The sequence below is a fragment of the Rhipicephalus microplus genome, chromosome 8, assembly GCF_043290135.1.
Source record: "Rhipicephalus microplus isolate Deutch F79 chromosome 8, USDA_Rmic, whole genome shotgun sequence".
Classification (NCBI taxonomy): Eukaryota; Metazoa; Arthropoda; class Arachnida; order Ixodida; family Ixodidae; genus Rhipicephalus; species Rhipicephalus microplus.
In genome coordinates, this window is record NC_134707.1 from 106,406,141 (window position 1) to 106,478,229 (window position 72,089).

Sequence of the window (72,089 nt, forward strand, 5' to 3'; positions counted from 1 at the left end):
CCTTTTTTTCTCGTGTATGGCCGTGTACCAACTTTTCTTCTGGACACCACCTTTTTGTCGACATCTTCCGTTCCATCTTCATCTCTCCCGGAAGAGTTTGCCGCTCGCGTCACCCGCTGGTATGAAATCGCCCGCGCCAATACTGCTACCATTCAGGACAAGAGAAAAATTGACATTGATGCAAAGCGTTGAGTTGTTCTGTTTCGCGCGGGCGAGGAAGTCCTTTTGTGGACACCTGTTCGTGCACCTGAGCTCTGCGAAAAATTCCTTCACCGATATCTCGGTCCATACACCGTCCTGGAACGAACATCTGAAGTCAATTGTCGTGTTGTTCCTGTCAACGCGGCTCCTGATTGCCGTTGCCGCCACACCGAGATCACCCACGTCTCTCGACTAAAACGATATATTCGGCGTCTCAATCCTTTCTAACTTGCTGCCCTTTTTCGCGAAAGGGAGTAAAATAGAGACCACGTCCAGTACACAATAGAAATTTTTACACCCTGAAGGGTGTAAATGAGCTTGTCCCATAGACGACACCATAAGGGTGTTAATTCAGCACCTTCCAAAAAGGGTGCTTTTCCATGCACCCTTAGAATAGAGTGTACATGGAAAAAACTGTAGGGTGTTGCAAAAACACCCTTAAGAAAGGGTGCCTTCGATGTCCGTCACTTTTTAACACCCTTTCAGGAGGGTGCGAGAAGTGTGCACAAGAGTGTTGAGTGCCCATGGCAGGGGTGCCAGTATTCTTTTAGACTGAACTATTAGATATCAGCATGCAATGATTACACACTACTTGAAGAAAGTGGTCCTGATTATCAATGGTGCGCCACTTGTCGAGCTCCATTCCTTGCGTGTGGGCAAAAATATAAACACGTACAATCGTGTATGAACTTCTGCTGGATCTATATATACTTCACAGTATATGCATAATGCGCGTTACAGAAAACTAAGGCTCGCTGCCCTTGCATATTGCATTTATTTAATAGGCAAATAAAACTTAGAAACTTTTCTTCTGCCACACAACTTTTTCACCAGATGTGTAACATGTTAACGTATACGTACACTACACACGCAACACCTCAAATGTTTATTATATTTTTTCAGTTTCACATTATTGACAATTCTTTGAAACATACAATTACACTGGTTTCAGTTTAGTATACTGCTTCAAGTAAATAGAGACTACAAATGAAATACACGCTCATATATCCCTATAAATATTTTAAGTATCTACAATTCCAGTGGTTTCCAGTTTAATACTCCTTCATGTACACAATAGGTTAATAGGAATGAAATACAGGCACATATATACTTATAATTTTTCCAAATATATACAATCACCATGATTTCACTACATTCACCTTCAAGTACACAATCGTTCCCCAGAAGTGATGCACACAAAAATATATACGAATAGTGTTTTCAAATGTATACAATCACAGAGGTTTAAGCTTTGTATTCCTGGATGTATAACAATTGGTTATGAAAAATGATGTACATGCCAACATATATGGGTTTTCGCACATATAACTTTAACGAATACCTAAAAAACCAATACAATGATCAGAAACATAATAAGCTAAAAATGAACACAAAACTGAATCAGGGCACACAAAAACCAAAAGAGGTAATGCATAATTACGGCTAATGACACAGCTGGGTGAATTTATGCCAAATGTCCCAGCCATTTCGGCAACCATCTCAAATGTATTCAAAAAAATCGTGCTGCATTGAAAATAGTGAACTTCTGGAATATTTAGGCGAAGAAAAACATTTGGTTACGCGGCTGCGTTCCGAACTTCCTAGAATGCCGTCTAGGTATTGTATGTGAAAACGTTTATTTTAAAAGCACCGCTCCTTCTTTCTATACGAAACTCAGCCTACGCGTTACATAACAAGAGTTTAATTTGGGCGAGTTTGTTCATCGTGGTTGTGTGCTAGTCACAGCGCGACAACTTCAGGAAGAGACAAAAAGGACAGAAAAGAGCACCGACTGTCAACTGAATTTAATGAATGTGCTACGAGCGCCTTTATACGGAGTACCAGAACAGTGCTCATGCGCGACGACACGTGTGACCACTACAAAATAATCTTAACTGAGAAAAGAATACTCCCTTTCGGAAAGGATAAGTGAACGTGTAGTGATGCAGTGATCATTTGTTTACCTGATAAAAATACTTCTACAAACGTTAAATTGCCTTTAAGTAAACCTATTCTCGGGACGAACGGTGCAATATTGACTATACCTGTTGCCGTTTAGTACACACTCTTTTGAAAGCTTGCAAGGGGTGGAAAACAACACGTTAATATCATACCCGCTGGCTAATTTTTTAATTGTGAGACACGTGATGTGGTATAACATGCAAAGGTTTTGATCATTGTTTTTTTGTTGGTCCTGTCTTCTTTAACTTTACTTTCTGCAGGAGGGTTTCGCAAACGGGTGTGATGATTTTGTTTGGATTTCCAGCAGCTTTTAGTCTTTTATTCTGGTTTTTAAGCCTGACCTCACCTTTGTGCTAACATGACTTCTGAAGGGTGGCCTGAATACATGTGGTATCAATTCCTCTTTTTACTAATTTTGAATGCCCACTATCAAAAGGCAGAACATTCTTAGCACTCCTTGGCTGATAGCACCAGCCAATACCCCAACAGCATCATCACACTCGTTTGCGAAACCCTCCTGCAGAAAGTAAAGTTAAAGGAAACAGGACCAAAAGAAAAACAGAATGACCAATGACCTTTGCATGTTACACGGTACTACGTACATAAGGTGTCTCACAATTTTAGGAAAAGAGCCAGCAGATATGACATCATTGTTTTCCACCCCTTGCAAACTTGCAAAAGTGCATGTACTTACAGCAACAGGAATAGTCATCTTGCATCATTCGTCACTAGAATAGGTTTACTGAATGCCAATCTAATGTGTATGAGATACCGCTAACATATAGAAAAGTAAACATAGGACAAACTGGCCAATGCTTCAATGATCGAGCAAGACAGCATGCTTTAAATGTTAAGAAGGGCTATAGTAGTCTCATGGCCGGACACCATAAAGAATGTAAGTGCAGTCCTAGGTTTCATGAAACATGGTTTTTGAAAAAAAAAGCAAGCAGAAAAATTGAGAGATTTTAAAACTTATCAGGAAGGCCAAGGATCAATGCATCAGTACACCTTCAGTTATCTTTTCCGAAAAAGAGTATTCGTTTCTCGGTTACAATTATTTTGTCATGGTCACACATGTGATGTTGCAGATGAGCCCTGTTCTTGTGCTCAGTGTAAAAACGCTCGTAGCACCTTCAATAAAATTCAGTTGACAGCGCTCTTTCCTGTCCTTTTTGCGATAAGATTTTTATTTTAGAAAAAATTTCATTTCCTTACGATTTAGGTATAATGATCAGTTTTCATTGTATCACAAGATGGAACAAATTGCATCTGAATACGGACAAAAATCACAATTTTTTGAAATTCGTGATATTTTCTCGTATGTTTCAGCAGCTAGAGAGGTCTAAAGATATTTTTTCCTCAAAATATACTTTCTGTGGGGTAAGTATTCACTGCTCAGATATTCATACAAAGTGCAATACTGCAATAAAAAATGCTAACATAACACATTTGGGCTTTATTCTTGGAAGCAAATGTGGCTAAAAAAATTGCACTAATATTATTGAGCTTCAAATACCTTACAGAAGCACATTTACTTAACAGGTAGACCGAATTTGCTTTCGAAAAAATCGGTTGTTCTAAAACAAAATTTTCCACAAACAGCACACAGACGGCATTGTGCCTGGAAGTTATATGCCAGCCACATGAACAAAACTTTTTTTCTCGCTGAAATATTCTAGCAGTTCACTGTTTTCAACGCAGTAAGTCCGCACTTTTTTTTTTCAAATACATTCCAGATGGTCGCCAAAGTTGGGACGTTTGTCATGGAATGGTCCAGCTATATTTAAGCAATATAACTTACACAAATAACAATATTTCTTCATCTATTATGACCACACTAGAAAAAGTTCTTCAGGCATTATGACACTAAAATTTTCAGCTTCGTACTGCCTGAACAACTTCTTTGATAAACTGCAAACTCACGCCGAGAAAAAGCCGCTCTATCACGGTGGTTGTTAAAGGCCTTGCGGCCGTAGACAATGTTGAAAATAAAAAAAATCAACTCATTAGTGCTGTCAATCCTTCTTCGTCATTACTCACACGGAAGATTTTTCGGTCATCCACGTGGAGGTTCAGGAACTAGGCTTGCTCTAGGCTGGGGCCGGGGTGTACTACGCAGGACGTCAGCGGCACCCTCTCGTCCTGTAATAAGAGCAAATATGACTTCTCATAAAATGATGTCCGTGCTGTTCTGGCAGCACCATATATGAAGAATGTGTAGTGTGTATCCTTTGAAATGGCGTGTAATTGACATTACACTGAACTCGAAGCATACAACCCATACATATCAATAATTTCGTATGACAATGATAAGGTAGTTTTCCAGCATACAGCAAATTCCTGAATTGAGGTGGAGTGTAAGACTACAGCTCAAAAATGGCCCTTACGAAAGCCTGAACTCACCTAAGAATCAAATTCCTTATAGGGTAGTGAGCCAGTGTGAAAAACAGTTCTTAAAGTACAACGTTTAGAACATGTAGCATTAATCAAAACGCACAAGAAACTTACCTCTTCATGTACAAACAGTGAAGGCATCTCTGCTTTCTCTTTTACATGAGAACAAATGATCTTGGGTGTGGCACTAGCGAAGAGGTCTGCAAAAAAAGTAAAAGTTTTACTGACCTTAATCACGCCTCTAACAATTTGAGGAATTGTGACAATTCAGCAATCAGTGCAATTCTGACTGCCTCAATAAGGGCATCAAAAATGAACAATTTTCTCGTTCTTTCTACCCTCACAAGAACCTCCGTCCATGGCATCTAATCCAAATTTGACGCTGTGCTTCCTATTTGCCTGCTTTCTAGACGTAAGGCTGCGAACATGTATTTAGTGCCCCTAATCTAGCACAGAAATTCGTCATCTATAATTCAATCATCTTAATTCATTGTAATTTGATAAAAGATGTGATAGCTCGTCCAGTTTTTAAAGAGTTGCGGGCCTGCAGTAGGCACTGCCTAACACGTATGAAAGTATTGCTTTTTTTCAAAAATTCTTCAAAACTTGCTTTCAGAAAAAGCGTCTGGCATATTTCGACAACCAAGCCCATCCTCTGATGGCAATCAGGGGCACGCTATTAGCGATTATTGACCACGGGATTCACAAACGTAACCCGTGCCTAAATACTCAGTTAAACAAAATCAAGCAAGTAGGAGCGCTCGAACGACACCAACGCGCGCGGACGCCGTCTACATTGCAGCAGCCATGGCTTATGCTAGAGCTACCGCACATAGCTCCCACAGTCACGTATACTCTCTCGATTCTGCTATAACGCCGAACGTTATCGCAGATGAAAGCAAAGCACGAAAACAGCAAACAGAAACTAGAGAAAAAAACAACGCACGGCGATGGCCACAACAACGAGCCTTTGGAAGTCTACTAGATTTTACCCTGTTGCTGGTGACACGTGTCCTAAATATTTTAAAAACCGACGCGCACGTGCTGGAAGCATTGCGGCATATCAGCACCTCAAACTATACCGTATTTAAGCAAAAAAAAGCCATTTCGTACAGTGCGCCTCTGTACATAAATTTTTTTCGTTCTTTTTTTACGTTTACACCTACAGAAGCACGTTGCACATTTGAGTATTAATAGAAATGTTATTACGGTGTAGCTTAAAGCGCATCTTGAAACAATGTCAATCACTTTGAGCAGTGTAGAGACAATGTGCGATCAGCAACTAATCGCGCCCTTCTTAAGTGATCACATCACTCACTGTATGAGTGATGAAGGCACATCGCGCATAGCAGTGTGAACTCGTTAAGTCACACGTTTAATCGGTCATCTGCAACAGGCCCGCAAACGCATGCTGTTGTAAAGGGCTGGCAGCCTACTTCGGCAGAGCTGGTGCAGGCGCCCAGCTAGCGCTGTATGATTACAACCTACGAAAACAGTACACTCACCGTCAACAGGCCCACGTTGTCCGCGTCCACCGCTCCATGAATAATCCTTAATACGAGCGTCACTTCGAACACGGTGTCATGCGTGATCACCATTGAAGATGCGCCTGTTGGCTAGAACTCACACAGCGACCAAGACCCCTTACCAACGCAACGCATTTGAAAGACGGATGAGACAGAGAGAGCAACGTTGAGAGAGAGGAGGAGGAGGCACTGGCGGCGACGCCGCAGCTGTCGACGCAGGTGTTCGGTGACGCAACTATTCGCTTATGTACACCGCCGTTGGGGGGGAGGGGGCAACGCTGGCCCGGGTGAGCGGGGTGAGCGGGAAATCCCCCATGACAGCACCGAAAGGCAAACGCTATGTTGCATACGCCAGGCGGTGGTTCGACGCAGAAGGCAATCGAATTGCGCTTCAAGAATAACTCCTTCTAAATGGCAACTCTCCTTCCCCCCAGCCGCACAGCGGCGCAGGTTATTTACCAGGCTTGGGTTCTTTGAGTACTTTGACGGAATGCGACTGCAGTGGGCGAAAACATGTGAAGCAAAACTTGCGGAAACAAAATGCACCCTGGCATGGCCAGAAACAATAATTATTTTGTCCTCGATGGCATTAGCGGGAGAGCATCGCAACACCTTTTTTTAGAGGAATTTCTTTTCGCATTGTCCGTGTCTGGCGATTCCGCATATGATGCCGCAAACACTGAATGCGTAGTCGAACCTGGAACCAATTAATCTACAGTCGCGGATGTTTAGAAGGCTTGTCACGCACCACGAAACGTGCCGAGGTTGTTATAAGAAACTTTTTGCTGACCACATTATCAGCACATAATTCCATATGTTGCCCAATGAGCTAGCTAAGCACCTGTAGTAATGGCAGGGCACGTTCTTGTTAAACTTTGTTAATATAAACGATGGTTGTACATAAGTGCAGTGATAGGTTTCCGTGTGAATTGGTCATAACCCACGTTTTCGAGCGTAGAAGCACCTCAGCGGACCTAATCAGCTCCCACAGCAAGTTCGTAAGCAACGATGAGGTACGAGAATGTGCAGCTGTTTTCCATGTACTGAATAGTCCATGTACAGTGGGTTGACCACCGCCATTCCTTAAGCCACCTCCCATATACACTCCCAGTCTGAACAGGTGTGGGACCTTAAACACCAAGAAGCAGTGCCCCCCCCCCCCCCGCACACACACGAAATTCGAGGGCGCACGGGCTGATACACACACATACTTATTCACAGGCGCACACACATACACGTATACACACATACCGCCACACGCACACGCGACCGTAAACGCACGCATGCATGGGCGTACACATGTGCACAGGCACGCTTAACACAAGCACGGACTCGCACATACACGCGCACGCACACATGCACGGGTGTACACACAATCGCGCTTACACACGAACACATGCGCAGGCTCACGCACACACACCCATACTCGGTCGAACATTATGTTCCAGTATATAATTCATAGCAAACATGTAGCTTATAACCAACGCTAAGCAAAGCTTTCGTAACATGGATTGCAGTTAATTGCCATTATAGATGAAACGCGATTTGCTTCTGCTGGCATTCTGCTGTATTCGGAGAGCACCTTCACACATTCTAAGTCAATTAGGCCGTCATTTAAGGCAAGGTCCACATATTCGTGCAGTAGCTACGCTGCTCGGCCACCAATCCGAAGGTCGCGGGTTCGATGCCGGCCGTGGCAGTCGAATTAAGACGGAGGCGAAAAGGTAGAAGCCTGTGCACTGGCGATATCAGCGCTCATTAAGGAACACCAAATGGTCAAAATCTCTGGAGCTTTTCACTACGACGACCCTCATAATCATATCGAGGTTTTTGAGACGTAAAATCCCAATTATTATATTATGTGTTCTTCTTTTGCTACAAATTCCATTTGATGAATCGTCACCTACACCCTTCTCAGGCACAAAAGCACCCTTAGAGCCTATTTTAAGGTGCTATCGAGGCAAGCACCAAAACAAAGGAGTGCTTTTTTTTAATCGACCATTTATGGGTGATTAAAGGCGTTGCAAAGGGTGCTTTTTCGTAAAAGCACCCTTTTTACACTTCCTTGGGTGTAAATGCTTTTACTGTGTACGACAGTAACGAGGCCATATTTTCAATCTAGATGCAGGAGCCAAAGAGCCCAGCCCGCGTGACATAGGATAATGACCACTACAATGGTTTGGTCATACAGATGAAGTACATAGTCAGGGCTCACAATATCTTTTCCTTTGCAATTTCCTGCTTAACATTTCGGCAGGTCTCAAGTAAAGGTTTCTTAACCCCATAGACACCAGCGTCACAGCTCTCTCTAGTGTAAATATAGGCAACCCCATAACTTCAGCTGCACCGAAACGTCGACAAGCTGATCCATAGGCAGAGGCCGCGCGGATCTGCTCTACCATCAAGTTCCCCTGTAATGAATGAAAAGTACCTCTTTACAGAACTTTATGTCGACTCATGGCTGCTTCGCGTTATACTCAGGGTTTGCTGTACGCGGACTTGTGTGCAAATTTTTTTTCTTTTCTTCTTAAACTGCGTCGCGTGGAGTGATCTGTGTGCATCTTCTGCTACACCATCGCGTGTGACAAAGTGTGTTCGGCGTTCTTTTTCTCTTCTAGCGAAACGGCCATGAGCGCATCATGAGCATGGCATGTAGTCATGTTGTTACATGACACGCATGTCATGATTATCATGTTTGGATGTGTCATTTACCTATGTCACCCGTTCGCGTCACGCAATACTGAGTTTCATGCATGTAAAGTTAGCGGAACTGCCGCGAGCGCATCATTAGCATAACATGTAGTCATGTTTTTACAAGACACGCATCTCATGTTTATCATATTTGCACAGGTATCATACTTTCGTCCTCCATTGACGAGCCGTAATACTGAATTTGGTGTATGTGGCGCTAGCGAAACGGCCACAAATGCATCAAGCATTTGTCCCTATGTGTGCACCCACTATCTTGAGAACGTAAAAAAATGATTCCGCTTCACGAAAATGAGCAACTGTGATTGCAAGACACGTTTATTCAAATTATATTGAACGGTGATATTCATCATAATGGGGGTAACTCGTGTCGCTTCTAAAGATGCAACAAACAATTGATAAGCTGTCTCTTTTCTCGTTTGTAACGAATGCCCTACGTGTAGTTATATGCAGTGACGTAAGAGCTTGTGTTTTTTCTCTCAGGGGCAATTTCAGTACTATTCTTTTTTTACATATATAAGTGCAAAATGAGCATCGAAGTGGTGACAAGCATACGATATAAATGTTACTTCTCGTGGTGGCAGGTCAACCAACAGATCTTACAGTCCGCGACATTTTTCTCTGAAAATACTTGTGTGCGAACAGTGAAATACTTGTGAAGCACTGTGTGTCACACTGACTGACGCTTCTGCGTTGCCGTTTGTTGTGCAGGTGCCTGCAGTCACGACGCTGAGTTACGACTACCGTTACGCGGTTGCTTGCAACATCCTGTGGCTGCTGCAACATAACGATCTCTGTATACGCGTTTGTCTCGTGTACCGTATCTTGTCTGAAATGTACGAATCAAAAAAGTATATAGCGCAACAAGTTGGTATGGGTATGTATTCATGGGAGCAAGCAGTGCGAAAAAAAAGACAGACAAGATGAAGGAAAGATACGAACAACGGCTGACTTTTTACTAAGATTTTTTAATCTGAAGCGATACATACATACATACATACATACATACATACATACATACATACATACATACATACATACATACATACATACATACATACATACATACATACATACATACATACATACATACATACATACATACATACATACATACATACATCATCATCATCATCATCATCATCATCAGCCTGATACGTCCACTGCAGGACAAAGGCCTCTCCCATGTTCCGCCAGTTAACCCGGTCCTGTGCTTGCTGCTGCCAATTTATACCCGCAAACTTATTAATCTCGTCTGCCCACCTCACCTTCTGTCTCCCCCTAACCCGCTTCCCTTCTCTAGAAATCCAGTTAGTTACCCTTAATGACCAGCGGTTATCCTGTCTACGCGCTACATGCCCGGCCCATGTCCATTTCCTCTTCATTATTTCAACTATGATATCCTTAACCCCCGTTTCTCCCCTAATCCACTCTGCTCTCTTCTTGTCTCTTAAGGTTACACCTACTATTTTTCTTTCCATTGCTCGCTGCGTCGTCCTCAATTTAAGCTGAACCCTCTTTGTAAGTCTCCAGGTTTCTGCTCCGTAGCTAAGTACCGGCAAGATACAGCTGTTATATACCTTCCTCTTGAGGGATAGTGGCAATCTACCTGTCATAATTTGAGAGTGCTTGCCGAATGTACTCCACCCCATTCTTATTCTTCTAGTTACTTCAATCTCGTGGTTAAGCTCTGCGGTTATTACCTGCCCTAAGTAGACATAGTCTTTTACAACTTCAAGTGCACTATTACATATCTTGAAGCGCTGCTCCTTTCCGAGGTTGTTGTACATTACTTTCGTTTTCTGCAGATTAATTTTAAGACCCACCTTTCTGCTCTCCTTGTCTAACTCCGTAATCATGAGTTGCAATTCGTCCCCTGAGTTACTTAGCAATGCAATGTCATCGGTGAAGCACAGGTTACTAAGGTATTCTCGATTAACTCTTATCCCTAACTGTTCCCATTCTAGGCTTCTGAAAACCTCCTGTAAGCATGCGGTAAATAGCATTGAGGAGATTGTATTGGGGAGCCTTACACCCTTCTTGATTGGTATTCTGTTGCTTTCTTTATGAAGCACTATGGTAGCAGCTGATCCCCTTGTGATGACGTTTATTCGAGCCGAGAAGTCGCAGCGAGGTCGCAACGGAAAGTGGGCGTACGGCAAGTCTGGCAGAGGCGGCACAAACTCTCGCGCAAGCAGAGCACGGGCTTTTCGTTGTCTTCCGAAGGCGCATACGCGTTGGTGCGTATGCTCCACTACAATACCCCCGGGGTGAAGGGTAGCCATCCTGGCGACTCAGGGAGTAGGCACAATGAGGGGGTCGTAGTAGGGCTTGAGACGGTCGACGTGTACGGTCTCGCGTCCTCGACGGCACAAATCTGGTGATTGTGTTAACGGCTCTATGATGTAATTCACCGGGGAGGTCGCGTCAATGACACGGTACGGACCATGGTACCGGGCCAGAAGTTTAGAAGACAGGTCAGGAACGTGCGGGGGCACCCAAAGCCACACAAGGGAGCCAGCACGAAATGTAGGAGCTATGCGGTGAGCGTCGTCGTGTCGAGTCTTTTGTAGACCTTGAGCATCACTTGTCAGAGACCGAGCCAACTGACGGCAGTCTTCAGCGTATCTGGCGACTTCCGAAAGCGGGGAGCACTCAGATGCATCAGGGCGGTACGGTAGTATAGTGTCGAGTGGATGAGAAGGTTCGCGGCCGTACAATAGAAAGAACGGAGAAAAACCGGTAGTCGCTTGCGTCGCGGTGTTATAAGCGGAGCTAACAAAGGGCAATACAGCGTCCCAGTTAGTGTGGTCGGAGGAGGTGTACATCCTCAGCATGTCGCCAAGTGTGCGGTTGAACCGCTCAGTAAGACCATTTGTCTGTGGATGGTATGCCGTAGATTTCCGGTGGATAATGTTGCATTCAGCGAGGATAGCTTGGATGACCTCCGACAGGAACACTCGACTCCTATCACTTAGTAATTCCCGCGGAGCACCATGGCGTAGAATGAAGCTGCGGAGAATGAAGAGTGCAACTTCGTGGGCGGTCGCTGCCGGTAGAGCTGCAGTCTCAGCGTAGCGTATCAGATGATCGACTCCGACAATAATCTACCGGTTTCCAGAGCTACTATATGGGAGGGGGCCATAGAGGTCTATACCCACGCGGTCGAATGGGCGAGCCGGGCACGGGAGCGGCTGTAACATGCCAGAGGTGCCGCGGAGGTGTTTTGTTCTGTTGGCAAGTGGTGCAAGACTGAACGTATTTCTGCACAAAACGATACATTCCTCGCCAGTAATAGCATTGGCGCAGCCTTTCGTAGGTTTTCAGGACACCTGCGTAAGCACGTTGGGGATCTGCATGGAAATTCATGCAGATGTCAGAGCGCATATGAGTTGGGACAGCAAGGAGCCACTTCTGACCACCAGGCGTGTAGTTGCGGCGGTACAGAATGTTGTCACGTAAGGAAAAGTGGGCTGCTTGCCGGCGCACCGCTCTCGTGGAAGGGACAGAAGACGGATCGGTAAGGTAGTCGACTAACAAGGCAAGGTATGGGTCTTTACGCTGCTCCGAAAGCATGTCAGTGCTGTCGAGTGGTGACAAGGTGGTAAAAGGGGGTGACAGAGAAGCCACATCTGATGTTAATGGCGATCGGGAAAGTGCATCGGCGTCCGCATGCTTGCGACCGGAACGATATACGACACGGATGTCGTATTCCTGCAATCGAAGTGCCCAACGGCCCAGACGTCCGGACGGGTCTTTCAAAGTGGACAGCCAACATAGAGCGTGGTGGTCTGTGACCACGTTGAAAGGACGGCCGTAAAGGTACGGGCGAAACTTCGTAAGCGCCCAGATTATGGCCAAACACTCCTTCTCTGTCACGGAGTAATTCAATTCAGCCTTCTTAAGAGCGCGACTTGCATAAGCGACTACGTATTCGGTTTGGGTGCCTTTCCGTTGTGCCAAAACTGCGCCAAGACCAACGCCGCTTGCATCAGTGTGAACTTCTGTGGCAGCAGTGGGGTCGTAGTGGCGAAGAATAGGTGGCGAGGTCAGCAGGCGGCGCAGCTGGTGAAATGCGTCGTCACATGCAGGTGACCATGCAGATATACCTTTGCTGTTGGAAAGCAGACTAGTCAGAGGTGCAATGATGGACGCGAAGTTGCGCACGAAGCGACGAAAGTAAGAGCAAAGACCAACGAAACTTCTTAGGGCTTTCAGTGATGTGGGCATTGGGAAGTCAGCGACAGCTCGAAGCTTATCGGGGTCTGGAAGAACACCGTCTCTTGTGATGACGTGTCCCAAGATGGTTAGTTTTCGGGCTGCGAAGTGGCACTTCTTGGTGTTAAGTTGTAGGCCTGCAGAAGCTAGACACGTCAGAATCTCGTGGAGACGACGAAGATGTGTCTGGAAATCAGCTGAAAAGACTACGATGTCATCTAGGTAACACAAGCAAGTTTTCCACTTGTGGGCCCGCAATATGCTGTCTATCATGCGTTCAAACGTCGCAGGCGCGTTGCAGAGCCCAAATGGCATGACTTTGAACTCATACAGGCCATCCGGCGTTACAAAGGCTGTTTTAGGGCGATCACATTCAGCCATTGGCACCTGTCAATACCCAGAACGCAGATCCAAGGATGTGAAGTACTCGGCACCTTGTAAACAGTCAAGAGCATCGTCTATTCGTGGTAGCGGGTAGACGTCTTTCTTTGTAATCTTGTTTAAGCGGCGATAGTCCACGCAAAATCGAACGGTGCCATCTTTTTTCTTTACCAAAACCACGGATGACGACCAAGCGCTTTGAGAAGGCTGTATGACTCCACGTTTAAGAATGTCATCTACTTGCTCCGTAATGACGCGGCGCTCTTCGGCAGAAACGCGGTAAGGACGCTGTCGCAGAGGCGAATGTGAGCCGGTGTCAATAGTATGAGTGACAGTCGTGGTGCGGCCCAAAGCAGGTTTCTGAAAGTCGAAAGAAGAGCGAAACTTGTTAAGGAGAGCAACAAGTTGGCTGCGATGTGAGGGGGGAAGGTCTGCGTCAATAGCATCGTCGAAGGCTGGTGAGCTTGATGGCTCAGACGCCTGAGTGATTGCGGCAATCTGACATGGCGTTTCGTCGGGAAGAATATTATCATTGATATGGTCGACAGGTTGCACATATCCTAACGTTTCACCACGAAGCAAGCCAATGGGGTAGTTGCAGTGGTTGGTAACCAGCATTACGGTTAAACCAGACGCAATCGTAAGAACGGCAATTGGGAGCACGATGCCCTTGCGTTCAGTAAAAACAGGGGATGGCGTATACACCACCGTGGTGTCAGGTTGCGCCACACATGAAAGGCTAATAGGGACTGAAGCTTCCGGAGGCAAGGTGATGTCGTCGTCAGCGATGAGTTTGCAGAGCAGTGGTGAATGGTCGGGCGGTGGAAATTCACAACTTGGCACTAGGGACACTTCCGCACGGCAACAATCGATGATAGCTTCATGACCTGATAAGAAATCCAAACCCAGGATGAGGTCATGAGAGCAAGATGGTAGTACAAAAAATTGGACGATGTACAAAACGTCTTAGATGACGACGCGCGCCGTACACACAGACGAGGGCTGAATGCGTTGCGCGCTAGCCGTGGACAGCACGATGCCACAGAGAGATGTGGTCACTTTCTTCAGTTTGCGACAAAATTTTGCATTCATCACAGAAACGGCGGCCCCAGTATCAATTAACGCTTGTGTGGCAACTCCCTCAACATTGACATCAACAACATTTTGCGGCGAAAATGGAGGCCTTGATAATTGCGCAGAAGTTGCAGTTCTTGACTCTGGAACTGCACTGATTAGTTTCCCTCCTCAGGAGGTGGTCTACGACGCATAGGAGATGGCGATCGGCGACGAGGAGATGGGACATACATACATACATACATACATACATAAATAACACACATATACACATACATATGTACATACATACATACACACACATACATACATACATACATACATACATACATACATACATACATACATACATACATACATACATACATACATACATACATACATACATACATACATACATACATACATACATACATACATAAATAACACACATATACACATACATATGTACATACATACATACACACACATATATACATACATACATACATACATACATACATACATGCACACATACATACATACATACATACATACATACATACATACATACATACATACATACATACATACATACATACATACATACATACATACGTACGTACGTACGTACGTACGTACATACATACATGCATACATACATACATACATACATACATACATACATACACACATACATACATACATACATACATACATACATACATACATACATACATACATACATACATACATACATACATACATACATACATACATACATACATACATACATACATACATACATACATACATACATACATACATACATACATGGAACCCGGCCGTAGGGAGCACTCAAGTTTACGAGAGTTTTATTTCTGAAAAAAGCATACATACGCAGAAATCATTTATGTGTTACACTTTTCGTTTTGAAGACATTGCTAATATATTCTAATATACATTCAAATTCACAACAGGAACTCTTTGTACCTGTAAACAGAATTTCAAACGTGCATAAAAAAGTAAAAGTAAAAGTAAAAAGGAGTACGTAAAATTTTTGAAAAGGTACAAAAAACAACGTTCAAAAAATCACGTACAAGGATAAATAAATATTATAAAATACTCAATGCCCTGCCGCGGTGGTCTTATGGCTATGGTACTCGGCTGCTCACCCGCAGGATGCGGGATCGAATCCCGGCTGCGGCGGCTGCATTTCCAATGGCGGCGGAAATGTTGTAGGCCCGTGTGCTCAGATTTGGGTGCACGTCAGAGAACCCCAGGTGGTCGAAATTTCCGGAGCCCTCCACTACGGCGTCTCTCATAATCATATGGTGATTTTGGGACGTTAAACCCCACATATCAATCAAATCAATAAAATACTAAATGCGGATTTAGTGAAATCACTAACACTAGCCTTCCTTCTCAGCAATGAAGGCAAGGCATGGACACTTCGTTCATTCTGAGAAGAATAAATCATGTTGACCCCCACTGGAGGAAAGCTTCCTCCCCCAGAATGAATAACTGTTCGTTCAGATATGTTAACATCATGATTTTTGAGCGATGTTGCAGAGGAAACATGGCCCTCTGAGGGCGTCTCCGCAGGCATGCCAGTCCCCTTCGCTTCCACAATACATAAGAACCAATACACATTATGAGCTCAACAAAAATGTCTCTGTGCCGCGACTGCTATTGCAGCATGCTGACTTGAAACATGTTGGCAGGCACTGCGCCGTGCTCCCGATCGGGTTGCAGAAATTAGGTGCCTTTTCTCATCTTCTAACCAGTACCACATGCTGGTCACCAAACACCAGAAAATACGTGCCACAGGACATTCGTGAAGCACAAGATTTAGAGTTTCCGTCCGGCCACATCGCGGACATGAGCTACAGGGCACCAACCACACTCCACGCCGCAAGGCGGTCGGCCGTTGGCAACGCCTGCCATTCTCTTAACCAAGTGAAGTCTCGGGGCTTCAGTGGGTAGGGTCGTGGTTTTCATGAATCAGCGTTGACTTTTGCGGCATTTCTTGCGCTGATCATCGTTTATATGTTTTGCAGCACTACATTCACATATTTGAGTGGGTTTCATATCCATTAGATCAAAGTCTGGTAAGTTATTTTGCGAAAAATGCAGAGATACCTCTTACGTACAGTATAGAGTGGCGGCCGCTCAGCCGCCGGTCCCGTCTCGTCTGCCAATCCAAAGAAACGACGGGAATTCCCAACAGATACTTTGTGATTTCTTGGCCTCGGTATGTCGCACAACAAACACTCCCTGTGTGTTTAGAAGAAGTGGTTAACAATTTACAGTACTTGGTACTGTACTATATACGCTGTATACGCGTTTGTCTCGTGTAGCTGAAAGCCGTCCCACGTGCTGAAAAGTTCAGCCACACTATGAAAGCATTTGCTGCCAACGCTTCCTGTGTTTAGAAAAATTGGTTAACGATTTAGAGCACTTGGTACTCTTCTATAGGAGAGTATGTAGCAGTCTCCAGATCAATGCCTTATGCGCCTCGGCCCTGCACAGTGTCAATCTTGATAATGTTCGTGTGTTAAGTGTCAGCGTGAATCATCTTTTGTATTCCCTACCATACGACCTTCTGTTTGTAGCGGCTACGGAATGTATCAATACTGACAATGAATGAACATGCCTTCATAATTGACAATGGCATGTCAACTAAGTCATTGTTTTTTCTTTAATCTCCAATCTTTTTATTTAAAGTCTTTATTTATGTCTTACAATAATGTTTTATGTGGTCAAAAGGCTGGAGTATCCATAGGGTCTACAGTTACTTGTGTCCTCAGCGGTATCTTTTCGAGTAAAGTTAAGGCGTGCTGGATATTGTGTAATGTCCTAATACCAAAGTTTTCCGCTGTGTCGAGGATTACATTTTTTTATTCGACGATGATGCTAGTGACGTCAATGACACCTACATCCTGTGTAATTTAGAGCTAAAGGCGCCCTCTAACACTTTTCCACCCCCCATTTTTTACTCGTGGACTGCATATACTGACGCACGGACAAATTAGTGCGACAAAAATGGCAGTGATAGCAGCAAGCAGTACGAAGGTATTCAATTTAAAAACATATAAATAAAAAAAATTGCGTTACCCCAACTAGAATATCGCGGGCTGACATGACCACATTTCACTCTCTGCTGTAACGTTGCAGGGGGTCTCCAATGACATGGGCTGAAAGCTCTTACGTAGAGGAAGGTCGTAGACAATTGTTGCCGGTTCAGTCAAATCTGTTTATGACGCTGTTGTTATAGAAACAGGCAACGTGCTGCCTGACCACGCCGTTTTGTTTACGTGGTCGAACAACTGGGTGAGGCTGCTAGAAATGAGCCTCCCCGACTTGTCAGAACTTGAGCAGGTCCTTTTTGCTTCAGAGCGAAGCTTTACGAGTCCTGTGATAGGCTGCGCTCATCGTCGTCATTTCCGCCCGCCTAGTTCTAGCGAGCGCCAGTATGCACCGACGCGGTCGGCAGCAATGAAGTGACTTTATTGCACGATTAAAAAACTAAGTGATTTGATATCAGTGCTTGGAACTAGGCTAAAATTATCCCCGGCCAGTGTTCTACGCAAAACACTTAAAAAATTAGATGCTTCAAAGGTGTTGCAGGGCCCCTATGAGCTAAGAGGCCTTGGCCTAATACTTGCTCCTTAACTTCCGCAGGATGATTCAACAGAGTTCCTTGGTGTAGTTGCTGTTACAATAAAGGCAGTGCTAAGCAATCCATTGCAATTGATCCGATACGCTAAAACGTTCCAATGCTGAAACCAATGCAATGCAGCAAGTTCCACCGGGTTGTCTTACGTATCGCACTGTGTCCACCCCTCGAGGTAGAACGTGAACTTAAATACAATTTTATCCAAATGTTCAGTTTTGGTACCTATCTACGCATGTCAGTCTAATAGTTGTCACGTCGATCGTCTATATTTAGGGCTGATTTATGACTAGTGAAAAGAAGAAATTGCCTTACATAGGATTACGAAAAGGTACGTTGACGGCCTGGTTCTCAAGCTACCTGAAAACAAACACCAGGCCTGCGCTGAAGGCGCAGCACAGTCACAGCAAAAGCTAGAAGAGCGGCCTTTCAGAGTCTTTTCTAAACACTCATTTGCATAACCGCTGCAATCACACTTCCTTGATGACCGCTCCGGCATTAATAATAAAAACTTTAGGTTAGAAGGCCACCATTTACTATGCTATTTTTCGTCAATTTTCTGAGAAGCGTGGTATCCGCTAAACACTTGTAAGGAATTTTGTGCCAATTGTTAATGCAGTGACTGACGACGATGAGGAATTATGTCTGAAGTGGGTATGCGCCACAGTTATTACCCACCAAAGAACAAGCTTTTGTAATGAATTGGAGCATTGGACGACCCACTCGTTACGCTATCCACATTGTGCGACGACTGGTTGGTTTTTAGCTGTTTCGATACGCTTTATAAGTCGTATTAACGCGATTGCTTTCCCGACATCAAGCCTGCCTTAGGCAAGTTTGCCAGCAAGTCCGAGGCACTGGTGTGGCTCATTGGCAGAATACTAGGCTGGCACCCAGTGGATGCGGGTTCAAGCCCTACTGAGCCATTGGTGCTTGTTTTTAGGCGGAAGCTCCTTAAGGCGTGGCTTGTGCGTCCCTCGTAGTACGTAATCACCAGTGGCACATACCCGAATTATCGGTCCTTACAAAGTCTGCTGGATGGGGGCACTTATATGATGAATACATGATGAAAAGATGTGAGATGGCTGGGCTTGGAGTTTTCACTAGACATATGGACGGACGAACAGAGTGACACACGCACGGACGGACAGACAGAGGGATGGCCGCAAAAAGAGATGGACGGACAGACGAATGAACAAACGGACGGATGCACCAAGGATCACACAGATAGGTGGACGCAAGAACAAATGGACAGACAGACTGACGAACGCTGCGCCCAGCAATCATCATTCACTCCGTGGATATGCTGTAATTTTTTTTCTACTTTCGTGCGATGTGGTTTTGGACACTGGTGGCGGCGGCGGCGGCAGACAATTGCGCGTGACCCGAGTTGTGATTTCATAACAGCTTTCGAAGTGAAAATTTGAAAATATCGAGCAGCGTCTCATCCTTCTGAATAGCTCTATGCAACAATGAGTATACATTCGTAAAATGGCAAAAACAGACCCGTGCTTTGATGTAGCGAAAACCTGCGCTGTCTTCGCCAGCGTCGCACTCATTCACCCTATACGGTCTTCCTTCGCTACGACCTCATAACGCCTGTCGGCCACATTATCCGGTGCTCTCTCTCGCAACTTGCAAGAGCGGAGATGTATGTTTGTTCAGGGGATATCAGCAACCTCATCACAACGTTACCGGTCAAAAGCGGGTCTTTCCCGTACGTGATATAAAGGTAATTAGATTTGACGTGAGGTTTCAGCTGCACAATTTAAACTGGTCGCCAGAATTATTGAAGTGTGGTCACTGATTATATAATGCTGCTTTTATGTAACGAATAAGAGTGTTTCTGATGGAGTCTTCACTGCTCCTCTCTTTCGTATAGCCGGACAATCCAGTACGCCGTCTTATTTTTTTAGGGAGGGGAGGGAGGGGGGCGTTGTGAGCTCCCAAAGCTGTGGTTCGTTCGGTTGCGATGAATGTAGTAGCAGTATTAGTCGTCGTCGTTGTCGTAGTATAGTAGTAGTAGTAGTAGGTAGCTACCTCCAAGGCTGGACTAGAGCAGTTGACACGCGCGCACCCTTTTGAATTGATGAGGAAACCTGTCGACGTTAACAATAGATAAAAAGATAGTTGTTTTTTATGAAATAGCTTACAGAGACGAGCATCTGTGACCTGATCTCCAATACATTACACGCGTGTCTTACATGACACGCGTGTCATGATTATCGTGCTTGCACCAGTAATTTACCTTCTTATCCATTGTCGTCTCGTAACACCAAATTCGGTACACGTGGAGCTAGCGAAATGGCCACGAGCGCATCACGACGGGCTCAATATTCTCCGACCTAACGTTGACTAGCACGCACGCTAGGCGAAGCGACGCTGCAATAGCGAAATTGACGCCAGGCGCGACCGGCGCGACCAGCGTCCGTCGGCGCAGCCCGGCGGCAACAGGCACTCGCGCCCATGACGTCACCCAGCTCTACCCAGACAGCGCTGCGTCTGCCTCTCTTCGTGATGGGGGGACGCCGGGCGCGCTCAAACGCGCATGCGTCAAATCAACACAACATGGCGTGCGCCTGCAAGTATACGGCAGATAGATCGGCGCCTGGCGTGGCATCGCCGGCGTGACGCCACGAAACGAACGCCGGCATGCACGCGTGCCGGGTCACGTCAAACTTTATTGGCGCCTTGAGTGTGGCATGTAGTCATGTTACATGACACGCATCTCATGAATGTCATGTTTGCACTAGTCACATGTCTTCGTCATCCATTCACATGACGTAATACCAAATTTGGCATACGTGAAGCTAACGAAATGGCTGCAGTGATTCGTGAGTGTGGCATGTAGTCATGTTGTTAAATGACACGCATGCCATGATTACCCTGTTTCGACGTGTCTTTTACCCATGTCGTCCGTTCGCGTAACGTAATACCGAGTTTGATACATGTGGAGCTAGCGAAACGGCCACGAACGCATCATGAGCGTAGAATGTAGTCATGTTGTTACATGACACGCATCTCATCATTATCATGTTTCCACCAGTCACGTAGACTCGTCATCCATTCACTTCCCGTAATACGAAACTCGGTATTGTGACGCTACGAAACGGGTGTGAGCGCATCATGAGTGTCGCATGTAGTCATGTTGTTACATGACACGCACCTGCACTGATGATTATCATATTTGCACCAGTCACATACCTCCATCATTTATTCACATCCCGTAATACCAAATTTGGTAGATTCGAAGATAGCGAAACGGTCGTGAGCGCACCATAACATGAAAATCATGACATGCATGTCATGATTTCGACGTTAGGGTCGGTGACTTATGTTTGCTATGCACTAATGTCATTCCATGCCAGGTTTGCAACATATCATGTGGACGAAACCGCCGCAAAAGTAGCAAGACCATGAAATGTAAATCATTGAATCCATGATATACATATCATGATATTCATGTTATGACTAGCTACTCATACTCTTCATACAGTCATGTTATGGCATGCCAAGTTTGGTGTCGATACCATTATCGAAACAGCCACGAGAGCTAAAAGTCGTAAGCGGCTAGATAGATAGATATATAGATAGATAGATACACTCAAAGTCGCCGAAGCTCGCTAAGAAATGCTTCACAATTAAAAAAACTAGCAAGAGAAGTACGCACTTTAAGCACTATCTCATTAGAAAAGGTTGCCACGATAAACTCGCTGGGCGTAACCTCCTTGGCTTTAGCAAAGCGAGCACTGGAACATTTCTTAGAGTGACGTTGCTCTCTCATAGTAGAGTACTAAGTACTGTATATCGTTAACCACTTTTTCTAAATACACAGGTTTAGCGAGAGTTGGGCTGCAGTGCTGTGACCTAGTGGCGGTTAAAGGTGGGAACTAGGCACAAAGCGCAGGCCATATCAGAGTGCGTGCGGGCCACTCCTTTAGTCCAGCCATGCCACCTCTCGTTTAGTCATTCGTATGTCAGCTGGATGGCGGTAGTGCTATATGATGAATATGTGATGAAAAGATGTGAAATGGCGGTGCTTGTAGTGTTCAATAGATGGACGAACTGATGAACCGACGCACGAACGGACGCATGAACAGACAGGCGCACGGACAGACGCATGGATGAATGGACGGACGGAAGGACGTATGGATGGATGGATGCATGGATGGACGCAAAAAAGGACACACGAACAAATGCAGGGACGACGGACGCACGAATGGGCGCACGGACGAACACATGGACGGGTGCACTTATTGATGCAGAGACGATGGACGGACGGACGAATGAATGGACGCGTGGACGCACGGACGAACGCACGAACGGATGAACGGACAGACACATGGACGCGCTGACTGTCGCACAGATGGACGCACAGACTGACGGAAGCAAGAAGAAACGGACAGACGGAAGCGCGGACGGACTGATTGACGCCTCGCCCCACTCATCATCATGCACTCCATGGATATGCCGTGATTTTTTTTTCTTTCTTGAGGACCTTCGACGCAAAAACTTTCGTCTGTCTGTCTGTCTGTCTGTCTGTCTGTCTGTCTGTCTGTCTGTCTGTCTGTCTGTCTGTCTATTTGTCTGTTAATCCACCCCTGACGAAAACCGGGTACTCTAAACAGCACTAGCCAATAGACCTCTCCCTGTTTGTAAACAGTGTGACGTCACTGCGGGCACTCCACCCATCATATCTCTCTCGGAGCAGGGGCTGAATAGCAAGAAAGTTCCGCCAGTGCCATCTTTCTGCATAGCAGAGCTGCGTGTCTGCATTCCTTCGACAGAAATTTCTACCTTGCTATGTCCCAAGTCACAGCTTTTAAAAGAAGGGGGCCGCGGAAGGGTCACTGCTCATAGTGTGCAAATCATTCATCGCAGATGGATGTATGGATGGAGGAACTTTATTTAGAGTACTGAGAGACGTGACTAGCATGCAGTAGGTTCACCCACGTAAATGTCAGCCATAAAAAAAATAATCGTTTTCTAAAGCGAACGTTTTGATTGTACACGGTGACTGGCACTTTGAGAAATATTTGCACGGCATAAAGGTAAACTCACTGAATTTCCATCGTGGCATGTGCACTGCAGTTTTAAACGAGGGCATTGGCGGCAGCATGGATTTGAGCTGCTGTGCGCGACCTCATGGATAAGATTCTCGCTCATTGTGCAAAACTCTGATTGAAGATGAATGAAAAAAAAAGAGACACTTCTTGCCGTGCGTAATGCTCAGGCTAACATATCCTCGTGAAAATTAAAGTGAAATTCCGCCACTGCGTTTTTCAATAACCCAGTGAAAATTATTTATGTAATGTAAAATCCGACAACTTAATAATACACAACATTTGCAACAATATTATCTGTCACAATTACCTTGCTGCATTTGACATATATAATGTGTTGTCGTACCTATATTGCTTCTTTAGGCCTGACGCCCCGCCACGGTTGTCTAGTGGCTTAGGTACTCGGCTGCTGACCCACAGGTTGCGGGATCAAATCCCGACTGTGGCGGCTGCATTTCCAATGGAGGCGGAAATGTTGTAGGCCCGTGTACTCAGATTTGGGTGCACGTTAAGAACCCAGGTGGTCCAAATTTCCGGAGCCCTCCACTACGGCGTCTCTCATAATTAAATGGTGGTGTTGGAACGTTAAACCCCACAAATCAATCATAGGCCTGATGCACGAACTTCTATTGCTAATTGTCACTTAATAAGGATCGAGCTGTAAAAGTTCGAAAGAGATAAGAAACGAAAATCTTCGCTGTTTCCATTAGCACGTACCAGGTATCGAATAATACCAATTATAGCCGTGGTGAAGCGTATCTGCAGACTAGGCAATGCTGCAACATGCTTATACCTAGCTAATGCGCAGTCGTATACATAACCCGGAGAACACGCACTATCATATTTCTGCACGCCGCGCATACGCTGAGATGCACCCACTCGCAGATGATCGCGTCAAATGCATTTTTACCTTGACTAAATTGTCAGATCGTAAAGTTCCATCGATAACTGGTTACTGCAACCGGCCCACAACGAATACGAGTGTTTTCGCAAACAGGACGCATCGCTGATGATGATGATTTGTGGGGTTTAACGTCCCAAAACCACCATATGATTATGAGAGACGCCGTAGTGGAGGGCTCCGGAAATTTCGACCACCTGGGGTTCTTTAACGTGCACCCAAATCTGAGCACACGGGCCTACAACATTTCCGCCTCCATCGGAAATGCAACAGGACGCATCGCGTTTTTCACACTGCACATACCACGCACAATATTCCTGGTTTCACCGTCCGTAACGGTGAACCAGTATTTTCGATGCCTTTCAACACACACTACACGCCACAGTCGACACTGCACATTTTCGAGGATGATGCCGCTGTTCCTCGCACAGGCCGGCACGTGTGTTCACTTCTCCGTGATGAACAGCCAGCCAGCGTGGCAAATATTTCATCACGCACTTTACCGCATACCTAGATGTTCTCTGACACATACCACACATAATGTTGCCACTGTGAGATGAATATTAGGCTTTAAAAGAAAAAAAAATCTTAGCCCAAGCACCGAGCGACTGCACCCCACTCAACCGCCGGCGGGAGTGTTTTACCAACAACCGCCTTGCAAGTGCACTGGTGACGTCACGCTGTGACGTACCCAGGAAGAGGTCTATTCTCCAAACGGCCGACCCCATCCGCAGCGCCCACCAATGTTGCTCACGGATCAGCGTTCACACTTGTGCGATTGTCAATTAAAAAGCAAATATTGCGCATATCTGAGGCACCATAAAAACACGTATATATTCTGCATGTGCGTCTTTTAGTAGAAAAGGCATACATAAGTAGTTCTAAGGACCGTAGCGTTTATCAAGCTGCGCTGACCATGCAACGCTTGCACGAAGAAGCGAGTGTTTCCAACGCTTTGTTAAGACGACACGGTGGTGGCACCTACCCGTCGCCTTGCGTTCTACACCTTATCACCTCCGAGACGTGTGCGCAGGCCTGTCTCAAGGCCACGTGCTTCGTTTTTCAAAAAAAAAAACTGCCAGATGGCGCTCATGTCTCACGTGTGACGTGACTTGATGCGCTCGTTCGCCTCCGCTGCACGCTCGAGGCACTCTAATGCAGCGTCTCCAGGATACAATTATTCGATTTTCTTGCGCAGAACATCAAACATCACCTAATGGCAATGTGGGAGACCAAGCTCGCCCTCGAGGACCTGGAAGACCAGCGACACCTTATCGCCAGGGTCAAGAAGGCAGTCGAAGCCAGAGGGTTCCTGGACAAGGGAACCCTCCCACCTTATAAAGGGTGACACCGACATTCACTCAGAAAACTGTTTCTAAATAAACGTTTATTTCTCTCTCTTCACTTTCTCCAGACGCAAGACTATCATCTTTCGACGACATTTGCAGAAACATGCAGATACGGGGCCAATTTTTTATCTCCCGTTCGGCGTCCGCGTCTTGTATGGCCCTGCTCATGTGATGCTGTGCATTATAAACAGTGGTCCTAAATACTCAAACACACGGAAGGAAGAATAAATCTCATTTCAGTGCCAATTTTCCAGTTAAATTCGCAAGCATTTCTCTCTGTTCAACTAGACAAGCGCGCTTCAGCCTCTTTGGGACAAAAAGCGAGTGCTGTTAAATGAAATAAGTGTATAAATGAAAAGGAAAGTAAATTTCACTCTAGTGCGTGGGTTTCACGCATCGTAGGTGGTTTTTTAACCCTTTCAATCTGCATTCCTACTTAAGAAATGTGAACATGAGTGAAGAACATGAATGCATTTTACCCACTTCAAAAGATGAATGTCGCAAGGAGGCAAATGATTGTGGTGAGAATAATGTTGCTACAAGCGGTGTCTCGCAGCCATAGCCTGCGATCGCTCAAGAATACACAATAAATGAAGGCTTCGGTAAAATGCGTGTGACAGGAGTAACATTTTTCGGCAGAAAAAAATGTAGAGGTGATAAGGAGAACTACACGTACGGAAAATCAAAACTTATCTCACTGTTTATGACAAGTATGTGCTTTGATGGTCATGGCATATGCTTGCCATGGGACTGCCTTCTTCACGTTATCAAGTCCTGTAGACGCAGGGAAAATATTTGTTATCAGCACCCCCAACCTACATCAAGACAGAATGGTTACAAATCATTTTTATAAGGTCGTAAGCGCGCGACCAATGCTCCGCTATAGCTACCAGCCCCCTCCGTATACATGGGCAAATTCATTCCGGTATTTTCCAAATAATAATGATCAACAGCTACACACATGCGACTGGTCTAAAGCATATTTTTGTTAAGTTTTTTTTTACAGTCACCATGCATTAAGAGTTAACCATGGCATAATAAATGTTAACTCACTTTCAAGCCTGAGAAATTCGAGTACACAGTGGAGATGGCAAGCAAGCGCCCCACCTTGTGAACACGGATTGAGTTTCCTTTTTTTTCTCTTCTTCATTTCATCTTTGTTTTCTTGCCTCTCAAGCCCTACGCCTCATTCCTATCATTCATTTGCCTCTTTTCACATCGCCCTCTTTGTGCTGACCCGCAGGTCATGAGATCGAATCCCGGCTGCGGCGGCTGCATTTCCGATGGAGGCGGAGATGTTGTAGGTCCGTGTGCTCAAGTTTGGGTGCACGTTAGAGAACCCCGGGTGGTCGAAATTTCTGAAATCCTCCACTACGGCGTCTCTCATAATCATACGGTGGTTTTGGGACGTTAAACCCCACATATCAATCAATCAACCATTGCCCTCTTTCGTACTTTCTTTTCCCCAACAATTGCATCACTTCTTGTCACCCTCACTTGCTTGCCACCCTTTGTTATACATGACTATGCTTTTGTTTACCCTTTTACTTCTTCCTTAACCTTCTCTTAATTCTCCTTCGCTCTCTTAGATCAGTCCTCTTCAACCTCTCATTCTTCTATTTTTTTTATTCGTTGATAAACAATACTGTAAGAAATAGGCCAAACTTGACCCTTAGTTCTCCTTCTTTCCTTATTCAATTCAGATCTCCCCGCCGCGGTAGTTTAGTGGCTAAGGTACTCGGCTGCTGGCCCCCAAGTAGCGGGATCAAACTCCGGCTGCGGCGGCTGCATTTTCTGTGGAGGCGAAATTGTTGTAGGCCCGCCCGTGTGCTCAGATTAAGGTGCACGTTCAAGGACCCCAGCTTGTACCACGGCTTCTCTCATAATCATATGATGATTTCGGGATATTAAAACCAACATATCAATCAATCACATCACATCATTCATAATCATTCTTGTACTCTCCATGGCTATGCTATGTTATGAACTGCCTGGCTGGTATTGTGACTCCACTTTATACATATCCGTTTTTTTTTTTTGGCACCTGACGGCCGAGTTGAGCACAAAAGGAAACGGTGCTTCCTCACACTTAAGCAGCACTGGTGCTAACAAAAACAACACTTTATATCAGAGTATATGCTTAGGAGTCGGATTATACACATAGGAGCAGTGCTCTTTACGGGCAGAACTATTGTGCGCGTAAGAAACCGAAACCTAAAGACCCAAACACCCCACACAGCATGTGTGTTGTCAAACCCGTAGTGAATGTCGCCTCATAAGCAAGGGCAATAGAAAGCAGAAACATATGCAGTTTTGAGGTCAGACATGTGGTTCGATGATATGTGAAGCACGAAAGAAGCTGGATATCTGCGCAGCGTTACGAGGTGGATGGACATAGTACGCACAAAGTTTCTGTTTGTGTTTACTCTGTACTAACGTATGTATATATTAGATCCGGGCATGTTTATATAGTCGCGTAACGACGGCACCAGTTACGTTCGCGATACCAGCACTAGCAGTGGTAGGCATGTAAAGCATGCTGCACATCACTTCCATGTAACTACTACCGAGTTTACGCCTGGCTTTCCTGTTCGTCGTACATTCACGTCACCTGACACTGAATTTGGTACATGTGAAGCAAGCGAAATTGCCACGACCGTGCTATGAACGTAGCAGGTAGACATGTTTTACATGACACGCACATCATGATTGTCATGTTTAACGTGTCATTTGCTTTCCTCATCCACTCGCGTCATTATTACCAAATTTGGTATATGTGAAGCTAGCGAATCGGCCACGAGCGCGTCATAAGTTTGGCATGTAGTAATGTTCTCACATGACACGAAGTGGCATGATTATCATGTTTGCACCAGTCACATACATTCGTCCTCCATACCAAATTTGTTATATGTGAAGCTAGCGAAACTGCCGCAACAGCACTATGAGCGTAGCATGTAATCATGTTTTACATGACACATGTCATGATTATCATGTCTGGACGTGTCATCTACTTTCACCGTCTATTCACGTCGAGTAATGCCACATCTGCTAAAGGTGAAGCCGTCGAAACGGCCGTGAGTGCGCTATCAGCGTAGCTTGTTGCAATGTTTTACATGACACGCATATTAATTATAAAGCGAGCTCAAAACATGCAAAGACACTTATCTGGACAGCCAATCAGGAGCCCTCGCCAAACACGTCTATCCGCCGTGCGGAAAGAGATTGAAGGGGAGATAGAAGGGTACAGCAGGGCGCATTGCAGCGCCACCCGATGAATATGGTTGAAGCTGCTGTCTATTGAGCAGAGGCTCTGTCTGGAGAACGCTCGCTCGCTGGTCCGCTGCTTACGCTCTGCAGAGTGGGCGTAATGAGCGGAAGAGCGGCTCGCTCAGCGTGTCACGCATGCGCAGTTTGCTTTCCGCTCGTTCGCTGGGCCTGCCGGGACGGTCTGATATTACTCTCGATTATACGTTCTGCAGATTCCACCACTGCCTTGCAACCGAATTTATTTGTCCAGGCACATAAAAACGATTTCACAGGATGCACGCACAAAAACTTGCGGTCACAATGCCGACGAAGCACAACTCGCACATTGATGCCAGGGAAGTTGTCGTTCTATCACCGCCTTCCAGCTTTCACCTGTCGGCGCGCGTGGCAGCACCGTCTTTGAAAGTTGGAAATAGTCGGCGTCCTTTTCAGCTAGCCTCTCAGCTATCTGGCTATGGTCATGTGCTTCTTTACTCAGTAATGCTGGAAAAACTCCCCCCCCCCCCCCCACTCCGCGAGATAAATATAATGAGGAAATGCGAATGAATTTCTTGCGCCGAGAGTACATGGCGTAGTAATTTTATTGGCGTAAATAATGACAAGACGAAGATTTCTACCATAACTATTGGTATACACATTTATCAGCCACAGATCGGTCGAGGGCGAGGCACGCGCTTCACTCCGTTCATATATACGTATGAGCAAGCGGACAGGAGAATGGGGCGCAGGGAGGAGACAGAGCGAACGGCGAGAGGAGCGGTGAAGCACAGCACCTGTTATTGTACCTGACAGTCATAGTATCATCATCTCTTACCAACACAAACGCTGCACAAACGCTGGCAGCACAAACGCTACAAAAGCGTTTGAGGGGTTGGCAAGTCACGTTCAAGTCAAGGAGGTGGGGGCTGCTGTTGCTAGAGGCGAGGATGAGCGCGCGTGCCCGCAGCTGTCCGTGACAGGTGCCGACGCATAGAGTTACTTTACATCCTACGTTTTAAGTAACTCCACCAATGCCGAAGCGTGACATGTGAAGGGGGGGGGGGGGGGGGGGGGGCTCTGGTTTTAGGGAAACGCGCGCCCACAGCTGTAGGTATGGGTGAGGGTGGTGGATTGATTTCTAGGGAAGCCTGACATAGTCTGGCTAAGAAATGCATTCGCATTAAAAAAAAAGAAAGACTGAGGAGAGAGTAGATTCGACATAGGGCAACCGGCACACAATGCTACAGGAGGTACCATTCTCCGTAAAGCTTGCGAGAAGGATCTCCCATCGCACGGCTATCTTTCACTATTGGCGTTGTTGTGCCATCATAAACCTATCTTTTTCTTTTCGCATTGCAGAAGTACGTCACACTTGACTTCACTTGAACTTACTGCATTGGTGCGAAGCATTTTTTGTGTGAATTTCGCAATGGCTGAAACGTTGCTTTCCTCTGGAATTACTGGCGCCTGGAACGCACCTTTCTAATGCCCTGAAATCAAGCTTTAACTGATGATATTAAATGGCATTGTAGCAATTTAACGTCGGGTGCACGCCTTCGTCCCTTCATTTTAAACCCGATCAATTGGCCGTAAAGTCGCGGCAAACATTATAGTAAAAAAAGAAAGAAAGTGAGCAACGACAAAACCAAAAACAAACGTGCGTCGGCCGGGAATCGAACCCGGGTCAACTGCTTGGAAGGCAGCTATGCTAACCACTATACCACCGACGCCACACGCTGCGTAGGCGAAATGTTTGTGTTTTTGACCTATCTAGGGCATCAGTCCACAGAGCAAGCAGCTGGCGGGCGAGGAGTGACCAGGTCGTTTAGCGTGCGTGAACCGGCTCCAATAAACATTCACGTCCAAGCGGCGTACTCTTTAAAAGGTGGTTAGCTCCACGCAGCTCACGGTTGGTGAACACATTTGAAATAGCTATATAATTTCAAGGCTTTCAGTTTTTGCTGTTCTTGTTAATTCATGGTAGACAAAATAAAAACGTCTCATTTTTTTTTTCTTGAAGTTTTACCCTTTACAGTCGTTGGCTTTTGCAACTTTCAGTCTTCCTATAAGTATTTTATTTGTCTTTCATTTCACGACCTTAATATTCACTTCGACAGTAGAAGCCTAACACTTCGCATCGCTACAATAAAAGATGAGTGAAATAATGAATGAATGAGAGAAAATTCTGGGCACACTGCCACCTGTTTAGCACCTTCTTGTCACTTCTATTTTTTGCGCCCAACTTCATTCGTACAGTGCAAACGTTTGCGAATAACGTTCCTAGAGCGTCACAAGAACACCACCACGAAGGTGAATATGCATTATACTAGTTAAGTGACGCTAAGTTACTTCAATGAACTATCTTATTGAGCGCAGGCGATGATACTAGGGAAAGTATAGATGTTGCTATTAGTAGTAATGGGAACATATTGAGAATGAAGAAACGTGGACGAAATGATAGCTTGCCGGTGGAAATTTATATATTTTTTCAATTTTGCTTCCATCGCAGTTCTTAAAACTTTCTAATAGGAAAATTTATTATACTTAACACGGTGTCATCATTTGTTTGTTTCATTGCTATTATGCCTAACAACAAAAACAAGCCCTTAAATTTACAATTCTTTCTTCGTTCAATCAACTGTGTGATGCAAAGCAAGGAAAAGCTTTAATAGTTTCGTTGTGCACTTGAACAATATTTAATAATAGCTACTCTAGTTTAATGTTGAAGGCTTGAGTTTGATTTCTGCCTGCAGCATGTTACCGCAAGAAGCAATATCGCTTTTGATGCTCTTAGATTGTTATTCAAACACACGGCCTTTCTGCTGCTTTCCATATATTTAATTAAGGACTTATTGGTGTTAAGCTGGTAAAAATACTTTTGACGCAAATCTGACCATCCTCGATGAAGTTGTCGTTAATTAAGGCGCATATATGTTATACTGAAGAAAAAAAGGAGACAGTAAGTGAACTGACTGACTTTCCCAACACCAAATTAAGAATCCATACTATGTCTTTCGTAGGAGCTTCCAAAATATAGGTTTAATAAAGTAATTTATCGCTTTTTGACGATATATTCGCAAGTCTCCGAGCTTTTAAACGCATATGTTTTAAGAATCCGAATAGCAGAACTGGTTTCCAAAAAAGAGGGAGGCATCCGGACCGCATTTATAAATTTTTTTGCGAATGACCCCCCCAAAGAATGCTCACTGAATTACAATGTACCACGTAGCCACTTCTTGTAGCAGATGTGGACTTGAGCCTGCCCAGCTGCACCATAGAAAAGTTATGACATCATTTGTTTTGCTCTATTGTTGTACTGACAAACGACAGGTGGGGAGCCTAAGACTTTGTTAAGAACGTAGCCGACCAAAATAATTTGACAAATTGCAGTGTGGTGTGCTTCTTCATGTTCTCATTGTAGCGCCTTCATATCTATTACGTGATGTTTCGCCTGAAGAAAATAAAAACATCTGAGCGTAGTCTGTGTATTATATAAAAGCACATCTGCCAGCTGTGTTGTACCTAGACATGTTCTCCTGTTTGCAACAGCTCAACACACTAGACACACTGCGTTTCTGTTAGTACATATCTGTAGGCTATGTGGTGCTCTTACGCAAGGCTGAGAGGTTTCCCGATTCTCGGCATTCATATTGTACTATTGTGAGCAACAATACAATATATGTAGAATGTCCAGTTCTTGCGTTTCAAATGGGTCCTCTGTATATACACAGGAAACGCACTGCGGCAAATACAATCTGGAAAAGTGTGCTCAGTAGCATTAATACGCACGATCATATAGACGGGAACATTAGGCGGCATGGGTGACGCATTCTACAAACCGATAGGAGTAGGAGTTTCTCCAGTTTCCTATTACTGAACTAGTCTTGAGAAACTGGAGTTTCACACCATGTCAAACAGGTGCCCGTACAGATATTCAGACACACACATGTGCGCACGCACGCACAAAAGTCACGATCAAAAAAGGGGTTTTTAAATCGTCCATAGAGAGTTTGTAACCACTGACCTGAAACTCTGCTGAGGGTTTAACACGGTCATGTAGTTCCAAAACTCTGTCGTTAAGCAAGGTGCGTTTTACGACGACGTGTACCGAGTTCACTCGGCTACCAGGAAGTAAATAATTGGGGCTGTGGAGTTTTGGGGGCTTATATGCTGAAAAACTCCCATCTTGGCTAATTTTCGTTTACAATGTATATAAAAAAATGGTTATAGCTTATGGCATATCTGTGATAGCTCACGGACATATCAAACAGTATGATTATAACAGCATAAAGCAATCACAGTATGCAAAGAAAACTTTGATACGAAGCGGCAAAGAGAAAACAAGTACGAAAGGTGTAACACACATGTCACAAATTTACGACGATAAAAAAATTTGACAACGATAAGTAGAATTATTCCATTAATTTTATACATGTGGCGTTCAACCGAAGAGCCTTATCGCTGGTGGCTGCGTGAGTTCCTGATAAAATCAACGCTTCGTGTCCAACTCGATGGAAAAGGAAGTATGCTGCTCGGCTGCTCAACGGAAAGCTGCGGATTTACATCGAGGCCGCGGTGGTCGCATTTCCAAGGAGGCAAAGTCTCCGTGGTGGTCGCATTTTAAGGAGGCAAAGTCGCAGTTGCCCGCGTACTAAGCGAAGGCAGTGCACGTTGAAGAGAAACACATTGTCGAAAATTTCCGGAGCCCTCCACAACGGAGTCCTTTATAAACATATCGCGGGTCTGAGTTTTACAGCCCCTGATATTATTATCAACTCGTCGTGTTTGCGAGTTCAAGCTTACGCGATGACTCTAAAGCAATTTTGAACGTTCCAAGAGATCTAGGCGCGTATTGCACAAGTCAGTGTTTACATGCGTAACGGACCGTCTACGAAAAGAAAAGCAGTGAATAAAGCACACGTGGAATTATTTTCCATGTTAGAGGCATAAAGCATTCGCTTGCTTGCGTAAATTGTGTCTGAAAAGTGCCTGTTTAATGCCTAATAACCCGACCTCCAATAACATCTGGCCTTTGATGAGATTCAATTTAGCAATATATATAACGCCAGTTTCGCGTGACCACGTTTTTCATGCGTTTGACAACCGACAAAGCAGCCCTATAATCTCGGTGTCCATCAGATGAAAACCACTTAAAATATTAAGGTGTTAAAAGGTGGCAGTGGGCGCGGAATATTCACTCATTCCTTCATTCATTCATTATTTAAATCATTTATTTCCTAAAAAAAACCATTGAATCAATAGCTTCTAGTCGTGTTGAAACCTCAAAATTAAAAAAAAATATCGTGAAATAAAACAAAAACCTATAGTCAGCTCGCGGCAAATAAAGTGATGAAAAATAGTGCGTCGGCCGGGAATCGAACCCGGGTCAACTGCTTGGAAGGCAGCTATGCTAACCACTATACCACCGACGCCACACAGCGGTGGTCACGTCGTCGCTATTTTTGAACGCATCCGCGGCGAAGAAACAAGCCTGCGATCCTGGAGGAAGCCCGTGACTGACCGAGCGTGAACCGGCTGGGCCACGTGGGCTGAGGTACGAGTGGCGGGCTTTTTAAAAGCGGCTTTTTCTACGCAATTTGCAGTTGTTCAACACGTTTAAAATGACAGTGCGTTTTCAGAATGTTTCTTCTATATATTTATTTGGTGCGAACTAGGGCGTATGTTATTGTTTTTTGCTCTTTCTTTAAATGTCACTACATACACTCACCAGCGTTCGAAACTTTCACTTTCGTTAGAAAGATTTTCTTTTTGCATAGTTTTCCAACGTTAATTTCTAATTGTAATGTACGTAACAAGCACCTAGAGCTTTATTTGCGTAGGTGTAAAATATAATGAGTAAATTAACTAATGAATGAATACAGATAAATGCTACGCACTTTGGCACCCTCTATAGGACTGCACTTTAATTTTTGCCACTTTCAGGTTTGGCACCTAGCGAGCCTGATACGTATAGAAAAAAGGTGAAGAAGCCACATTCGAATAGCTTCATTCAAACATCACATTGAGTGGGCAAATACGGTATACAACATCCAAGGACACCAAGTTACTTGATCCAACTTCGTGATGGAAGGCAACGGTGAGTTTTATCACTTTAAATACACACTAAAACATTATTGACAGCATTTTCATGCCGAACGATTGACTTTGAATTCTATCTGCGGCAGTTTATGCCATCGATTATCATCACTACTTTCTAACGCCTTACTGCTGTAACTCAGGAATACTGACCAAACTCCTTATCCAATGGTTCTCTCTGAATTTGTCAGCTGAGCTCCTGTTGTTCGTTAGCTAAACATAATTCTATTTATAACAGGATACAACGAGTATTCATAGACTGCCTCAACTTTGTTACGGAACCTAAAGATTTCATAGAATGCCTTGACGAGCGGTTTATTAATGACTATTAGTATAAAAATGCGCATTCCTTCTTTGGCACCACGAATCACACCTCAGTGTTCAAAAACCCACTTGTCAAAAGATTAAGAAAAAAATGCGAAATCTTCTTCACGAAAGGCTTCAAGCATCTTCAACGGCTCCACTAAATTTCTTGTGCGTTGCACCCACGAGCAATGTTCAGTGCATTACAATGTACAGCGTCAATTCTTCTTGCAGCAGATCTGGACCAAAGCCTGGCCAAATGCATCGTGGAGCAGTTTAGACATCAGGTGCTTTTGCAATTTCTTGTACCAGAAAAACCACATGTGTGAAGCCTACTATTGTGTGTAGAACGTAGCCGATGAAACTATTTCTACGAGCAGCAGCATGCTCTGCGCATCACACGTCTTCGTCATGTTTTCGCGAAGAACAACCACACCGTACCCACTATTCCAATAATTGCTTTGGGTTATAATAATAATTGTTGTTGGGGTTTAACTTCTCAAAATCACCATGTCGTTATGAGAGACACCGTAGTGGAGAGCTTCATAAATTTTGACCACCTGGGGTTCCTTAACGTGCACCTAATTGTAAACACACGCGCCTCAGGCATTTTCGCTTCCATCGAAAACGTCACCGACGCGGCAGCAATTCCATCCGGCGACATGCGGAATAGCAGCCGAGGGCCTTTGCCACTCGACTACCATGGTGGCTTTTTTTTTTATTCGCAGGCTGATGACAATAAAGAATTAGGGCTGGCTAAACCCTTTGTTGGGGGTTGGAAGCATGCCATGAGCCTCAAGTTATGCAATTCGTGTTTTTTGAAGCCTGGTCACACTACTCGAATTCTTTACCGCCTTGTTACTGGTTTACTCTTCTACCAGGCTTTATTATGTACGTTACCTTTTTTCTTTCCTGACATAACGCTTCGTCAAGGTATTTTTTATACCAAACTTCGAACCGAAGCAGATGCATTTTTTGCATATTGACGCCGGCCGCCATTTAGGTATACAAGCCGCTGTGGCACTTACACGTTTCAGCTGTTAAGCAGAAGAAAACCGTTCTGTTGCTCCGCTTCTAGATGGGTAATTTTTTTCTACGCATTCCAGCTTTTGTACCCATTTTTGTTAGAATTTTTTGCGATCTATTAGCTCTCCGCGAATCAGCAGCATAAACTAGTTTAGCCATATTTTTAACTGATTCACTGTCGGTGTGTTCTTCTCTCACTGCAATGAACAATCGTAAGTGCTGCGTACTTTCAAATCATTAGTTCCACCGTATATACTATTGGTTAAATTCGCTTGGGTGCCATGGCATAAGAGACTTTTCCTCGATGAAATGGTTAATGCGTTAGCTAAGTCATCGTTAAATGGCCCGGTAGTTCACATTGTACCAGATTGTAAATTTAACATAGGGGCAAGACTTACAAGAAAAATGATGCCTGAAGAATTTTCTTTGCCGTCCGTATTGAACACATTCAAATTTCAACACCTAAAACATCATTAGACTAACTAAATATGTCACATGCTTTCAGTCGAAGTCGTAATCGCTAGGCTACAGTGTCAAACTCCTGATCTTTATCTTTATTTACACAGAGCTGGTCTGACAGCTTCCCCTAATTGTTCATTTGGTAGAGTCTTTCAGGCAACAGACCATTGTCTAATATATTGTAAAAGACACGCCGCATAGCGCAAAATTACATTAGATACCACCTTCCTTATATACTCTGTTTCAGAAGTTCTCTTCAGCACTGTGGAGGCTACAGGGCCCCCAACCAATAAGAAAGACAATTAGCCCCTCCACATGTATTCATCCGCACCGTGTCGTCTGCTAACCGTCTTCACGGCATTTGCTCACCGAATTATCTCTGCAATCTCATTGAATTTGACAAGGGTCGTTTATTAACTTAAAAAAACTAAGTGAAACTTTCCAACAAGCCTTCAACTTCAGGAAGTTGGGAGTCTTAACAATACCATTTGAGGCTATACGGAATTCCGGTACATGCTCATGCCGGCGGATAACTTCACTTTGTGGCTTTCCAATGCTGTTAGCGGCTCTAGCATGACTCCTTCTCTCACGACGCGTTAATTCTGGTCTCTCACTGGAATGCCTTTTTTCTATATTTGTTTTGTTTCACCAAAAGACTAACCGACGCGCGTGCAATGCTGTGCGAGGTTGCATGTCTGATATTTAGAAAAGCAGCGTTCTTGGTCTGATGACACAGCCCAAGCTCTGACATCGGCGCGTTAGGCTTATCAGACAGGCCTACGCAAGCAGCATACCTTGCTAATAACGACGAAACATACCTGATGCTTCATTCTCAGAGTGAGATGAAACTAACCGATGGCTGATTTTACCATTTATTTGTTGCTGTCAGCGCTGTGGGCGTTCAGCAGGAGCAAGTTCGGATCGAAGCAGGTGGTCGCTCCAGCAAGGGTGCTGCCATGTTGATTTGTAACTATAATTACCACCGGTAACATACACAAGTAACTACAAGTGCAGGAAATAACTGTGGTGAAAAAACATATTGCGTATCGATTAGGTGCCACACACTAAACAAGAGCCAATTTTAGACAACCCTGACCAGTTCAATGCACTTATATCTGGGACTATGTTTCACTGCGCAAGCGGGTGGCTTTCTTGCACCCCGTAGCTTTGGTAGTGCTTAATCAAAGTTGCGAAACAGAGTATAGTGAGTTAAACCGTCCAAATGTATTTTCTTTCGAGGCTTTGTTTCTAGGATTCAGTGACGGGAAAGTTGCGGATACCATGCAGGAGTTTATTAAAGCTTCAAAGAGATTCAGACTCGAGAACATATTATTACTCCTAAAATTATTTTCCCTAATGGGTTTATTTATTCATTTATTTATTGTTGCTCAAACTACCTGTTTTTTTTCAACATTTGTATTTTTGATTGTCATTTCTCATATTTAGTTTTTCCCTTGAGCACTTTTATTGGTTTAAAAGACGTGAGCTAACAAATTAATAGCCTTTCCTTAGAATTATCCGGTTTCTTGCCAATCCTCCAGCGTGGGTGTGTGCTGCGGAATCCAGGCTCTTCCTTCTTCGCAGTTAGCCAATGCTCACAGGCAATAAACAAACAAACAAACAAACAAACAAACTGACTAACCAACAAACAAACAAACTGACTAACCAACAAACAAACAAACAAAAAAACAAACTAGCAAATGTCCTGATTCTCGCCAACTCTTGGCTGTCGATCTTGTGACATTACTCGTGCCATTCGCGACATTACTGTACTACGCGCACTTGAGTACGGGAAAGTGCACTTTGGCTGTGTTAGCCTTAGCACCTTGTAAACAGCTACATCTCTCAGAGCAAGAAGAGGTCGCCCCATGCGTGGGTTACCTCCTGAATTTGGTTCCTTGGCGCCGACACCAAGAAAGATGACAACCCACAGGACAAGCCAGGTGGTTCAAACCTGCGATGTTCATGGTTCTCTTTTCGTGCATGTTTCCCATGTGCCAGACATCAATACCGTTCCATGGGAACATCTTCGAGGATGTTGATTACAGGATTGTTAACTTTGATCGGGTTGCCAGTTTCAACGAATGGGACGAAGTTGGCAAGCTGCGTCGAGTTTACTTCTATTGGGTATTTTCTGCGAAGTCGAGGTACGAGAACCACGAGGGCTACTTTGCGACATGGCAAGAGTTTAGCCGACAGCTCCGCAACGCCTACAGCTACATCCAAAGAAAGGACAGGGCTGAACAAGCCATATCCTGCAGAAACCTGTGGCTCAACGAACAAGTTTCCATGTTTGTTTAGGACACGCTTCGGCTCTTCAGGTGCGCGGACCCTCTCATGTAGGAATAAAATAAAGTGGGGAATTTGATGCATGGAGTAAATGAAAAGCTTTTCGCTGTACTCGTGCGCAATCCACCAATGCCAGTCGCCTAGTTAATCTATGAGGGAACCACGATGCAGCATACTTTGCAGCGATGGTAGTCCCAATACGAACACCACATACCTGCAAACGAAAGCTATTATTAGGTCTGACAGCGAGAGACCAGCCCTGGCAGACTTCATTTGAAGTATTGCGTGGGACTAACTGCGACAGCTTCAGGCAGTGGGATTCCATCCACCTGGGCCAGCCCTCGCGGATGTAATCAGACAAGAAACCGGGCAGGAATTCCCATCATTGGTGCCAATCGCACCACCGATACGCGAGGCCCCAGTCCTGGCATATTCTGTGGCATTGCGGTCCCCTGCGCCACTAGCTGCAGGTCCCACAATGAGGACAAGGGACCAGGCTATGCACCCATTCTAGAACACCACTTCGAGTCTACCTCTCGACTCAACGTTTCTGAGCGCACCCTCCTATCTGCCGTCTGCCTCAAGACAAAGTGCTAGCAAGGCAGCTACGTGGCTCACCACGGATAACCTAACCGGCTGCTCTGCAATAGGAAAAGGCTGCGCTGCAAAGTTGAGGACGAAAAAGGGGACTACCACAGGAAATGCACATTTTGCCCTCAACTTTGCAGCGCAACCTTTTCCCGCAGTTTGTTCCAACTATTGCTACGAATTTGCACGAAGACACAATCTGACCACAATAGGAATTCCCTCACTTAACTTCAATTTCGGTCGATTAAAGCTTCAAAATTATTGCGAGAGAAATATGAAAATAATTAAACAACGTGTTAAGCGACCAAGTACACGAGAAAAACACACAACAACCATGGCAGTCACACTCTAAAAATATCGAGTAAAAAGGGTGTCTTTTTGTCCCACAACAATAATCGTCATCAGGCTCGCGTGCGCTTCCTTTCTTGAAAACACGGCGCTGGCCAATTTCCTATCGAGAATGCAATGTAACCCTGATAACGGGCATGTCGATCCTCGGAATGTACCGAGCGTACATTGCGGAATGTACCGGAATGTACGCTCGGAATGTACCGAGTGCGGGGCGATAGCGCAAGGATGGAACGCAATATAGATGACAATTATTGTTGTGGAACAAAATGACACTCTTTACTCGCTCTTTTTTTAAAGTGCACAATAAAAATTTTTATGCCCAAAAGTGTGTAAATAGGTGCTTTTATGGCAAAGCACCTTTTGCAACACCCTTCAACAGCTATAAATGGTTGATTTAAAAAAAAGCACCCCTTTATTTGGGTGCTTGCCTCGATAGCAACCTAAAATTGGCTTTAAGGGTGCTTTTGTGCCAGAGCAGGGTGTAGGTGATCATAGATCAGATGCAATATGCAGCAAAACAAGAACACAGAAGTATAATATCTGGGTTCTTACTTCCCAATACCAAGATATATATGAGGGATACTATAAACAATGATACGATTATGAGGAACACCATAGTGCAGGTCTCCAGAGATTTTGACCAATTGGTGTCTTACCGTGCGCTGATATCGCGCAGTGAACGGGTTTCTACCATTTCGCCTCCGTTTTAATGCGACTGCTATGGCCGGTATCGAACCCAAGACCTTCGAAATAGCGGCCGAGCAGCGTAGCTCCTGTGCGAATATGTGGACCTTGCATTAAATGACCGCCTAGTTGACTTAGCATGTGTGAAGCTTAGCTCTCCAAAGACAGCAGAATACCAGCAGAAGCGAATCGCGTTCATTTTGTAATGGCAATGAACTGCAATCCGTGTCAAGAAAGCTTTCCTTAACATTAGTTATAAAACACATGTTTGCTATGGATTAAATACACGCACACATAATGTTCGCCCGAATATATGTGTGTGTGTTTGTGTGCGTGGGCTTGCGCATGTGTTTGTGTGTAAGCGCGCTTGTGTGTACAGCAGTGCATGTGTGTGGGGCCGTGTATGTGTGAGTCCGCGCTTGTGTTAAGCGTACTTGTGCACATGTGTACACCCATGCTTGTGTGCGTTTACGCTCGTGTGCGTGTTCGGCTGCATGTGTGTATGCGTGTTGTGTGTGCCTCTGTGCATGTGTGTGCGTGTGTATCAGCCAGTGAGCCCTCGAATTTTACGTTTGGGGGAGGGCGGGTTACTGCTTCATAGTTTAACGTCCCACAGCTGTGGTAAACGCACTGTACACGGGCTATTCATTACTTGAAAAACAGCTGCACCTTTCCGTACCTCATCATTGCTTACGAACTTGTTGTGGTAGCTGGTGAAGTACGTTGAGGCGCTGCTACACTCAAAGACGTGGGTTATGACCGATTCACACTGAAAGTTGTAATCACGCTTATCTACAACTGTGCTTTATATTAACAACATTTAACAAGAAAGTGCATTGCCTTTTCTACACGTGCTTGTTTAGTTCATTGGGCAACCATATAAATTTATGTTCTTATGATGTGGTCAGCAAGAAGTTTGGTAACAACCTCGGTAAGTTTGTGGTGCGTGACAGCCCTTCTAAACATCCCCGACTATGTATTCATTTGTTCAAGCTTCGACAATGCATTCAGAGTTTGCGGCACTAAATACGAAATTGCAACCACGAACAATGCGAAAAGAAATTCCTCTGGTAAAAAGTGAAGCGATGCTCTCTCGCTTATCCCACCGAGGAAAAAATAATCATTGTTTCTGACCATTCTAGGGTGCACTTTGTTTTCCATAAGTTTTGCTCGACAATTGTTCGCCGACTGCAGTTGCATTTCGCGAAAATACTCCAAGAATGCAAGGCAGCCAATTAACCTGCGCCTCTGAGCGGCTAGTGGGAAAGAGAGTTGCCATATACAAGGAGTCATTCTTCAGTTACGTTGCGTCCTAGCTTTCTTGCGTGTATATCAGGGATCTTTATTGAAGCATCAGCCGATTCTACTACAGATGAAATTGTGAGCTCGCACAAATACGGTAAAATTTTACGTATAGACAGACGGTGCGTCGAGGCGCTAGCGGTTCCTTTAAGGTTCTCCTGTAAATTTTGAGGAGCGTAAGATTCTGAATAATTGACTGAGGATGGTTCAGTATCTGCTAAGACAATAGCCCACAGTGTTTCCTAAAGAGTGGCACTAGCACTTTCTTGTGGGGAAAAACGCAATAATTTATTTTGGTTAACTACTTTTAACTCGAAAGTATATTATGCCAGGGTCCACCAGGACTTTAGTGTCGTTTTTTTTTTTTGTTGAGGAAATCATGTCGAAAAAAAAATGGCAGCATATTCACGGAGTGAATGATAGAGAGTGGGGCGAAGAATTCGTCCGTGCATTCGTTCTTGCTTCCGTCGGTCCATGCGTCCGTCAGTGTGACCGTCCATGCGTCCATCAGCCCATCCGTGCATGCGTCTGTTCGTGCGGCCGTCCCTGCGTTCGTCCATGCAGCCGCCCCTGCGTCCATTCATGCGTCCATCCATGCATCTGTCTTTGTGTCCGTTCGTCCATCTATTCAATACTCCAAGTACCACCATCTCGCGTCTTTCATCATATATTTTCCATATAGAAGCACCGCCATCCAACGGACATTCCAAGGACTAAACGAGAGGTGGCACACGCACACTTTCTTACGGCTTGCGCTTGGGGTCCACTTCCCACCTTTAACCACCTCGAGTTCATGGTATATACTAGTTCACTGTATTCATGGCACTGCGGCCGAACGCTCGCTAAACATTTCGAAAACCAAGGAGGTTACGCCCAGCGAGTATGACGTAGCAAACTTTTTCAGTCAGATAGTGCTCAATGTACATGCCAATGGCTGCTAATAGTAAATGAGAGGCGGAGAATTCGGCTTTTACTTTCTTACGGCTTGCGCTTCGTATCTACTTCCCATTATTAACCACCTCGAGTTCATTCATGGTATATACAAGTTCATTGTATTCATGGCACTGTGGCTCAACGCTCGCTAATTCTTTCTAAACCTAAGAAGGTTACACCCGCCGAGTATAACGTAGCAACCCTTTCTTGTCAGATAGTGCTCAATGTACATGCCAATGGCTGCTAATGGTGATCGCAGCTTGCGCGTCAACTAAAAGCTGAATGCTCCTGTCTCTCATTCCTCATTAGCAGCCATTGACATGTACATTGACCACTATTTTTTATTGTTGAACAACGCACAGAAGAAGTCTCTCACCGGCACCACCTCGGAGGTCAAAATGTTATACTTGTTACTTACTACGGGGGACGAACAGGTGTCGCTATAAGGAGCTTCGCCCCTAAAAGAGACACGATGAGATCGCTAAGGAATTATCTCGTTAACGGGAGTTGAACACACGAACAACGGAGACTGGACGCGCTACCTATTGAGTAGTGGTCACACTCGCTAGAGGAGCAATACAAACGCGATTTTCTGGCTGCAGTTGTCCTCTAAGAGCGCCCTTCTTCGGTGGTTATTGTCTGTGTCTGTAGTAGGTAAAATGAGGTTATCGCCTGCAACACGTCATTCTAGCTCACTCGGTGCGTTTGGCAATAGGTTAGGTGAAGCTTGGGCTACGCCTTAACGCATCCCGAAGGAGCTACCTTAGCCCAATCGTCGGCTTCACTAGTAGTAGCCATTCATACCCAAACAGCTATGCGACGCGCGCAAGTCTTGCGTGTCTGTAACAACGTTGCCTGGAGAAAAATCTGCCAGGCCGCACGACGCACACAATGATATAGCATCAAGTCAGCGTTGGCCATCAATAATCTGACTCATGGTAAGACGCTTTGTATTTATATATGCGGCATGATATACTAAAGCCAAATCGCTGATGGCCCCGTGATTTCCTAGATAAACTCAATGCTTTGGGCTCACCTCGCTGGAAAAGAGAGTAATTTGCAGGGCTGCTGACTCGAAGGTTACGGGTTACATTAATTGCGACCATGGCAGCTTCCTTTCTTAAGGGCGAAATGGTAGATGCCCGTGTATTCGGCGATGTAAAAGTGCACCTTAAATAATACTAGATGATCGAAATTTCCGGATCCCTCCACTACGCCTTCCCTCGAGGTCACAACGTTCTTCTGAGACGTAAAACCCCTGATATCATGAAATGGCCCCGCCGCGGTGGTCTAGTGGCTAAGGTACTCGGCTGCTGACCCGCAGGTCGCGGGTTCAAATCCCGGCTGCGGCGGCTGCATTTCCGATGGAGGCGGAAATGTCGAGGCCCGTGTGCTCAGATTTGGGTGCACGTTAAAGAACCCCAGGTGGACAAAATTTCCGGAGCCCTCCACTACGGCGTCTCTCATAATCATATGGTGGTTTTGGGACGTTAAACGCCACAAATCACAAATCAATGATATCATGAACTGTTTGTTCAGCGAGTTAGAGCTTATGAGAAGATTCTAAAACAATCCTAATTTTTTTCCAAGCATTGCTGATATCTGTAACGTTGCCTATATGAGAAAGTGCTTATATATATAAGGTGCCGTTTACAAAAGATAAGTTGCAAGGAGAGCGCGAATGGCAATATCGACGATGTTCGAAGCATAAATCTTTCTTTTTCCAGCGTATTCTGCGCCTGAAGCACGCCTACCTAATGCCTGAAAATCTAGCCTCTAAGAACATCCTGGCCTCTGATGTGATTCAAAGTAGCAATTTGATGTCGGATTCGCATGACCGCGTTTTTCTTATGTTTAAAGGCAAGTGAACCAGCCTAATATTCCCCGTGAAGATTTGCGTCAAAAAAAAAAAAAGATTGATGCAAAGAAAGTGGCGATGGTGCCAGAATTTTTCTTCGTTCATTCCCTCATTCACTTTGTGAATCACTCATTCACTTCAATCATTCACTTTGTGAAGCACCTATGGAAGCTCCAAGTCTTAGTCATGTTGTAAGTGTGAAATGCGAAATAACGTTGTCGAATAAAAAAAAAAACTACAGAGAACTCAAGGCAAACGTAAAGTAAAAAAAAATGTACGTCGGCCGGGAATTGAACCCGGGTCAACTGCTTGGAAGGCAGCTATGCTAACCACTATACCACCGACGCTTTTTTTTTTTTTTCTTTATTGCACTATACCACCGACGCCTGGACTGCGTCGCTATTGTTACCCCGATTCACTTGAAGAAAACGAGAACTCGAGCTCGGAGAAAGCAGGTCACTGACCGATCGGGAACCGGCTGGGCGAACTCATACTTTTGAATGGCGGGCTTTTCAAAAGCGGCTTTCTACACACATTTTTTGGTTGTTCAGCACAGTTCAAATAGCACATCATTTTGAACTTTTTATTATTATTCGTCGTCCACAAAATTTGTATGTCTTATTAGTTTCCGCTCTTTCATTCATAGCCGCCGTTTACACTGACCAGTTTTCCAAGCTTTACATTTCGCCAGAAGCACCTTTCTTTCATAAAGTCATTCCGTATACTGAAAATGCGTACACTACTAATACCTACAGTGTTACATGGGAACATGAACAAGGCAATTGATAAACTTTTAGATGACTTACTTTTTTTCTATTTTGTGCTTCTTTGGTAATTTTGACCTAATAATCATGTGTAGAAAATCCTGATGCAGTTTTATGACCTTGGGACCCTATGTCATATGTTTCTAACGATATAACCATTCGGTGTAAAATAAACTTTTGTTTGATTGTTTGATTGATTGATTCATTGATTGATCGATTGAACGGTTAAATAACTGAGAATATTTATGCATTATCGAAAGATGCTTGACAGCATGATTACATGCAGATTATCCGCACGTACGCTTCATTTAGACAGTTTTGCCTATTGAAGGATTTGCACCTTGCGAGTGTCTTGCGTATAGCAAACAGGGAAAGAAGCTACCTGCATAAAGCGTCAAAGCATCACTGAGAATGTGAGAATACGCTATGGAAGTTAGCAGGGCGCTAACTTATTTGAACAAACTCTCGTGGAAATCAATGGAAGGTTTATTATTTTGATTATAGACTAAAGCAATGCTTACTTCGTGTTAGTGCAGTACACTTGAGTTCGAGCACAATCTTCAGTATGTTATGCCGTTGAGTATCATATTTTTTTCTTCTACTTCTTTATTTCAACAAAAAGCAAAAAAGCTTACCCAGCACTTTTCTCTTGGTTTTGATGATATGTGTGGTTTAACGTCCCAAAACCACCACATGATAATAAGAGACGCCGTAGTGGAGGGCTCTGCAAATTTCGACCACCTGGGGTTCTTTAACATGCACCCAAATCTGAGCACATGGGCCTACAACATCTCCGCCTCCATCGGAAATGCAGCCGCCGCAGCTGGGATTGGAACCCCCGACCTGCGTGTCAGCAGCCGAAAACCTTAGCCATTAGAACACCGTGGCGGGGCTTTCTGTTGGTTTTATTCGGTGTTTACCTGCTAGGCATAATTTTTCGATGCGCATATGGTATGTCTTCCTTAGATTGTCTTTATTTATTCTTGTGCACAAATATAGAGACAACGACAAAGAACGAAAATTCATTCATTGTTTCACTCTCGTCCAACTACCGCAAAAAATCATAGTTTTTTTCCACTAGTGGTTTCCCAATCAAGGTTATAATAAAATTGCACATCGCTTCTTCGGCATGCTGATTCTCACCAGCGAGTGTTTATAAGCCCGCAGGTGATATAATTATGAAGAATGGTGAAAATTCCTACAGAGAAGACCTAAAGCATCCTGACCAGATTCAGAAAAACTGTTTTGGGTGACACCCTTGCACAATGTTCGCTGAAATACAATGTACCGCATAGCCTCTCCTTGCGGCAGTTGTGCATGAAACACTGGCCAGCTCTAACAAGGAGCAGTTTTGACAACAGCTTTTTTTTGTCTTTGGTTATACTGGGAAAACCGCAGGTGTGGAACCTATAGGTTCCACACCTGCGGTAGTATACTACTGTGTGGAGAACAATTCTGTGTCATATTTTTGCCACGTCTCTCGTATATGTCTTTCTAATGGTGTCTTTTGTGAAATGAGCGAGAGTTTACTCAATGTAATCGGTCAGACCAGCATATGCTCATTGCGTTCAGCTTGCACAGCGTTGGCGCCACTTGGGTGCTATCTCTCTTGGGGCTACTAATAAAAGCAAGATTTTAAGGTACCCAACTCTTTGATTAACTGATGCAGGGGCTGATGAATATGAATAAATATGGCTGGGCCCTTTGTAAGTGGTTAGACTGATGCAATTACTCTCTCAATGCGAAACCTATATTTTGTGACACCTGGTTACACATTTCCGATTCTTTCGCGCCTGATAATTAAGGTACCCTTCTGAACAAATTATGTTACGTATATTCACTTTGTTCTTTATCGACATAACCCTTGTGTAGCGTCTTTCTACAACCGAGCTTTTGATAGTGGTATATTAACAGGCAGTTGCGAAGAACTTGGCATCATACCAGATTGGCATGGTGGCACCCCATCTTGATGGAGTGCCAGTCTCAGTGGAGCCGTAGCGGACACCTGAATAAAACACTTTCGTGGTAAAAAAGAAAAAAACTTATTTGGGGAAAACGCCCCTGGAAATTCTAATTTAAGCAGATAGTGGTTGAAAAAAGAAGTGATGGCTAAAATATGTAAGCCTCTCTAGTGGGACAATTTGCTATGAAAGCTGATATAAAATGTGAAAAATCAATTTATTTAGCTGCAGTGAATCCATATTTGTTATTAGAAATATCTGCACATCTATACAGAGTGAATGATGACGAGAGGCTCACCGCGTTAGTTTAGTAGCTTAGGTACTCGGCTGTTCAAAGTTTCAAAGTTTCAAAGTTTATTTGCAGGAAAAAAAAATACAAAAACTTCCCTGCGGGAGGCAAAGACTAAAGGCTAAATAGCCTGACGAGGTCTTGACCTCCTGATACAGTCTGCATCAGTGCCATATTACACATATTCACACATCAGTAACATACATATACAAATAAGTGACATTATACATATCTTATTTAGTTACATAGCTTATTTCTACATGATATACATTCAGAATATGTTTTACATAAACAGGAAACAATTTTGGTATCAAACGATTCTGTTTAAGTATCATTGTTCACAGTAAGAAAAAAATCAACTCAGTATACAAGTATTCCTAAATATGAAAGCCTATGGATCTACTATGTCTTTAGTCAAAAGAAGAAAGGATTTATGATGACATTTAAATTGTTTAGTTTTCAGAGTAAAGTCTATATTCGATTCGTGAAGGTTTAGCAATTGTATGATCTTATAATCAATAGCCTGCTTGCCATAGTTCGTGCGTGTTTTCTTAGTTTTGCGGGTAGAATTTCTGAAGCCATATGTTGTTGATACAGTGCGTGGAAAGGAATCCTGTAGTTTATGTTTGTGGATGTGTTGCATCAGTTTAAGATTATATACTTTCCTAGCAGATAGAATTCCATGTTTAAGAAAAAGCGGCTGAGTGTCTAAGTCCTTGGGGTGACCTTTATATTTTTCTATTACACGGAGCGCGCGCTTTTGCAAGATTAATATTCGATCGTAATTGGTCTTAGTTGTTGTTCCCCATACAAGCATTCCGTATAGAAGCTTGGAGTAAAACATGCTATAATATAATGATTTACATAACCATGAAGGGAGGAGGAAAGCAATTTTACTCAAGCACCCTACAGAACGAGCTAGATCTACCAAGAGACTATTTACGTGCGGTGTCCATGTTAAGTGCTCATGAAACCAGACTCCAAGGAATTTTTGTGTGCTGACTTGTTCGAGTCGCTGATTGTCAAACAAGATTACTATATTATCACTGATGTGCTTGTTAATGGGCCTGAACATAATAAATTTTGTTTTTTGTGTGTTTAATTTTAGTTTGTTTTTTGTTAGCCAGCCTGAAAGTTTCGAGAGATATACATTTGTCGAAGCTTCTACTTCCTGAATGGTGGAGCCTGTGAAAAATATACTTGTGTCGTCAGCGAACATTTTAATTTCGGGTGTATACTGAACCTCTGTAATATCATTTATATATAAAAGGAAAAGCACGGGGCCTAAAATGGACCCCTGCGGAACTCCTTTCTTTACGCAACCTGTTAACCCACAGGTTGTGATATCGAATCCCTGCTGTGGCGGCTAAATTTCCGGTGGAGCCGAAAATGTTAAAGGCCCGTGTGCGCACATTTTCGTGCACGTTAAAGAACCCCAGGGGGTCAAAATTTGCGGAGCGCTCCACTACAGCGTCTCTCAGAATCATACAGTGGTTTGGGGCGTTTGACCCAAAATATCAATCAATCAATCAATCAGTGAATGACGACGTGCCCGTGAGCCTAAGTCCTAAGGTCCATAATGCCTCCGTATAATTTGCTAACTGATGTAAAAGTAGGCAAGATTGGCATACAGATGGACGGACAGCGCAGGTGATCTCGTATTGTGATGTCATATACGTGATTGGTGTACATATAAAGACAGTTTTGCAGCTAAAGCTGTATGTTGCTTAGCGAAATGAAAAACCGTTCGGCATCGGTGTCACGAGGGCTCTCTGTTGACTGTGCTATCAGTTACGTCGTTCTCAGCGGCATGTTCAAGTACGCACGTCACTGGCTGTGTTGTGAGTGACTTCGTCCGTGTCCACTCGCAGCCGTTGCCGCGGCCTTGGGCGTATCAGTTTTTACTGAAAGCTTCCACACGAGTAAGCCACAAATACTCTAGTAAAGCTCCGAAAGTAGGCCCGTGAGAAACCATGCAATCCCCGGCCCGATGGTGCACTCCGGGCCCACAAAACAGGCCCGGTAGGCCGAGTGAAGCCGTGACGTCTTACCGGTAATCCAGCAGCATTCCAAGCCATTCCAAATCGGGAAAGGAAATTCGAGAGCCGATGGTGGCCGGATCCTGCAAACCATGCCACCGAGTTAGCTAGCGATGTCAATGGTTTTCAACAACGCCGCGTCAAACAGGCGGCGCTGCGGGCACAACTGCCTTAGAGTTACTGTATATAAGAGTTTCGCATACCTTTTTCCTCACCGCTCACACCGCTATTCCATGAGCGCTGTCACATGGTGCGAAGTGACGTCAAACGTTCAAGTTCACGCGGCGAAGGCAACTTTACGTGCGCGATGGCGCGGCGCCTGCGCGTTTTCTGCCCGCACAGGTTTCAGCCTCATCGTGACTGTCATTAGGGCTTTTAACTTGTACATGTACGATTTGCGTTACCATGTTACCGGATAGAATCTGCGCATGCGTGGGTCTTTAATAAAGAACGTAAACTTTTGCGTACAGTAAATTAGGCACAGAGTAGGCTTTACCTATACGGCACCGTTTCGCCAATCCACCTTTGTTCGTAGAAACTCGCCATATCCGCATTGCGGAGACTCCAGTCATCGTGTCAAAATAGGCCGAAGTGCGTGTGCCAATGCGATTACATTGTTTCAGCAGCTAAAAGGGCTACGACATGGGAGCCACAAACGTCTGAACCACTGACAGACTGCATAGGCAGCGTCGTATAGCGGTTTTAAAATGAACCAGGCGATCACAAAATTTTTTTTGCAGAAACACTGTGCATTGTACGTCTGGTGTAAAAACCACGTTGTGTCGTTATAACGAATTATTTTTTTTATTTTCACCTCACTCAGTTAAGTGTTGAGTTTGACTTACCAAAACCACCATATTTTAATGAAAGACGCCGTAGTGTAGGGCTCCGGAAGTTTCGACCACCTGTGGTTCATTAACATGCACCTAAATCTAAGCACACGGGCCTCAAGCATTTTCTCTGCCTATAGCAACATACCGCCTCACTGCAACCGTGCAATCTTGTTCAGAGAGAGAGAGATAAAGATGCAAGGAAAGGCAGGGAGGTTAACCAGACGCACATCCGGTTCGCTACCCTGCACTGGGGAAGAAATAAAGGGGAGAATAGAGGTTGCGTGAGTAAGTCGGCGGCACACGCCGGCGCCAGACCATCGCGCCGCATTTCTCTCCTGCGTGCGCGACTAGTGGCTTTCCTTCACAGCCGTGAAACAAATGGCGGACCCTTTGCGCCACTCTGCTACCGTAGGGAGAATATACAGTAACTTAGCATCAACGTGATGATTGTGTAAGCGCGTTAATAGGGGTGAACACCACCTTTCGGAGGAAGTTTCTCCAAGCGGCTCTTCGGCGGCGACGTCTGTGAGTGCGAGTGGTTTGAGAACATTCACTGTGATTTATGCATTGCTAAATACGTTTATTTCCTCTTACATTCTTCCATGCCCGTGATCATACGGTGCACTAAGGGCGACATCAGAAATAAACAATGTGGTAAACCTAAATAAAACATGTGGGCCTCATTAAAAGCATGAACATGAAACCAATGGTTGTGAAAGGCTTTATTGCAGTGACTATGATTTTCAGTCCCAGCACAAAGCTGCCAGGGTGGTAACGTCCATCCTTCCTGCCAGGCGGGGCATCTATTCCATTTGCAGCAAGTGGGCTTCCTCTTTTAAAGCGCGTGGATGAGGCACGCGGAGCGCCCCCGAGTGACATGTGGTGCTATATCCCTTTCGATAGCTGGTGCGCTTGATATTCAAAACGGTAATGAAGCCAACCTTGGCTTGAGATGCACGCTACTAGAATCCAAGGCTCAAATATTCAAAATATGATAAATATTTTAATTAGCTGTGTTGAACTGAATCCCCTGGTATGAAGGTAAATGATATAAGTTGTGCTGTGATTGCTGTGCGAGTGTCAATCCAACCTGATCGTTACTTATTCAAAGTTTGTGATTTAAAACGTGACCACGTGAACACTCCATGCACCGGTTTGTAAATGCACGTGTGCCTAATGAAGCCAGGACTAGACGAGTGCTGACTAGATCTGCTCTGCCACAGCCTTTCGCGACAGAGCACAAGCTCCATAAATTTCTTTATTAACGAATTCAAAACATACATTTTATGGTCGATTTACCTGACCATGCCATCTCAGGTTGACGATGATGCTGCCATCGAACTAAAACTAGTTACTTTCTGACACCAACATGCACTGAATGAGCGTGCTGCTTGCAAATGGTTGTTAAGCATCAGGAGTCATTATCCATATTAAGGCAGAAGAACTAATACTTTCTCGAACGCAAGAATTTACCATGAGTTTCGGCGGAGGCAGTGTCACAACAAGGCGGTCGAAATATCGTCATCAGGTGAGCATTTCACAACATGAAGTCAGCCTGTCGTCAGAGTTTGCAAGAACTTGTGACTTCATTGTGATGTCACTGTCACTTTGAAGTTATTGTCATGAGGCAATTCATCAAGAAAGCTATCGTGTACGTTTCTGTATGACGCAATGAAGTAATCATCAAGAAATTAGCTGACGTGAGCATTTGTGCACACAAGTTAACAAATAACATATTTGCACCACAGAAACAAACTAAGCCAGGAAGAGAGAAGGGCACGGTTGCCACCAGTAGAAGGTGTAATTTACGCGCAATTGAGTACGTCTATCCTGTTTCTCGGGTGTAACTCCTCAATTCACCAAGATTGTGGAGGAACAGGTGCACTGGTGCATCCGCCAGCAACCTCTAAGCACAACTTAGGTCAGTGGACTTCTCGCGTGCCGTGACGTGGTGGTGTGTACTTAGTTCTTTAAGGGCAAAAGAGCTTCAGGCATTTTTATATTTAGGCTTCTGAACAATCTAGGTGACGGTTAGGCAGCATGTTCCGACCACAGCTTCAGCTGTTGCAAACAGCTTGTCGTCTTCTTTTCTGCTGTAGTACACCCTAATTTTTTTTACGTAGAGTTTAATTTTTTTCATTAACATTCCTTTCGGGCCGGCCAAGAAGTCCGCTTCTTTGGACAGCCTTCAGAAACTGCGCCGATGCGAATGTTTAGCGTAACCATGACCGCACAGAAAACGTGGTGTGTGTTTTCCAATAGTTACGCACTATATACTTTCAAGTTTATTAGCTTTGTTGCTAATTAGGTTGTTTGATTATCAAACACATGATTGCACTCAGTAAAACTCTCGAAATTTGCAAGAATGCTGTACGCATGCCATCCTTCTTTTGTTCTAGCGACTGCGTTATTCTGAATTCGCCACAAGTAAAACCGTCGCAAACTTTTCTTATCGGACGCAAGCATACAGTAACGATGAGGGTGCATGCACGCCGTTTCTGAGTACTACCATTGTCAAGCAGTCGATGCAGCTGGTGCTTAAAAAAATGTCAACATAATTAAGGAACTACATACAGTATTGTTCTTCTTGGGGCTACAACTAATTAGCAGCCTTCAATACTAGGCACACCACACACATGTAGAGTGTCGCCTTTTTTGGCGAAAGTTGAAAAAAATGGTGACTTTTGGCGACTTTTCACTATTTGTTTGGCGAATTTCACTCGAAAGTCAGCAGCAATACTGGGGAAGGGTACCATGAATACGAACCTAAATGAGCCTAACAAAAATATAAATCTATCTTACGACGCTAACCGTTCACAAAAGGCATTTTTAGTAGGAAAGGGCAGTGTGACCCTTCAGTAGACGCGGTGATGCTGGCGGAGGCAGTAGAAACAAGACGCGGACGCACTCGTGTAGATAGGAGTGACTAAATATGAGGTGAAAGCCTGTTGTTACCGTCATGGAGATACTCTACCAGCCACCACTCTTACGCCTTCGTCAGCTTCAACACTCATTCCCGACTGAGCCGCGTCTGCTAGCGCTGCTGAGTGCACCAGTCTTTTAAATTTATTTATTATTTATTTAGTACCCACAGCGCCAGAGGCATTACAGTGGGGGAGGGGTTAACAGTCAGTCTGGACAGTTCAATATTTTGTCATATATAAAGCGTGGAAAACGGTAATAGCAACAACAACAGCTACAGCAGATCGACAACATAAGTTATTCACAGCAGTATGCAGTATATGTGAGAAACAAGAACACTACAAGGTTGAGTCACTTCAACAGGAAAAATAAGTGATTTGATACCGGAGTATAGCGACAATTCCCTTCTGCATATAGTGTGAGGACAAAAGAAAGAAGAACAAAAGATAAGAACAGTAATACATACAGTACGTCCTAAAAAGATCAAAGAAACAATCATTTCAGCAGGGCAAAAAACATCTCGTTCGAAACTACGTTGACGATGTCAGCAGGTAACCTATTCCAGTCGTGGATTGTTTTTGGAAAGAAAGATTTCTTAAAAAGTTCCGTGCGGCATAGAACCTCTCTTACTTTTCGCTCATGGTCCACGCGTTGGGACCTATAGTTAGGCGGTATTATATATATGTCTCTCTGTATGTTAATCGTACCATAGTAAATGGAATGGAAAAGCCTCAGGCGCAGCTTTCTGCGTCGTTCTACCAGGGTATCCCATTTGAGTTCTTCCTTAGTTCTTGTTGCACTGAAATTAATTGTGTATTGACGGGACACGTACCTCGCACCGAGGTTCTGAACTCTTTCAAGTTTAATAACGTCGCGCGCCGTCGTAGGGTCCCACACTACACAAGCGTACTCGAGGACGGACCTCACGTACGTCTTGTAGAGTAGCTCACGTGTGGACTGACTGAATGCACCAGAGTTCCTGCGAATGAAGCCCAGCATTTTTCCCGCCCTTCCGGTTACGTAGTCAACCTGCTTCTGCCACGATAATTCTGGGGTATACCAAACACCTAAGTATTTAAATTCGGTTACTTTACCAATTACAATGTTATTCAGGGTGTAGCAGTAATTTAGAGGGTTCTTCTTTCGTGTGAATGTCATATTGACAGTTTTCGTGAGGTTTAGCTGCATGCGCCACCTAGTGCACCATGTGCTGATTCGATCGAGGTCTTGCTGATTCAGGTTGAGGTCTTCCGTACCGTTAGTGATCCTATAAACCACACAGTCATCTGCAAACAGCCTCAACTGCGATGTCAAACCGTCGCCAATATCATTGATGTACAATAGGAACAGCAAAGGTCCCAGGACGGAGCCCTGGGGTACACCAGATGAAACGCTTTGTGCCCGTGACCGAACCCCATTTACAACCACGAATTGCCGGCGTAACGTTAGATATTCTTTAATCCATGAGACAACCGCCGGATTTATTTTATATGTGAGCATCTTTTCAATGAGTATTGAATGGGGTACTGTGTCGAAAGCTTTCCTGAAATCGAGGAAAATACATTCAACCGCAAGCCGTTTATCTAATGCAGAAGCAATATCATTTGTGAATTCCAATAATTGGGTAACACAGGAAAAACCTTTACGAAATCCATGTTGGGCTGACGTAATCGCAGAATGAGTATTCAAGTGAGCTACAATACTCGTGAATAGAATGTGCTCCATTATTTTACATGCAACGGATGTCAGCGATATCGGGCGGTAGTTTGAAACGTCGCTTCTAGGGCCGGACTTATGAATAGGGACCACAATACCTGCTTTCCAGTCATCAGGAAGAGAAGCTTCGAGTGGTGACATATCAAATATAACTTTCAAGTACTTTGCCATCGAATCAGCGCATGATTTAAGCAGGAAATTGGGTAAGTCGTCAGGACCACACGCTTTAGAAGAGTCGAGCCTTCGAAGCAACGATTCAATGCCGTGTGTACATATGACAACATCATCCATGTCGCTTATCGTTTCAAGTACCGGTGGGACGTCTTCAGAAGGCATTACTGCAGGAGTGAAGACGGAGCAGAAGTAGGCGTTAAAGCATTCTGCCTTGTCAGCGTCTTCGCGAACAATGACGTCACCAGACACGAGTGGAGGGATAGTTACAACATCCTTGCCATTCTGCTTCACGTGCTTCCAGAACACTTTCGGTTTATCTTTTAGTCTTGTTTGAATAGTTCCCGAATAACTGTCTTTGGCAATGCGTGTTGCTTCTTTAACTTCACGAGTTATTTCTTTCAGTTTTTTCTCTGTCTCTTTTGAAGGTTTTCTGCAATAAGCGCGATAAGTTCGTTGTCTTTTTTGTGTGAGCTGGCGCAAGGTTTTCGTAAACCAAGGCTTGCTTCTACCCTGTCTCGCCGTCAACACCCAAGTTGGGACGAACAGCTCACGTAATTCGAGTATTTTCCGCTTAAATAACCGCCACAGCCCGTCCACACTCCCACACTCGGCTTCCGTTTCGAACACTACTAAATAAGCCTGTAATGCTTGATTTATACAATCGAAATTGGCTTTTTTATAATTGTACAGTTTTCTGTTAGCATGGTTTTTTGTTTTAACATAGGCCAGCGACATCGTCGACACGACAGCGTGATGGTCGCTTATGCCAGGAATCACAAGCGTTGACTGAACAAGTTCTGGTCGATTGGTAAGCAGAAGGTCTAAAATGTTGTTTCCCCGCGTTGGGGTGAGGACTAGCTGATGCAGAGCATGCAGGTTGACCATGTTCATCATTTCTGTATTGCATATTCCAGTAACTGTGGCGGTGTTCGATGCATCCCATTTCAAGTCCGGTAAATTGAAGTCTCCCCCAATGACCACGGTATCTGAGTGAACTTCATCAATCGCACTTTGAAGTCGAGTGAGAACATCCGGCGATGCATTAGGGGGACGATAAAAGCTACATACTGTTAAGGCGATGCGGTTCGGAAGTTCTAGTTTGCACAACACTACTTCACTCACGCCAGCATCAACGTCAATCTGGGAGGACCTAATGCTACTATCAATGAGAATGAACACACCCCCTCCATGACCGTTCCTGTCTTTTCTGTAGCAGGTGTAACCAGTTGGAAATACCTCGTGGTCACCAATGTCAGGATCTAACCAGGATTCCGTACCGAGAATCACGGAAGGCTTAACAGTTTCTACTAAGGCGGAAAATTCATCTCTCTTATTCTTTATGCTCCTGCAATTCAGCAGAAGAATACTAATGTTCACAGAACTAGACTGGCACGGTCACTTCTGTGGGGTCACATGCATTGTTGCATCATCGCAGACAAACTTCTGCCCGTTCAAAAGAAGGTAATCGTACCTAAGCATAGCTTTCGCGCCATCCTGTTTTTGTGCTTTTGCATATTCCCCCAAATTTTTTCTTTTCTTTCGTACTGCTTCGGAGAAATCTTCGGAAATGCTAGTCGTAGTGCCTTTTAACTTTCTTGCGTTGCTTAGGACATGCTGTTTTTCTTTGAAAGATGAAAATTTTGCGATGATGGGTCTGCTCCTCCCAGCTCGAAAACGTCCCAACCGGTGTGCCCTTTCTATTCCTATAGTGGGAATTCCTAACTTCGAAGAACAGATATCCAAGATCTGTTTCTCACACTCCGCATTTGTTTCGTTGGCTCCTTCGTCGGGTATACCGTGAAAGATGAGGTTGCACCTTCTGCTGCGGTTTTCAAGGTCGTCAACCTTTGACGTTAGAGACTTCAACACTCGTGCTTGAGTCTCACATTGTACAACGCACTCTGCTAAAGACGATTTCATTTCATCAAGGTTTGTGAACTTAGTTTCAAGGGATTTGATACGATCACCTAGATCGTTTATAGCGAGCTTGTTTGCAGCTTGAACGGTTTCAATAGCATTTAGTTTATCCTTAATTATGCTTTGACCTGCTAAGAGCTGCTGCAGTGTCGCCTCGGTGGACGGTCCCGGATTCACCTCTACGTCGCCACATATTAGCAGAAGTAAAAAATAAAAAGAGAAGCGACGCAGCAAGTGAAACTGTTTCCGCGAACGGTATTGCGTGCATGAATGTGACAGAATGCAGTCAAACAACTTTTGGGGTGAAACCGGCAAGAAAAAGGGGAGCCATGTAGCTAAGAAATGCCAAGCATTTCTTAGCGAACTTGGGCGATTTTAAGCGTATCTATATATCTGTCTATCTATCTATCTATCTATCTATCTATCTATCTGTCTATCTATCTATCTATCTAGCCACTTACGACTTTTAGCTCTCCTGGCTGTTTCTTTAATGGTATCAAAGAAAATTTGGTATGGCATAATATGACTGTATGAAGAACATATTTGACAAGTCATAACATAAAATTCATGACATGTATGACGTGAATCTCATGATTTACATTTCATGGTCCTGCAGCTCTTGCGGTGGTTCCGTTTACATGACATGTTGCAAAGCTGGTATGGTATGACATGATTTCATGCCGCACACAAGCAACCGACTCCAACATCAAAATCATGACATGCATGTCATGTATCAACATGACTACATACCATGCTCATCATGCATTTGTGGCCGTTTCGCTCGCGCCGCATATACCAAATTTAGTATTACGGCTCGTGAATGGAAGACGAAGGTATGTGACTGGTTCAAACATCTTCATTATGAGATGCGTGTCATGGAACAACATGACATGCCACGCTCATGATGTGCTGGGGGCCGTATCGCTAGCTTCACTTATACCAAATTGGGTATTACGGGACATGAATAGATGATGAAGGTATGAGACCTATGCAAATATGATAAACATGAGATGCATGTCTTGTAACAACATGACTACATGTTACGCTAATGATGCGCTCGTGGCAGTTCCGCTACCTTCACAAGTATCAAACTCAGTATTGCGCGACGCGAACGGATGACATAGGTAAATGACACATCCAAACATGATATTCATGACATGCGTGTCATGTAACAACATGACTACATGCCGCGCTCTTGATGCGCACGTGGCCGTTTCGCTAGAAGAGAAAAAAAACGCCGAACACACGTTGTCACACGCGATGGTGTAGCAGAAGATGCATACGGATCACTCCACGCGACGCCGTTTAGGAAGAAAAGAAAAAAATTCGCACACAAGTCCGCGTATAGCAAACCCTGAGTACAACGCGAAGCAGCCATGAGTCGACCTAAAGTTCTGTAAAGAGGCACTTTTTATTCATTACCGTGTAACTTGATGGTAGAGCAGATCCGCGCGGCCTCTGCCTATGGATCAGCTTGCCGACGTTTCGGTGCTGCTGCAGTTTTGGGGTTGCCTATATTTACACTGGAGAGAGCTGTGGTGCTGGTGTCTATGGGCTTACGAAACCATTACTTGAGACCTACCGAAATTTTAAGCAGGAAATTCCAAGGGAAAAGATATTGTGAGCCCTTACTAGGTACTTCATCTGTATGACAAAAACATTTTAGTGCTCATCATCTTATGTCACGCGGGCTGGGCTCTTTGGCTCGTGCATCTCGATTGAAAATATAGCCTCGTTACTGTCGTACTGTACGTGGTCTCTATTTTACCCTCTTTCACGAAAGAGGGCACCAAGTTAGAAAGGGTTGGGACGCCGAATATATTATTTTAGTTGGGAGACGTAGGTGATCTCGGTGTGGTGGCAACGGCTTTCAGGAGCCGCGTTGACAGGAGCAACACGACAGTTGACTTCGGATGTTCGTTCGAGGACGGTTTATGGACCGCGATATCGGTGAAGGAATTTTTTGCAGAGCTGAGGTGCACGAACAGTTGTCCACAAAAGAACTTCGTTGCCCGGGCGGAACAGAACAACCCGATGCTTTGCATCAATGTCATTTTTTCTCTTGCCCTGAATGGTAGCAGTATTGGCACGGGCGATTTCATAGCAGCGGGTTACGCGAGCGGCAAACTCTTCCGGGAGAAAGGAAGATAGAACGGAAGTTGTCGACGAAAAGGTGATTTCCAGAACAAAAGTTGGTACACGGCCATACACGAGAAAAAAAGGGGGCTGAAATTCATCATGCGCTGTATGGCAGTACTTTATGCTAACTTGACGAAATTAAGTATAGTGTCCCAGTTTTGTCAACCGCTTGAACGTACATAGAGATCATGTCGTACAAAGTTCGATGAAAATGCTCAGTCAGACCAATAGTTTCTGGGTGATACGCTGATGTGGTGTTGTGGATGGTGTTAGAGGCTTGGGTACTTCAGCAAGGACGTGAAAGAAATGTCGCGCCACGGTCACTAAGAAGCACATGTGGTACACCCTGTCGTAAAATAATGGCGAGAAGGAAAAAGTTGGCGACTTCAGAGGTAGCACAAGACGGAAGAGCTGCCGTCTCCGCGTAGCGAGTAAGGTGGTCCACGGCAGTAACAATCCAACGGTGACCGGCGGGCATAAAAGGAAGAAGGCCGTATAATTTTGTGCCCACAAATTTGAAGGCTGTGGACGGGCACGGCAGTGGTTGCAATGGCCCCACGCGAAGAGACGTGGTACGTTTTCGGTGCTGGCATGACGCGCAGGAAGTGTCGTACTTGGTGACAGAAGTGGAGAGGCCAGGCCAAAAGCAGCAAGTCTTGAGGTGGTTGTAAGTCTTGTGGAACCCTAATCAGCCAGCTGTCGTATCGTCATGAAACGCTTGTAAAACTTCCAGACAAAGTGAGCGAGCAACGACGGGAACCCAATGGTTGCCGAGAGGAAGGTAAATTTGCTGACATAATGTTTCATCTTGAAACTTGAAACAGGCAAGTTGTCGTCTTAGGCGGCTGTTTGGAGCACGCGATAAGCCAGTGAGCCGATCGATGATTGTGCGACAGTAGGTATCGGCATGTTGGAGCGAGGCAAGTTTTGTGGGCAAGAGAAGGTCCGCCGTGGCAACGAACTCTTTCGAACCAGCCGCTGACGGCTGGCTCACTTAGGCGGGCGGTGACGAGCAGATGGAAGGTGACACTTCGGCGCTTTGCGGTAGTGGGCAACGTGACAAAGTGTGGGCATCTTGGTGCTGTCGACCCAACCTATATGTGACGCTGTATTCATGCTCCTGCAATCGTAGTACCCAACGGCCTAAGCGTCCCGACAAAATTTTGAGAAACGATAACCAACACAGAGCATGATGGTCAATCACTATTGTGAAATCCCGGCCGTATAAATAAGAGTGAAACTTTTGTACGGGCCAAGCGATGGCGAGACATTCTTGCGCAGTGATGCTGTAATTTCGCTCAGCAGGTGAAAGAGTACGACTCGCGTACGCCACGACTTCTTCTTCGAAAGGGTGGTTCCACTGAAAAAAGACAACACCGATGCCAAGTCTGCTTGCGTCAGTATGTAGCAGAGTAGGTGCTTCAGGCTCGAAATGGTGAAGCACTGGCCCTGATGGGAGGCATCGCTTAAGGGTGTGAAAAGCGGCTTCGCAGTCATCCGACCAGACAAAGGGTGCACTCGTGGTCAGACCTTTGTGCAGAGGAGCCGCAATAGAAGCGAAATCACCTACAAAGCGACGGAAATACGACGCCAAGCCAAGGAAGCTCTGGAGGTGTTCGGGTGTGGTTGGTGTAGGAAAGTAAAGTACAACGGCACCTTGTCGGGATCGGGCTCAACGCCATGTTTACTGACGACGTGACCTAATACATTGATGCTGTTACTGGCAAACCGACACTTCTTAGTGTTGAGCTGTAGACCAGCTTTAGCTAAACACGTGAGGATTTTGTCTAGAAATTCTAGAGGCTGGGAGAAGCTGGACGAAAAATTTACAGTGTCGTCCAGAAAGCAAAGGCAGGTCTTTCATTTTAATCCCTACAGTACCGTGTCTATCCTTCGTTTGAATGTGGCTGGGGCATTGCACAGGCCGAAAGGCGTCACATTGAATTCAAAAAGCCCATATGGCGTAGCAAACGCAGTCTTCTCTTTATCAGACTCGTGCATTGGAATCTGCCAATAACCGGAGCGCAAGTCGAGACTTGAAAAGTACTCGGCACCTTGTAAGGTATCGAGAGCATCGTCAATGCGAGGCATTGGGTAGACGTCCTTACGAGTAATTTTGTTGAGCGATCTGAAATCAATGCAAAACCGTACCAAGCCATCCTTTTTTTTACTAGTACGACAGGAGAAGACCATGTGCGTGTTGAAGGCCTGACGACGTTGCTCCCGAGCATGTCGTTGACTTGGTCTTCTATAGGTTTGTGTTCAGAAGACAACACACGGTAAGGGTGGCGGTGAATGATTTCGGATCCGTCGGTGTCGATACGATAAGTGGCTACTGTTTTTTGATGCAGATCTTCGGAACAAACGCCAAAGCAAGTTTTGTGCTTCACTAATAACGCTAGCAAGGCATCAGCTTGCATTGGATTCAGATGTTTACACAAAGTGGCCTTGAGAGCACGAGATGAATCTTTCACTCGCATACACTTTGAGAATGACAAAGCAGATGAACCAGTGACGACACAATCTGGTGTTTCTTTGGAAATGCTGGTAACAGTGGTCTCTCTAGCAGAAGTAGTGGTTTTGGTGTCATGTTGCAAGTGGTGATGCTTGCATAACCATGCGAGAACCGCACTAAACAAGGTGCGACGGTGATCCCTCGAAAAATGCAGCGCTGGCAACGAACAACCACAGTGTCCCCATAGAGAATGTCTCGTGACTTGATTGTGAGAACACGTTCTTGTCCGGGAGGCAGGAGGAAATGCGCAGCTGTGACAAGGTCGGGCGACGAACGGTCGGCAGCAGAAGAAAGCTCATTGTTCGTAATATAAATGACACGCCCACCACACGAAGTTACCGCGGAGCGGCTGACAAGAAGTCCCAGCCTAAGATTATCTGATAAGCGCACGAAGACAGCACATCCAATTGTGTGTGATGACGGATTCCATCGATGAGAACACGAACAGTACAAAATCCGGTCGGGCAAATTGGACTGTCATTAGCGCCGCATAACATGGGACCAGCATAAGGAGTTTGTACTTTACGCAGGTGAAAACACAATTCACGATCAATTACCGAAATTGCGGCTCCAGTGTCTATAAAGGCGTCAACAAAAACACCTTCCACGCAAACAGGCCGAAAATTAGCTGGGCGAGATGGAGGATTTGTAACTAATCGACAACAAGCAGTTTTCCTGAAAAACTGCACCTTCTAGTTTTCCAAGTAAAGAGAGATCGGCGCGGGACGCAGAGGTGATGACGTACGCCGAAACGGTGACGGAGAACGGCAACGAGATGAACGAGAAGGATGAGGTCCAGCTTGAGACCGTGGAGAGGAAGATGACCAACGGGAAGTGGGCTGATACGGTGCGGGATCGTATTCATCGGGTCTCGGAGCAAAGTCTCTTTCGTAAGTTGGATAACCATGTCATTCATCCTGCTAACTGCTGCGGCAAAAACGGGATATATGACTCTTTGTGCCACAGTAGAAGTATATGGGGCGTGGAGGACGCCATGTAGAATAGTGGGGTGGCCTTGGCACTTGCGTTGCTATCGCAGCCAAATAGTCACATCCAACGTCCGCAGGCATAGTTGGAACTGGTGCAGGGGCCCGTGATGAAACTTCTCCGTACGAAGGCGCTGCAAAGCGCACAGGAGATGGGGCAGGTACAGCGCTTGTTATTGATGCTATTTCGTCCTTGATTATATCACAAAGGTTAGGAGTAGGTGTGCAGACAGATGTAATGGTTAGGTGGCCTGAAATAGGGCCGTGGAGTTCCTTTTGGACAATTGTGCGAATAAGGGCACATACTTCATGCTATTCTGTAAAGCGAGCGTCGCAGGAGGCGTGTGGAAGGCGCATGGAATGGAGCTCGTCCAGGCGTTGGCATGTGGTGATGACGTTGCAGATGGTAGTTGGATTCTGGATAATGAGAGCAATGAAGGCCACAGAATTGATAACTTTCAGTAGGTGTCAGATGCGATCGGGCTCCACCATGTCATTTTGTACTCGGCGACAGAGAGCCAGAACATCTTCAACGTAGGACGTATGTGACTCGTCGATCCCCTGAATGCGGGTTGCGAGCTTCTGTTTCGCTATCGCAGAGCATCCTACTGACGTGCCAAATACCTGACGGAGATATGCCGTGAAGGCCAGCGAATTGGAGAAGTCACTCTCGTGGTTGTAATACCAGGTTTTACCGACGTCATTAAGATAAAACGAAACCTAGCGCAGTTTCTGCGCCTAATCCCAATAATTACAAACGCTGGTTCGATCATGACTGTCTGGCCATTCTTCGATGTAATCATCGCAAAGCCCAAAATATACTGGAGGGTCTTGGTACGAGGTACTCACGGTGTACTGGAGCCTAAGTGCCTTAGAAGGAGCGGTTGCAGCAGCGGATTCTGCCATCGCTGTTGCTTGAGGGCACAACCGTCGACCAGACCGGAGCTCTAGGGGTGATGGGTTGAGCAGGAGGACGTGGGAACCAAAGCACGCTCCACCACTTATGTGACCACGTCCGGTACGGCAGTAACCAGGCTACATTTTCAATCCATTTGCACAAGCCAAGGAGACCCAGCCCGCGTGACATACCATGATGATATCTACAATGGTTTCGTTATACAGATGAACATGAAGTACACAGTTAGCGCTCACAATATACAATAATTCTCGGGGTAGTTCTCTGCTATTCGAGGCTAGAACGGGAATATTGCGGACCAAGTCGTACCGAGCAAAATACGAAGCCACATACACGGTATGTAGTTCGTGTGGATAGGAGGAGAAAACAGCTGAACATTTGATGATGTTCTGTAAAGGGCTTCACCCTATGGTCGAAGATAATGGATCCGAATTTTCCAAAGTTTCGGGGTTTAGGGACAGTCAAGGCAAAATAGACTATAAACGGGTAGACATAACCAGGAGGAGGCTGATTGGTGGCTACAATCGAGGTGCGAGTGAAATTCAATTCCTAATCACACAGTGATAGTTCTTAAATATATGGCTAGGTGGCGTGAGCCACAGCCCGATCTGAAGAGCACAGCCGGATCCACCCATCCTTTCATCCATCCATCCATCCATCCATCCATGTGTGTATGTATGTATATATGTTGTATGTATGTATGTATTTATGTATGTATGTATGTATGTATGTATGTATGTATGTACCTTCGTTTATATGTCTCTCTGTCTGTCACTGACACTAGCGCCACCTGCGGATTGACTCATAAAACTAGGTGTTTACGAACCAGTCAGATATGCATGGACAGACGCACGGCTCTACTAGCTTCGCCACTAAATATGTCATCCTGTATAAAGAAAGGTGACTCACGTGGCTCCTCGACATTTACGTCACCTAAATGTCTTGCGCGAGAAGAGAACGGATGCACCCGCCAGGCTCGTCGGACTGGCAGCCGCCGCCGTGAACGTTCGCCCAAGGTGAATAAAACTGTGTGATTTGGCATGGCTCTGTCAGCCACCTTCACGACGCCGCCTCGCGTCTAACTCTCTACGCGCGGCCATAATGCCTCCTTCGACGAGCGGTGATAGCGAGACTTCCGCGGCTGTGCCTGCCAGTGAAACCCTTTCATCCGTTTTACCCCCAAGCGTGGTTGATGCAGCTCGACGCGACTCACGTGCTGAATGACAGCACGACACAGCCAACTATGCACGCCATTCCACTCTACGCCGGGCATTAGAGATGCGTCATCTCGCTGCCCCATCACGTTTCAGCCCACAGGTATACGAAGACTTCTTCTCTGTGGTGCTACCCTGCTAAGGCCACACCTACCACCTGTTTCGGGGACCCGCGACTTACAGGTGTCCCCTGCGTCACAACGACCAGTTTCTACTTGCCCGCACCTCTCTACTGACTGCGACCTAACTACCAAGGCAACGACTCCTTCCACCTCTTGTGTGGCTTTTAGTCCACGAATTTCGCCATTGTCGTGCTGCATTCAAGCAATCAGCCACAAGCAGCGTTTCCTCTATGTCCTAGGCCGACGATCCATCAGTCATGCTTCTCACGCGCACGTCCTGTCAGACTTCCCACGGCTTACGACAGCTCTGACATAACAGGCCCCACGACGGCTACATTGACGCACGCCCTGGAGTCTGCCAAGACTGTGGACGTGGTCATGTCTGCTATTGACCTTCTGGTCCCAGAGGCTTCACCATCGACGATGTCCGAAGGTGACCTTCTACCAACCGCAACGCTCCAGGCGTCCTGCCTGCAGCAACCAGTCTCGCTCGTACAGTCTCTCTCAGCAGAAGTTAAGGCCTCTAGCCATCTACGTCCAAGTTTTCAAGATCAAGAGACTATGATCGACGCTTCTGAGGACGATGTGCCTGGTCCTCTTATGGTAGAGCAGGCTGCACATGCCATGCCTGCCATTGCGGCAGCCATCGACTACACTACGCTGCGCGTGAGCCCTCGTGTGCAAATCACCGAAGACGCTTCTAGAAGTCTAGATGCCCCGACTGGCCTTCTTCCCGAGAGCACGCTTGATGTATGCCATGGCATGCCTCCCACCGAGTTCTAGACTGGGACACCAACCATCACGCATGTAGCTCAAATAAAGGCAGGCCCTTTGACACGTCGCAAGCCTCCGCCTCCTCAGCTCGACGCGCTGACTGGCCGACAATCTATCGTACCCCCCACAACACGCATTGCGCGTAGCATGGTCCTTCGAGCATGGCGATTGCGGTTCTGTCAACTTGTATGACCGTGCAGAAACACAGGCGAACATATCACGCACAGGGAGTCGTTGCTCCGCCACCGACATCCACAGCAGCACCACCAATCCGCTGTCATTGTTAGAAGCCATATCGGTACCATTCTTAGCAGCGTCCGATCACACCATTTGGTGCACTCTCGAACGCAACCACCAGATATTTGTGAGATCAGCTTGTGAACGGCTTAAGGAGAATGCACGGCCACAGCGTCCCGGCATTTGTTTCTTCGTCCGCTGCACAACTCTAAATATTGCCCACCGCAGACCCAATCGATTCCTGATTGCCCATACACACTGACTATCTGGACTTCCCAAACGAACACTTTACGGGTGGTCTTTATTGTATATAGTAGGTTTCGCTATATTTGTTCTGCATATACCTTTAAATTCGCGCAAATCCATCAGTGGGTGGGGGGGAGGGGGGCCGTATTGCTTTTATCATCATCGTCACTTTTTGACCATCAAACTGCGCCTATCGCACAGTTGATGTCTATAGTGAGCCTCGCAAAAGAGAACAGGTTCCCGCGCCGGGAATGTCGGACGCTGGCTGCCGCCGCTGCTGAGCTTCGAGCCGAGGAGAATTAAGTGTCGAGATTTGGCACGGCCCTGTTGCTTCCCGATGCCGTCTCGCGTCTCATTCTCTACCCTCACTAAGGCCGCGTTCACACTGAGAATTCCGGCCTCCGAAAGTGCTCCGAATCCGGTTCGGCAGCGGCAAGATCCGCCGAAAGGGCCCTCTCCGCGCCGATCGCTCTCAGACCGATTTTTTCGGCGTCTGCCGCCGAATCGGTCACCACGAACCAATAGGAGCGCTAGTCAAGGAATTTTGAAAAATGGCGGCCAAGCCCTACTCACTTGTTATGCCGCAGTGCACCTAACTAAATGTTGAAACCAACGTGAGTTTAACCTACTCTGTGCCTACTTGGGGTCCGTATTTCGTGGAAGAGGTGACCGAGCTAGCTGTTGGCGTGACCGAGCTTGTTGCGGTGTTGCAGAGCAAAACTAACCCGCCAACGCCGCTGGCGTCGATGTTTTTTTTCTGCTCTTTGTGCATTACAAGACAACCACTTGCCAGCAAAGTAGGCCGTAGTGTCGTTTCTTGCTTCCTGCGTACGAGAATCATCGAAGTATACCCCACCGGATAGCGTAGTAGCGTTTGCGAGCCGCGACAATAACCGGGTGACAGCGCATCCATCCCGCGTTCGCCCCGTAGTAGATGGCATAGTCAGCGGCGCGGGGCGCGTCCAGTGCGAATGACGCTGCGTTTCGGCGGCAGGGGAATTTCGGTCGCTGTAAAAAGCGGATGTTTTCGTGTGAACTAGGCATAAAGCTTCTGCCTTGCTGCAAATGCGACTTTTTTGGAAGAGTGGTGACATGCCGGAAACAATCATTTGGATAATTGATAGTGTAAGTGAATGGTAGGATGCGTTTACATTCATTCTCGTAATAAAAGAATGATTGCGCTTATTGCGCGTGGTTGTTATGTTTGTAAACTTCCGCAAATGTCGCTATTTTATTCGTATAGTCTATAAAAACTTGAGTCATTTCCTCGTGCATTGCTGGAGGTAATTTAAGAACGTATCTAATCCATGCCAACGAAATACTGCTATTTCTTTAACGTTTGTTTGGTGTTTGCTTTCTCCGAAAGTTTTCATAGAATAGCGTGGTTTTTAGCGGGATGGCTCAGTGCTCTCCCATAGTTGAGTACGAAGTATTCTGATTCGTTAAACAGTTTTTCTGAGCCCCAATTACCATCTTTGTATCGAGCCTTTCTGGAATTTCATCGACGTTTGAAAGCTACGTGCCGAGAGATAGAGGTGGCAAATTCTAAAGTTGCGGATACAATGGCCGCCCTTCTACAGCCCTTGGTGACCCAGCATCGTCAATAAACAACTTTTGGAAACCAAAAACTGCAGCAGTGTTGCTAGGCCATCTCAGAGACTTTGTCGGGCGGTTGGGCTGGACCTTGCTTCACATGTGAGAACGGTCGCAGCGGTGGCAGGTGGTTCGCACTTCCACTTGTCCCAACTGCGTCATCTTAGAGACCAATTGACATGCGACGATTGCATGCGTCGTCTCCCACCTTTTTGTTCATGCAGTTCATGCTGGTTTTCAGGGACAGTGTGAGCGAACTTTCGTGTCCAACGTCCGATTTCCGCGCGGCCGCTTCTCCGCTCTCTTAATAGTTGCGGGGCTGTTCAGCCTTTGAAGAAACCTATGTGAGGCCGTAGCTGCCATTGCCGCCGGCGTGCTTTGTGGCCGATACTGGGGAGAATGAGACGAGATATACTCACGTTTTTCTCTGTGGAGCTTTTCTTCTTCGGAAAGCACGAGTTTCTGCTGCATTGGCCCTTTCGTCAAGGTTGAAGACGGAAGGATACGACTCATTTTTCGACTGACTTCTTGCTGAGCAGCGCCCGTTGAGTTACTATATATGATTGTTATATATGATATATGACCAATTAATAAATATCGACATTTTGAAAATTTTAACGCAGCACCTGGAATCAAGCCATACTCAGCAGAAAGTCGTAAGCTACGGGATAAACTGTTCATTCTTCAAATATAACGTGACGTCATCAGCAAATGCTGTTACCGCCACGGTAACACTACCTCGTTAAGGAAGGCCTCGAAAAGTTTACATACATTTAATTAAAAAAAAGGCCTCGAACGTATGGATCAGCGATTAGCGAGCGAAGGAATGGTTCGAGGTTGAGTACGAGAAGTGCAGTGGATAAAGGTCAACCCTGGCGAACACCACGGGTAACAGGAAATGGCGCATTCTCTAAATCATCAAGAAACAACGTGCTGCGTATATTTCGGGCTGCGTTTCTGAGAAGCTCTATGTTGTTTTGGAAGAAGCCAAATGCTGCCATTGCGCTAACTATAAAGCTATGTTCGAAGCGATCGAATGCCTTTTCTTGGTCAAGTAAAAGCAAGAGTCCAGGAGCTGATCTTGCTAACGTGTACGCAATTATATCACGCGTATCAAAGAAGAGACTCTGGATTTCCCTTGCAGGAATAGAGCACGCCTGATGATGACCTGTTAAGGAAATCATCAAGGTTCTCAAACGCCGAGTGATAACTGCTGCGAAAGTTTTATAATCAACATTGAGGAGCGCTATTGATCTCCACTCCTCTAGGAGAACCAACGATGGGTCAAGTTTAGGCATTAAAACTATTCGACCATCGCGAAAGCTATCAGAAAAATCAAAGCTCTCAAATCAGCAGCAAATAAACGAGGTGAAAAGAGCACTATTGTTGTCCCAAAACGTTAACGGACCTGTATTCAGAAAAAGTGTGTAACGATTTACAATGCTAGTTACTCTACTATGAAAGAGCATGAAACCATCCCTCGGGCCTCACACTTGAAGAGGACCTGAATCTGTGGACACTCCCAATGATTCAGGATTCACCTGCTTCGAAAAAAATTATTTAGAGTATGCACAGAACACAAAGGCTTCATAATATTCCAATAACAGGGCACATAACGACGACAATTACCGTCTTTTCGGCACAAGTGAGTATCATGGCCAACATAACTACGTTGCAGTGAAGACATATGTTCTAATATACATGAAAATGTTGACATACGTTTACACAAGTACTCAATGCGATATCATGATGCATCTATTGTATCATTGTATAACGATACAATAGATGCAGTGAAACGCGATTTGTAACAAACGAAATCATATATAACAACTCAACGGGCGCTGCTCAGCAACAAGTCGGTGGAAGAAGGAGTCCTATCCTCCCGTCTTCAACCTTGACAAAAGGGCACGCCCAATGCAGCAGAAACTCGTGCTCCCCGAGGGAAAAAAGCTCCTCAGAGAAAAATGCGAGTATCTCTCGTCTCATTCTCCCCAGAATTGGCCATAAAGCACGCCGGCGGCAAATGGCAGCTACGGCCTCACATAGGTTTCTCCAAAGGCTGCACAGCCCCGCAACTATTAAGAGAGCGGAGAAGCGGCCACGCGGAAATCGGACGTTGGACACGAAAGTTCACTCACACTGTCCCTGAAAACCAGCATGAACTGCATGAACAAAAAGGTGGGAGACGACACATTCAATCGTCGCAAGTCAATTGGTCTCTACCATGACGCAGTTGGGACAAGTGGAAGTGCGAACCATCTGCCACCACTGCGACCGTTCTCGCATGTGCAGCAAGGTCCAGCCCAACCGCCCGACAAAGTATCTGTGATGGCCTAGCAACACTGCTGCAGTTTTTGGTTTCCAAGAGTGGTTCATTGACGATGCTGGGGCACAAAGGGCTGTAGAAGGGCGGCCATTGTATCCGACACTTTAGAATTTGCCACCTCTACCTCTGGGCACGTAGCCTTCAAATGTCGATGAAATTCCAGAAAGGCTCGATACAAAGATAGTAATTGTTGCTTAGAAAAATATTTAACAATTTAGAATCCTTTGTACTCAAGAATAGGAGAGCACTGAGTCATCCCGCTAAAAACCACGCTATTCTATGAAAACTTTGTTTAGAAAAAAATTATTTACAGCATATACAGAACACAAAGGCTTCCTACCATTCCAGTAACAGGGCATATACACCTCGGCACATCTATATTTCACGACTAACATGACTACGGTACAGTGAAGACATTTGCTCTAATATGCATGACAATGTTGGCTTATATGTACACAAGAACTCAATGCGATATTGAGATACAATGGTATAACCATACAATATATGCAATGAAACACGATATTTAACAAATTAAATCATATATAACAACTCAACGGGTGCTGCTTAGCACCAAGTCGGTCGAAAAATGAGTTGTCTTCTTTCGTGTTCCACCTTGACAAAAGGGCACGACCAATGCCGCAGAAACTCTTGCTCCCCGAGGAAGAAAAGCTCCTCGGAGAAGAACGCGAGGATCTCTCATCTCATTCTCTCCAGTATCGGCCACAAAGCACGCCGGCGGCAATTGGTAGCTACGGCCTCAATTCGGTTTCTCCAAAGGCTGAACAGCCCCGCAACTATTAACAGAGCGGAGAAACGGCTACGTGGAAATCGGCCGTTGGACACGAAAGTTCGCACACCCTGTCCCCGAAAACCAGCATTAACCGCACGCCAAAAAAGGCGGGAAACCACACATTCAAACGTCGCATGTCGATTGGTCTCTACCATGACGCAGTTAGGGCAAGTGTGAGTGCGAACCACCTGCCATCGCTGCAACCGATATCGCGTGGGGAGCAAGCCCCAGCCCAACCTCCAGACAAAGTCTCTGAGATGCCCTGGCAACACTGCGGCAGTTATTGGTTTCCAAGCGCAGTTCATTACAGATTGACGATGCTGGGGCACCAAGGGTCGTAGAAGTGTCCACCACTTTAGAATCGGCCACCTCTATCTCTAGGCACGTAGCTTCCAAACGTCGGTGAAATGCCAGAAGGGCTCGATACAAAGATAGTAATTCAGTTGATTGGGGACCTTGGTTTATTTGGCTATCCGGCAATAAGACACGTAGTGATGGCCCCAGATGGTAGCGAGCCAGTGTCTGAGCGGGCATGCCATCATTGCTTAGTATTCGCAATAGAGTGCGGAGGCACAATGTAGAAGCCGTGACGGAAACGTCGGGAAATGCAAAACCGCCTTGATCTCGCGGTTGAGCTAACGCTGGGCGCGATAACAATTCTGCGCCACCAGACCACCAAAATGAACTGATGCAGCTTTGCACTTTCCTGCAAACGCGGAGCGGTGGTTTAACAGAATGGCAAAGGTACCAAAATTTTCCTAGGTACACCGTTTGAGTTAAGTATCGGCGTTCCAAAAGGGGGAATTCGAAGTACCTGGCTGCTTTGATATCACTTAAAAGAGTTTGTACAATGATTGACCAGATGCTATCCTGTATACCAAATGCAGTGAAAGTAACTCCGAGTATTGAAATCTCAGGAGACCACTGTAAAGGCGACGTGATGTTCATACGACCGCTGGAGCTGCCAATGAAAAAATACTGACTTTCAGAAAAGTTTAACCTTGCACCGGAGATAATACCGAAATCATGGAATGTATCAAGAGCATAC

At 45.3% G+C, this 72,089-nt stretch overlaps 3 non-coding genes across 3 annotated transcripts; all 3 read right to left on the reverse strand.

The window, feature by feature from the left end:
• Nucleotides 1–30,337: 30,337 nt before the first annotated feature.
• On the reverse strand, nt 30,338–30,409 carry TRNAG-UCC (transfer RNA glycine (anticodon UCC)). The gene has a single exon. It is a non-coding gene; the product is annotated as a tRNA-Gly (tRNA).
• Nucleotides 30,410–34,039: 3,630 nt separating this feature from the next.
• TRNAG-UCC (transfer RNA glycine (anticodon UCC)) lies at nt 34,040–34,111 on the reverse strand. Its single transcript has one exon. It is a non-coding gene; the product is annotated as a tRNA-Gly (tRNA).
• A 10,732-nt stretch (nt 34,112–44,843) lies between these two features.
• Nucleotides 44,844–44,915, reverse strand: TRNAG-UCC (transfer RNA glycine (anticodon UCC)). The gene has a single exon. It is a non-coding gene; the product is annotated as a tRNA-Gly (tRNA).
• Between the last annotated feature and the right edge of the window lie 27,174 nt (nt 44,916–72,089).